The sequence below is a fragment of the Epinephelus lanceolatus genome, chromosome 23 (assembly GCF_041903045.1).
Source record: "Epinephelus lanceolatus isolate andai-2023 chromosome 23, ASM4190304v1, whole genome shotgun sequence".
Taxonomy (NCBI): Eukaryota; Metazoa; Chordata; class Actinopteri; order Perciformes; family Serranidae; genus Epinephelus; species Epinephelus lanceolatus.
In genome coordinates, this window is record NC_135756.1 from 3,117,379 (window position 1) to 3,184,287 (window position 66,909).

General features: G+C 43.0%; 1 protein-coding gene across 2 annotated transcripts; it reads left to right on the plus strand.

The window, feature by feature from the left end:
• The first annotated feature begins 6,502 nt into the window (after positions 1-6,502).
• ptprr (protein tyrosine phosphatase receptor type R) lies at positions 6,503-58,915 on the plus strand. 2 transcript variants are annotated; one of them, XM_033614988.2, is made up of 16 exons: positions 6,503-6,916; positions 17,731-18,068; positions 39,273-39,386; positions 39,465-39,614; positions 44,281-44,388; positions 46,428-46,550; positions 46,639-46,760; positions 46,842-46,976; positions 50,418-50,607; positions 52,385-52,469; positions 54,808-54,887; positions 55,665-55,802; positions 56,054-56,164; positions 56,249-56,406; positions 56,493-56,606; positions 58,305-58,915. In XM_033614988.2, the coding sequence occupies exons 1-16, from the start codon at positions 6,835-6,837 to the stop codon at positions 58,396-58,398; spliced, it is 2,142 nt and encodes a 713-aa protein (XP_033470879.2). In that variant the 5' UTR covers positions 6,503-6,834; the 3' UTR covers positions 58,399-58,915. The 2 variants fall into 2 exon arrangements, with proteins under 2 accessions (XP_033470879.2, XP_033470880.2); XM_033614989.2 differs by having other exon boundaries at positions 46,866-46,976.
• The last annotated feature ends 7,994 nt before the right edge of the window (positions 58,916-66,909 follow it).

The window sequence follows — 66,909 nt, forward strand, 5'->3', positions numbered from 1 at the left end:
GGTTCCCACAGCCCTATGTTCCCACAGCTCTATGTTCCCACAGCCCTATGTTCCCACAGCTCTATGTTCCCACAGCCCTATGTTCCCACAGCTCTATGTTCCCACAGCCCTATATTCCCACAGCCCTGTGTTCTCACAGCCCTATGTTCCCACAGCTCTATGTTCCCACAGCCCTATGCTCCCACAGCCCTATGTTCCCACAGCTCTATGTTCCCACAGCTCTATGTTCCACAGCCCTATGTTCCCACAGCCCTGTGTTCCCACAGCTGTGTTCCCACAGCTCTATGTTCCCACAGCTCTATGTTCCCACAGCCCTATGTTCCAACAGCCCTATGTTCCCACAGCCCTATGTTCCCACAGCTCTATGTTCCACAGCCCTATGTTCCACAGCCCTATGTTCCCACAGCCCTATATTCCCACAGCCCTGTGTTCCCACAGCCCTATATTCCCACAGCCCTGTGTTCCCACAGCCCTATATTCCCACAGCCCTGTGTTCCCACAGCCCTATGTTCCCACAGCTCTATGTTCCCACAGCTCTATGTTCCACAGCCCTATGTTCCCACAGCCCTGTGTTCCCACAGCTGTGTTCCCACAGCTCTATGTTCCCACAGCTCTATGTTCCCACAGCCCTATGTTCCCACAGCCCTATGTTCCCACAGCCCTGTGTTCCCACAGCCCTGTGTTCCCACAGCTCTATGTTCCCACAGCTCTATGTTCCCACAGCCCTGTGGGAACCACAGCCCTGTGTTCCCACAGCTCTATGTTCCCACAGCCCTGTGGGAACCACAGCCCTGTGTTCCCACAGCTCTATGTTCCCACAGCCCTGTGTTCCCACAGCTCTATGTTCCCACAGCCCTATGTTCCCACAGCTCTATGTTCCCACAGCCCTATGTTCCCATAGCCCTGTGTTCCCACAGCCCTATGTTCCCACAGCTCTATGTTCCCACAGCTCTATGTTCCCACAGCCCTGTGTTCCCACAGCCCTATGTTCCCACAGCCCTGTGTTCCCACAGCTCTATGTTCCCACAGCCCTATGTTCCCACAGCCCTGTGTTCCCACAGCCCTATGTTCCCACAGCTCTATGTTCCAACAGCCCTATGTTCCCACAGCTCTATGTTCCAACAGCCCAATGTTCCCACAGCCCTATGTTCCCACAGCCCTGTGTTCCCACAGCTCTATGTTCCCACAGCCCTGTGGGAACCACAGCCCTGTGTTCCCACAGCCCTATGTTCCCACAACCCTATGTTCCCACAGCTCTATGTTCCCACAGCCCTGTGTTCCCACAGCCCTATGTTCCCACAGCTCTATGTTCCCACAGCCCTGTGTTCCCACAGCCCTATGTTCCCACAGCTCTATGTTCCCACAGATCTATTTTCCCACAGCCCTGTGTTCCCACAGCTCTATGTTCCCACAACCCTATGTTCCCACAGCTCTATGTTCCCACAGCCCTATGTTCCCACAGCTCTATGTTCCCACAGCCCTGTGTTCCCACAGCTCTATGTTCCCACAGCTCTATGTTCCCACAGCCCTATGTTCCCACAGCCCTATGTTCCCACAGCCCTGTGTTCCCACGGCCCTATGTCCCACAGCTCTATGTTCCCACATCCCTGTGTTCCCACAGCTCTATGTTCCCACAGCCCTGTGTTCCTACAGCCCTGTGTTCCCACAGCTCTATGTTCCCACAGCTCTATGTTCTCACAGCCCTATGTTCCCACAGCCCTGTGTTCCCACAGCTCTATGTTCCCACAGCCCTATGTTCCCACAGCCCTGTGTTCCCACAGCTCTATGTTCCCACAGCTGTGTTCCCACAGCTCTATGTTCCCACAGCCCTATGTTCCCACAGCCCTGCGTTCCCACAGCTCTATGTTCCCACAGCCCTATGTTCCCACAGCCCTGTGTTCCCACAGCTCTATGTTCCCACAGCCCTATGTTCCCACAGCCCTGTGTTCCCACAGCCCTATGTTCCCACAGCCCTATGTTCCCACAGCTCTATGTTCCCACAGCTCTATGTTCCCACAACCCTATGTTCCCACAGCCCTGTGTTCCCACATTTCCCTTTTCATAAATTTGTATCAGATTTGACCCCCCTTTCTCCCAATTTGGTAGCCAGTTAAACCCAACCTATTATCCCCCTAACCCTAACCCTTGTGGGAGGATAGGGCTTAAATTGAAGGGAAATGTAGGAACACAAGACCTAATTTTGAAAATGTCCTAGAAATATGGGAACATAGGGCCTAATTTTAAGAAAAATTTTGGGAAATGTGGGAACATGGCTGTGGGACCATTGGGCTGTGGGAACATAGGGCTGACCCCAGTAAAACCATTGTTTTCCTATGATACGGCGTGTCTGGCCGGCGTTCAAGCGTCTTTTTAGACGGGAGTTTTTCTGGCGTCTTTTTAGACGCGCGTTTTTGTACACACTTCTTTTTAGACGTGTGTTTTTGTCAACACTTCTTTTAAGACCCGCGTAGACACTGAAAAGTTAAAATATTTTCAACTTTTTTGCGCGTCAGACGCCAGTAGTTAGCGCGCATTGAATAAGCACTTCCAGTGTTTCAAGCGTCTTTGAAGCGTCCGCGTCTCTAGCGTCTCATTTCTGTGTGATCACCCCCTTTACAGTATAACTAGGCTGCTTCTTAGAGCGTACCTCCCATTCACTTACATTCTACTTTGCCCGGACTTCCAGTGTAACTCCTGGTCACTTCCCACCTACTTTCTCCAGTCTTACAGCATAACTCGCGGCCACTTACCATGTAATTCGCGAAACTTAAGGTGTAGTGTTGCGTCACTCTGGTGCAAAAAAAACAACAAAAAAACATTTCTGACAAGCTTATAGACATTTTCTGTGTGCGGGCTTGAAGTGGTGTTCCAATTCTTAGGGCTAAAGTCTCTGCATGTTGCTCTTCCTATAGGAGCGCCACAAGTGGGCAGTATACAGCACAGTGCAAAGTGCTCTATAAAGAGCTCTCTTCACATTAGCTGAACACTTTACCAGCTCATTTCTAGGACATTTTCAAAAGTGGTAGAGTGTCCGCCCTGAGACTGGGAGGTTGTGGGTTCGATCCCCAGCCAGGTCATACCAAAGACTATAAAAATGGGGACCCATTGCCTCCTTGCTTGGCACTCAGCATCAGGGGTTGGAATTGGGGGGGTTAGATCACCACATGATTCCTGAGCGCGGCACCGCTGCTCACCGCTCCCTCAGGGGATGGGTCAAATGCGGAGAACAAATTTCACATACTCAGGTGTGTGACAATCAGTGGAACTTTACCTTTACTTTAAACTACTGAATTTACGAGCAGCTTATTAGCTTGTGCATACAACTTGTAGCACTGCCTGTGGTTATCTCTATCATCAGATAAATCATTCACAATATAATGGCTGAGATATTTAATCTCATTACACACTTTAAGAACAACACCAGAACACAACACAAGAATTCAGGAAATTTGAACATCTTTGGGATTTGGACTTTAAGGTGAGGACATCACATTAAAGTGTTGGAAGTTGTAGTGGATATTTTTCCCCACTGCAGTCCACTGTCACAGTCGGCAGATTAATGGATCATTTTTGTTCCTGCTGTTTAAAGTCATCCATAATAGTATTAGTAAGTAATAATATTAGTAGAGCAGCTGTTAAGTTTCGGTTTACAGTGAAGCTCGGGGCTCGTCACAGTCAAACTGCAGCCACACTGAGGTCATCTGTGACATTATCCATCCATCAAACTGACTGTAAATCAGACACAATTATAAACAAACATGTCAATTAAACAGTCAACAACAAACAGATGTGATGCAGAAATGTTTTTATATTTCTGTTCAGATCCTGACTCATGAATGCACCTCATGTTTTTCACCAGCAGAGGTCACGAATAATTCTGTTACGGCTGCAGTAGCTCCTCTCTCACCATCACTGTTTCTCTCTTCGCACTCTGTATCCACTCAAAAACCTTCAGGGTAAAACTGAGCCTGTATTTCTGCTTTAAAGTCCAGTTACTCACCATGAAGAAGACGTTGAAGCTGATGAAGAACAGCCTCAGACAGGGGTTGACCTGAGTCATGATGCTGCTGGTTGCAGCAGAGAAACATCAGCTGCACAGGGATGCTGAGCTGACTGATGTTCGGAGCAGGCAGTCAAAGTGAAACGAGGAGTCAGACGAGGGGCAAGGCTTCCTGTAAGAGATGGGAGGTGTAGGACGCTCCTTAAGGACACACATGATTCTCCAGAAACTAATTAAATACACTGAAAAATAAACCCTGACAATGTTTACATGGACTATAAGTGTCTGCCTCAGTTCATAGAGTCCTGACCCCAAGTTTGAGAGCCACTGTGCTGGATCAGAATCAGAAATATTGTTATTACATAGTAGGTTTGCACATACAAGGAAATGGTCTTGGTGATTTGGTGCATACCAATAAAGGCACTGCAAGCATCAAGAGAATATATGAGTGAGCGTAAAAATAAGTGGAAGAGCTGTATGCACATTAGAGTCACAGTTATGATTAGGTTCTTTGTTGTATCCCAGTTATGTATTTGCAGATGCAAACATCCAGAAACCTGGATAAACCCATATAATTTTGAATAATCTGACACATAAACACCCTGTCCAGGTTTCTGTAGTGGCTCTTAAACTTGAGTTGCACTGAAGTTTGACAGTATATCAGTACATATGATGATAAACGAAAGTCTGGCAATATGGAGGACAAATTAAATTTCTGAAGATCAGATGGAGCAGATAAATCAAATAAAGTTGGACATGCAGCAAGAAACCAGCTGCAACAGAAAGCACAGAGAGAACAGCTTCCTGCTGCTCAAATATAAAGTAAATAAAAACAGAAATAATAATAATAACTTTTATTTACTCTATTTAAATCTATTCAAAATATAAAAATGATGATGAGATAACTGATGCTGTGGGCTATAATCAGATCTAGTACTTCAGTAATATTTGCAGTTAAATAGTGTTAAAATACACTGTTACAAGTAAAAAGTACACAAATATTAGCACTGAAATATACTTTAAGTACCAAAAGTAAAAGTACTCATCATGAATGGCCCATTTGAGAACAATATATTCTAATATTGGATTGTAATTATTGATACATTAATGTGTTTATCACTTTAATGTTGCAGCTGATAAAAATGGAGCTCATTTTAATGACTTTATTTGAATAGTGCCGGGTTGTTCAATCTATAATTATGTATTTTATAATATTTTACTTGATTTAGAGTTTATATTAATATATTGAATCTGTAAAGTAACTCAATTTAACACATTAATGTCGTGTAGAAGAAGTATAAAGTAGCAGAAAATGGAAATTTAAAGTAAAGTACAGTTTTATGTCAAAGAAACGTTTGGTGCTAACAGTTGGTGTCCCTTTTATCTTCGACTCATAACTAAAACCAACTTAATTGATGGTGTGAATGATTTTCCACATTGCTATCACGTTAGCATGCTAAGTGGAGCACAAGCTAGCATGCTAACTGCCAAGTGTAGCTAGCAGAGGCTCATCATTTATACAATCATTAATATTATAATTTCCAAATTTATTGACAATACATAGTTGCTAATATTTTACACATGAGGACGAGGCGAATATTTTATCCCACTGGGCTGCAATTCGCCTGCAAAGTGACATGACGTTAGCAGAAACGCAGCTTTAGCATGCTAATTAGCTTTAGCATGGTAGCTAAGTTAGCATAACCTCACAGAGGCTAACCAGGAAAAAAATGTTAGCTACTGTTTGAAGTATTCTGGCCTGGTGGTGGTGGTGCAAGCTTCGTAAATATTTTAGGGGGTCAATATAATTTTATGGCAATCAATCAGTAGCTCTAGATGTATTTAACCTCTGGATTAAAATATTGAAGACAGAATAAAATACGTTGCAGTGTTCCTAACATGACTACAAAACATGAAAAATAAACTAATAATTATACTAAATAAAAATGAAAAAATAACAAGGAACTGAGCATTCAACCACCATAACTGTTGTCACTAAAATAAATCACCAAAAGTCTAATTTAAATTAATGTGTAGCCTATATAAATTTACTTCAAGTTTTACGATTTTTTATTTCCCTTGACACAATTACAAACAAGGCAGATTGAACACTATTAAAATCCCAACGTCTAAGCAGAAAAAATAAATTCAGGAAGACAAACAAAAATAAATAAAATACAATATAATATCTAAAATACGATAATAAGAAAATAAGAAAATAAATGACAGTGCATGCATTGTAAATAATAAAAATAGGCAATATAATAAATACATATAAATTGTCATAAATTAAAAGTTAGTTAATTTAGACTCCATTAATTTGTACAATCTTCCACGTCTTATAAATTCTCATATAGGTGCAGTAAAGGCAACATTCATTTCAAAAGCCATTAAAGAGGAAGGTTTTTTATGAATTACTCCTCTTCCTCCTCTCCTCTCCACCACGCCTTTTCTCCTCCCCTTCCTCCCTCTCTCTCTTCATCATCTCCAGCCTCCACCTGAGCTCCATCTCTGCACACACACCTCTCTCTGTCGTCCCTGAGCCAGATGGAAACCTCTGCCTTTCCCGGTGCTGCCGCAGCTGCACAGCGGCTGCTCCTGCTGTAGCCAGGCCGCTGCAGGACACCGCAGGGCGGGGAAGCATCGTCGCAGGGGGCCGGTGTTGTGGAGCGGATCTCTGGAGCTCTGACAGCGTCTCCTCTCTCATGCTGCACGCTGCGGACCCGCAGATAGATGCACGGAAACACACACTTTTCCTTGATGCGTAATTGCAGCAGTGAGAGAAGCTGCAGGAGCCGATTTATTTCAGTGTGAGCTGCAGAAAAGGAGGAAGGATGAGCCGCAGACGAGGGACAGGAGGACTCCTCTCCGTGTTCCTTTTCTTGTGTCTGCTGTGGACGCAGCTGCTGGTCACAGGTAAGCGTCTGTTGTCTGTAGCTGTGTTGCCTCCAAGCACAAATGCTAGAGCTCACATCGGTGCATTAGCCTGTTCTTTGTTAATTACGTGCTCCTTTCTGTCAGTCACCGTGTTGAAGTGAACCAAAATGCTTCTAACAGATCCTCACATGTTTGCGTGCACAGGTAAAAGAAGCAAAATGACCTCTTTAACCTGCCATTGGAATGTGTCCATAGAAATGACAGGTATTTTATAGTCTGTTACCAGCTTAACCCTTAAATAATGAGCGCTGCAGGACTATATCTGCAGATTAATGCAGGATGTTGTACATTAAATCATGAGAACAGAAGCTCAAACCTTCACAAGAATTTGATAGGATTATAATCACATTATGGTGTAGTCATGTGGTAGTTAAGGGGGAATAAGAGCCCTCTCAAGGGAACCTTAATCTTCATGAACATTATTGTTATATACAGTGATCATACAGTATGTGGAGAGGTGCCAGATTCTGTCCTCAGAGGTCAAACAGTCTAAAACCCACAAACGGATTCAGCTTGAAATGTCAGAGAAGAAGAGTAGATCTGAACCTCTGAGGTTTTAAGGCCAGTGTTTAATTAACAGAAGCGTATTTTAATCTAACCATAACCCCGGGACTTTCACATTCACTCAATATCTGTGGGGATTATTTGATCTTGTAGCACAAAATGCAAATACACGTCTGTTTAATGACGGGTTTCCTGTGTGAACATCAAAAACTGAATTCAGGTCAGCGTAAACCACAAGACTGAGGTCTCACAGAGCCGAGAGCCTAATTGGCTCCCTGATGCAGGTCCTGTAATTACCATTAGATGCTGGCTGCATTAATGTGAATGCAAAAAACCCCCCCGTCACTACCTACTCTTCAAAATGCAGAATAAATAAATTTGAGTATCAATTTGTGTTGGATTTATTTGATACTGAATCAGTGATATGCAGTGATATACCTGGGAATGGGTTAGCATTTTCACGCTTCAGCTCCTTCTGCTTGAAGTCAGTGGGCTTTTTAAATGGGTCTTCGGTTAGATGCCTGAAATAAGGTCTGTTTCACACAAGCTGAAGAGACTTTCATGTCTTCTTCTACAACGTCAAATATGTCAGTAAATATCCCACTTGTGAATTTTGAAGCTTCCATGTAGGGCTGCCTCTTGAAAGTTGGAGATTGGAATCGTTAGTCACAGACCCCTCGGTCAACTAAGATTGCCTCATTTTACCGGTCAGTGTGCAGTGCAGTGAACATGTGGGGACGTTTTGGTCCCCAGATTTTGCTGCAGAATGAGCGCTCTTGACTTTCACTCTACCCTTTGGTTCAGCCAGCTGCAGACGAGATGCAGTGGCACAGTTAGAGAGAAACTTTCCATCTTAAGGTTCTGAGATAACATTATCTTCTTACTTCTGCATGGAAGTGGTGAATTTACAGCTCACAGATACTTAACACCACAGACACTGGGTTTTGTTTGATATCTGTTGTCGGCAAAAATGTTGTTGCACTTTTCCGATCTGTTGTTAGCACCGTTAGCTTGTTTACCATATTATGTGAATGCAGCTGTCACAGTGAACGTCCTGCTGAGCCCCGTTCAAACTTTAAATGTTTGTACTTGGTGCATGATAATATTCGCACATCAGCCGTATCAGACGGTATTGGCTTTAAAATGAATGGATACCGATATCGGCTCAGTAAGTTGTTTTATATCGGCGTGGATTGCAGCAAAAAATCCAATATCATGCGTCCTTGATATGGAAAAATCCTGAATATGGAAAAATCCTTTATTTTTTGTGTAGCACTCTTGAGCCCCTTCTACTGTGCGATCACACAGAGCGCGAGTGAAGCGAATTACTCGCGAGTAACGCGCGAGTTTGGATGCCGGACCATTTTGTTACTTCGTGTTATCGCGCAAGTAGCGAGCCCGCCCATTTTCACTAGACAACAACACAAACTAATAAAAGACACATATTTACAGAACTTACCAGGTAGACCAGTCTCCTCGGCGACTTTCACCCAAGCCTGCTCCTTTTTGTTGCGGTCTCTGTAGAGTGGACGTTGAATCATACAGCTCCAGGTAGCTGCACACCGCAACGATGAGTTTCTCCTCCATCTTGGCATCAACAACTGGACGTCAGGGCGTCATGAGAGAATCTCAATGCTGATTGGCTTTCGCGGCACAGCGTCACGCAAATTCGCCTCAAATGTTCAATATTTTCAACTTGAGCGATGAGGCGATGGATGTGAATTTCGCGGCTATCGCGCCGCACCTACGTGTCTATCGCGTCGTGCTAGATGCGTCAATCATGCTGCCCGGTGTGAATTCGCGTCTAATCGCGTCTTTGCATTGACTTTGTATTTAATCTTGATGCGTGAATTTGCGAATTTGTGAATTTGCGAAATTGCGTTCTGTGTGAACGCCCAGTTACACTGCCAGATTTTCCATGAATGTTGGGCCGTTTTGCCGGCAAGCTGCGAGTGTTTAGACACACAGAGCCGGATTGACGAGTTGATCTGAGGTGCCCAATTTTCCGCCTCGTAGGGTAGACATATTGGTGGAACCCTTTTGGTTTAAAAAGAACGAGGCGCCCTTCCGCAACGGGAGGGGCTGTTGATGACTTGTGGGAGGAGCTGTTGATGCCTTGTGGGAGGAGCTGTTGAAGACTTGTGGGAGGAGCTGTTGATGACTTGTGGGAGGAGCTGTTGATGACTTGTGGGAGGAGCTGTTGATGACGCCGCACGTGCGACCCACTGGTGGTGGATAATAAGGAAACAGCTGATAGCAGGAATTAGCGAGCAGCTAGTAGCAAGAGGGAAACACAAACCTGACAGACACTGTAAAGATGAGCAACTGGGGAGACAAGGAATTGCGCGCCCTCCTTGTCCTCGCAAACGAAGAGGCCATTAACCGTCAGATGACGGGGACGGTGAAGAACGGGCCAACTTACGAGAGAATCGCCGAAGGACTGACCAGCCGCGGCTTCCCTCCCACGTCACTGTTTACGTCACACGCTGAGCTACACGTTTTGTTACTTGCTCACGCCCCCCATTGCCCCGAAAAAGGCACATTCTGTAGGTAGGTACAAAAGTAGGTAGGCGGCATTTTGCTGCACTCCCCGATTTTGTTTTTATACTGCCAATGCTGAAAAAAGACTGATTGGGCTTTCCTGCAAATTTGCACAACTCCTGTTTAAAAAGGGCGTTTGAAACACTAATAACATTCATACAACACCGAACAAAGACACAATAATGCATCAAACATTTTCAATGACACAACTCAAGGCTCAAAATTAGGGATGTTTGTTTTGGTTAATTTTACCACCAACATTCCGGCACATAAAGTAGGGTTGGGCACGATGTTTTTATAGCAACACTGTGGGGTCGAACAGCGTTACTAGCAGTAATTGACGAATGATTGGCGCCACCAGCTAGCGCACACCTGACCCAGGTGGAGAGTAGTGCAGTAAACTGAAAAGTAGCATAATGAACCTATAGACTGACATCTACTTTATCTCAGTTTTTGTGAGAGCAGCAAAGGTCCACATTTATTTTAACACCCCAAACTGCTTCTTTCTCTCCTGATACTGATTTTAAATACCTCAGCTCATGATATCTCCTGATGCAGAGTACCTGTCTGACAACAGTCCGCTCTTTTTCCCAGGTTTAAACTCTGTATATGACGCTGTGTCAAACTGACGGGATCTGTTTTTATGTGATTAACATGAGGCCAAAGATTGAGAGAGAAAGCATTAAATTCTATAATGACATCGACCAAGATCAGTTTATAACGTGGATTTCATTGCTTCAGATTGGATCAGTGCATCCCTACAAATATGTCCTTGTTTTCAATGTATATATTAGAAATATGTTCATATCATTCTGTGTTTGAGTAGCCTAATAATTAGTATTGAGATGTTTATCAATCAGTTATCCTAAATATGTAGACACGTTGTTCTGCTTTGATTTTAGAAATGACTGATTTAAACACAGCAGCAGACAGTTGTTTATTTTAAGGAAAACAGAAGCTAATTTCTGTAATAATGAATAAATGATGATTTCATTAAAGACACAAAGTTAAGTTTTGAGTATTTTATGACAGCTTTATGTTTTCAAACACAGAGACTGTGAGTCAGACACATGGTTTATTAGAGATGCTCAACATCAGATGCAGTCATCTTCCAGTGTGTGTGTTGTGGAGTGTGTCTCCCCACAGACTTACCGGGTCAGCCCTCTCTAACTCGACCTCTGATTGGCTGACGGCTCCCACTGAGGTGAGGCAAGGGCCGACTCTGACCAATCAGAGCGCGGCTCAGCTCGGCATCATGCATAGCAACCAGGACGCTGTCGTTAGGGAGAAAAGAGGCCGTGGAGAGAGAAGCTGTGTCAGCTCCTGAGACGTCTCAAAGAACCGATTCAGTCAGTGAAACCTCCTGAAACTGCTGCTTCAGGATGTTCTTAATTCAGCAGAATACAGTGCATACTGTGATTTATTATGACTCAGTCTGCACTGATGCAGCTTCTTAACTCTTTTCAGAAACAGGAAGTTCCCATAAAACAGTCAGACGTCTTTATATCTCACATTCTACCTGTAAACAAACACAGGGTCACAGTTTGTGATTTCTGTCTGCATCTGTTGAGTCACACAACAGATTTTTTGACGCAGATGCAGCCAAGAGAAATCGTCGTGTTCTTGGCAGGCAGACAGTCTGGGAGACAGAAGTCAGAGGACGCTGTCAGATATTTTTCTTTCAGTGTATTTTCTGGCAGAACAGACAGCCGAGTCTAACAGACGCCCGGACGAGCGGTCTGACAGCTCAGACTGTGTGCAGGTCAAACTGAAGCTGGAAGAGAACCCTCCAGTGTCAGCTCTGAGGAACAAATTTCTTTCCCTGCCATGGTGGGAGAAGACATTTACTGAGACAAACAAGAAAGAGATGCCTGTTCTGCCTCACTGTGCTGCTCACAGTCGTGAAATGTAACTAAGTAGATTTATTCAGGTAATGTTCCTTCAAGGGTTGTGATGTAGGTCAGAGTGCTAAAATAATAATAACTGAAATGGTTAGTTTGAATTTTTTTTGAAGTTGGGTTGTTTGAGGTATTTATCCATATTCAGTGTAATATATTCGCTGGTTTACCTTGCAGTCAGACTGCCCTTTCCGAGGCTGTTACATCACAATCTTCAAAGCCACCAGACTCCTTTGACAAAACTAGTAATTTTACCTTGCAGAACACAGGAGCTGTTGGTGTTGCACTGCTGATATCGGTTAGTTTGTTTGTGTAATTGTGTAACTTTTGGTTTCTGCGTCTTGTCAGAACAAATCCAAACCTATATGACTGGAGCATGTGGAACTTTACTTTGAAAGGACAGACACAGGAAGTGTCCTTGTCAGGTTAATTTCCAGGGCTGGTACCTGTGGTTATTCCACAGGCTAGTTAATAACATGTCGGGCAGGAAATCTAAAGTGTGGGATCATTTTGAGAAGGTGAAGGACGAACCCAAGGTGATATGTAAACTCATCTTCATTGGTCGACTACAAACATGACGTATCATCTGAAACATGGAAGTAGCTACATGCCCATTAGCCCACAGCGTCATTAACAGGCCACTGATGGACCCTGATGACGACTGTTGGTCAACTAGGAAAATTCTTAGTCGGGGGCAGCCCTAGTTCTAACGGTCACAGTATTAAACACGTCCTTGATGTCAGGAAACAGTTGCAGTTCTGCTCCAGACCTACCTGGTTAGGTTAAAGCAACAAAACTATGAGGTTTGATCCAGGAAAAACATCATGCTTTTGCATTTAATAAATATTTTTGTCACTAACGTAGCATGACATATGTTGCGAACACATGAACACTTGTCTGCTGGGTGAAAGTCCTGTGTTCTTTAGTACCCACCGATCAAACGTACATATTTGGGGTTGGTAAAACAAACACAATGTTTTTTTTCAATCCTAGTTGCTTTGGGTTGCTTCAATATATCATGAAGAAAATGCTAGATATCCGAAATACTGTTATGCATTTTTTCCCTTCTCATAGTTTCTGTGTTAGTTATTATTCTAAAGCTTTGGTGGGCCGGATGTCGTCCATGTCCTGCCTGTTGGCGATTGCTGCTGTCAGGGCTTCCGCGATATTTGTACAACATTACGTGGATTATGACGCTTTTTAAGCTATGTCACGTCACCGCATCCTTTGCTCCTGCTATAATTACTACGGCCACTTGAGGGCACTGCCTTATATTAAACAGAAGCATGGGTCGTAATCAGTGTTGGGCAGTAACGCATTAGTAGTAACGCCGTTAGTTTTGGCAGTAACTAATACTCTAACGCGTTAGTTTTTAAATTCAGTAACTCAGTTACCGTTACCAAACGCTGCGTTACTCCGTCATTTTTTGCCAGGTTTTAAAACAGTGTGCAGCATGCAGTATTCCTTCACAAACTGAAGTTCCTTTCACTAAAACATTTTAGCCCTGAACAATAAAAGATAGTCAAGTCAGATAGAGGTATATGAACAATTCTTACCAGAGCATCTTAATGAAACACGTCTCTCACTTTCTCTGAAGTCACTGTCGACCTGCTGGCCTCACCACAGTGCTGTAATGTTACATTAAGCTGTAGCGCTTCTGTAGATTTTTAGTCCCAGTAACGTTATATCCAGTGACGTGATATCCATTGTTATCCTGAGGAAGCTTTTGTTGTGGACAGACAATGTCTGCGGAGGGCGACAGACTCGACATCATCATGTAGCTCTTCAAATGTTCTCTTTAGCTCATTTTCCATATTTGTATCCAAGTACCGTAGTTGTAAAACGTTTAGCTGCCTGACAGCGAGTGACTCCACTGTAGAAGACATGTTGCATGTTTCCTATATCGTTCAATTGTTTTGTCAATTTGTAGTCTGACAGTTCCTTGGTTAAACTCCATCCGCTGTCTCTTAGGCGATGTAGCTACGAGTAACTAAAAGTAACTAAAACTAAACTAACTAAAAAGTTGCATTTCTCGGTAATGCAGTACTTTTTGGTTTAAGTAACTGAGTTACTTTTTAATTAAGTAACTAGTAAAGGTAACTAGTTACTATTTTTCAGTAATTAGCACAACACTGGTCGTAATAAGCTGCTTGCATGGTTGACCTATGTGGTTGTTTTTTTTGATGAGAGTGGGCCGCACATTACGGTGGCCTAGAGGGTGTATATGGCATCACCTACGTTGGGTCACATGGGAAAACGCTGTAGAAGGGCTTAGGAAAATAACATTTTGATGCTAAAACAAATGTTATCGGACCAAAATTAAAATGTTTCAATTTGAATATATTAGGAATACTACTGGGACGCTACTGAGTGACATGAAAACCTGTACTTCGAATATTTCCATTTTATACAACTTTATACCTCTCAACTACATCTCAGAGGTAAATGTATTTTTGAGTCTTCTTCCGCCACTGGCCCCTGATCTGATAAAAATGCCGACAGAAGCATTGTCTGAATAAAATATTGGCCCATTTCTGACACTAAGTCAATGCAGCATCTGTCCAGATGAGCGTCTTGGCTAACACTGTACATGTTAAATTAACTAAATAGAGTGCAGCCATCAGACAGAGAAACTGACTATTCAAGGAAAAGTCTGACTTTAGTTTTTGCTAAATCACAAAGATAAAGATGTTGTTATTGATTGCTGACAGGGGGAGATTGGCTTTTTGTCCATTTAATCTTTGCAGTCAGCAAACAGTGGAGATCAGGCGCGCAGGGCTCAGGTCCAGCTGAGGTTCCTGTCTGCGTTGTCTTTAATTAGACAGATCCATCTTCAGTATGAACGTCTGTAGCTGTGAACGAGAGGCCGGATGTTACCAGAGTTAAAGAGGGCTTCACTCAGTAGATATTTTTTTATCTCGGAGGATAAATAAAGACTGGGGATGAATTATGCAGTGTTCATATTCATCACGGCTGGGTGAGTTCAGTCGGTGTGCAGGGGTTTCCTCTGAGCCTGCCTGCAGCCTGATGAAAGCCTCCATCCTGACCAAAGATGCTGTGAGAGAGAGAGACAGATGGGATCTCCTGCTCTCATCTCTTATTCTGCCGTCTCTCTGCGAGTGCTGCTCAATGTGCTGCGTTGGAGGAATAGATTTTTAAAAGATTAGAGGAGGAAGAGGAAGAGGAAGAGGGAGGTGATTGTTTATATCCTGAGGTAGATCTGTGCCATAATTAAGAGTCAAACCGCTCTTGTCTGCGGATCTTCCTCCTCTTCCTTAAGTCTTTAAAGTCAATAAATGACAGTTAGATAAATCCCCAGCCAGTCCTCAGATACAAAGTGTGTGGTGGTGTCTTTTTTTAGTGCCTTTGAAAAACAAAAAACACATGCAAATGTTTAAGGAATGGACCAAATGGTGTTTTTTAGTTAGCTGAGAGTTAGCATATCATTATCCAAGCGCAATACTTTGTAGGTTTACAGGATATTGTAGAGAAAACCTGCTCAGGACCGACAGTCACTGTGTGGGAGCTGGTCCTGGATGCTTTCAGTGTTCAGGCTAATGTTAGCATCCAGAGTTCTGTACCATGAAGCAGCATTAGTGGCTTAGCGAGGTACGTTGAGTCTAAAGCCTGAGGTTTCTGTCCTACAAAGATGGCTCTCTCTTGTGATCGGGCTAGATCGCCAAGGTAACTTTTGCTGCAGACCTAACCTGGTCAGGACTATGGGTCTAAAGATCCATTGATCTGGATCGATACAGATGCAGCCACTTCAAATTTCCGTTTGGTCCGTGGTAGAGCCCTGACCGATCCGTGACAGGTCCCTGTCGTCGCCTGGCTGGGCTCATAGCTCTAATGAGATCCCCTGTGATGACGTAGAGCATAAGGGGCCGACTGGTAACGCACCTAAGTTTAATTTGTAGAAACCAGTTGCAATGATCTGTCTGTCCACCAGGATAGATGATGATCAGCAATCCAATATCATCAATGCAAAGTGAAAACATCGCTCCATATGTCATCTTTAGGTCACGCCTTTATTTTGAAATTCTGTGATGGCGATAACGTTACTTACTCAGGAATAAATCAGCAGTGTGGAAATATTTTCGATTATGGAGAAAATATGGCTCAACAGACAAAACACATGCCGTGTGTTACGACATATGCTTCTGTTTAGGAGAGTTTGTAGTCTATTTTTGGAGAAACAACCCTTCAGAGCAATGTACATTTGTTTTTCAGGATACCGGGCTTTTTGTCCAATAGGACATTTTTTGGACTATGGGCTTTCGAAATTTTGAGCCGTCTGAATGATGGCATGTCATCCCATATCCTGAAAGAGCTTTACTTTGCCCAACACATCAGTTAGTTCTCATCCTGCACGTCTTTCTTTTGGAAATGCAAACAAGTATGTACTGTAAGTAAAGCTAAGCACATTCGAGCTTACTTTAATACTTGACTTATGATGCTTAAATCATCTTCAAAATGTGAACAATGAAGCACAAATCTAACATTTGTGTTGCTTGTACAAGTTTTTCTGTATGTTGTGTTCACACCAGGTGCGAATAAAACAATTAGTGCAAGTTAATTACATGTGAAGTCAATGTTAAGATGCGATTAGACGTGAATTCACGTCGGGTGGCGTGATGGACGTGATGTGAGTGAGCAAATAAAGCGAGTAGCGCGGTTTTGTGTCATACGCTTATTTGTGAGAGCTGAAAAATCTGAACTGCAGTGACCAATTCGCTCCTTGATAGCCAACCAGCATTGAGATCCTCTGGGGAGCTATGGCGCCGAGGACTTACTGGCAGAAGTTCATTCATCGATTCAGCCTTTTCATGCACATATGAAGCAAGTCAACAAAAAATATTCTAGTGCTGAAACTTGCACAAGTAACGCGATGCGTGGACACAACATTAGTCTATTATAATGCTATAAATGACGAGCTTTAACTATCGTCTCACTTGGACTAATAATCAGAGGACCTGTTAGCTTCGGCCTCAGTCTTGGCATCTCAGAGTTGGGATGAATTTAATTTTAAGACCCAAATTTTAAAGCTTTCACTCTTTTTTTCAGTCATGAACATAAATGGGCAGGAGAACTTGTTTCAACCAACATTTAGAGCAAACAGTAATTAGCTAGCTAGTTACTGTTGATACATTTTGCCAGCGACAGTTTATATTTCAGTTAGCAAATCTGACAGTAGCCTAAAAATGAGAAGTTGCGTCTGTCTAATTCTTCCTGAATTCAGCAACCTTCTGTTTCAAAAGTCTCTTTGAGTTATTTATAGTTATGCCACCTTTTATCTTTGTAAGATGTACACATGCTGTTTTAGAAGGCATAACGGCTCTACTCAATCGACTCGTTCTTTTTTGGTTTTCCACTGGCGAAAGTTGTGGATAGTACCTGGTGCTTTTTTCTGCCGTCACCTTGATTGAGGTTCCAGTCGAGCTGAGCCAATACCAGAAGGTGGAGTTAAAACACTGGCAACCACTCAGTGGTCAGAGAGAATCGTTACAGGCGCAATGTGGGACATCCTTTGCAAACCCGCCATTTTGAAATAGCCAAGCTACCGTATATAGTGACTGCAATTTTTGACCCAAATTTTAGAAAATGGCAGCCACAAAATTATGTAACGAAGTGCAGACGTTCCTCTGTTTGGTTGCGTAAAAGTATCCAGTGTTGTGTCCTAAATGAAGTCACAGCAGTTTTACGTGGTGTTGCCATGGCGATTAGCTGAGAATTTTTGGTACCAAAAGTGAATCGAGCTCAACCATGCAGTGAAAATGAGGCATATGCGAACAATCGATTGTCTATTTGCAAGTTTCCAAACTTTTGTCCTCCATCTTTATCTCCCCTCAGAATCGTCCTCCGGTGATCACGAGCTTCGTCTCTTCCCTTCTCGTCGCTCCAGTCGTCTCCCTCCACCCCTTCACCCCCAGCATGACCTGAACTCGCAGCCTGATGTGGACAGCCTTCCAGAGACCCACCCCCACCACCTCCACCACCACCACCATCATCATCACCACCTCCACCATCAGCACCCTGCCAGGTTAGCCAAAGTGATGCCCGCCGCCCTGCTGGAGTCTCGGTTTCGTCATCAGCCTGGCGGCCAGCGAACCCTCGACCTTCTGGCACGACCACATAACGAGGTGCAGCCGGAGCACGCTGTGGTGTCCGCACGCCATCTGGTTACCGTGGTGAGTAATCTGCTCCCTGATTGGGTGAGAGGTGGGAGGGTTTTTTTTTTCATGGTTGCAAAATGTGTTTGTATTCCATGTCCAATCAGGAAGTCAGGAGATGTCTTTTCTTGCTCAGATTTTGAGGACACACTTCATGTGTTCTGGTGATTTAATACAGACTTGTGGAACGCCTGAATGTATTATTAGTTTTGGTCTTTGTGAGGTCAGATTTGGAAGGTTGCAGGTCTGCATAAGGTCTGTTTCCATTGAATGATCCCTTCATTTAAACGTGCATTGGAGGTGCAGTGTTGTGACAGATCTGTGGCAGGCAGACACACTGTGTGATGTGTTTAAAAGGATTAGGGAGGGTTGTAGAAATACAAGATTTACTTTGCTGCTGCATAAATATGTAAATACCTCACCTGTCTTTGAAAGGTACTTAAAGACGACATACACCGGTGCACGTCAGAGCACCTGCACACATATCAGGATCCACCACTGTTGTATATCTCTTCAGGAGCACTCAAGAAAAGCACAAATTTTATTACATTTGCTCTCTGAATTTGCAAATATTACCCCAACCAATCCAACAAAGGCACCGAGTACTACCCAGTCATAGGGGAAAGAAGGGCGTGTCATGCCTTTGCTATTCCAAAATATGCAAATGAATTGGTGTTAAGCCGCCAAACCGCAGTTATATGTTGCTTAAGAAACAGGCAAACCATCAGCCCTCTACACATCCTGACTACTGTACTCTGACCACTTCCTCTGTGTATGATCAGTTCAGTTTGTGTCATCGATACGCTGGCGTGTGATGGACTCCATTGTTGTCATTATCAAGGAGACAGTCTGATGTCAGTGAGGGTGAACTGAAGGTGTACACGTGTCTCTGATGCAGTTAAACACCATCAGCAGCTGCAGATGTTTACTGTGCTACTTTAAACCTGAGAGCCTCTGTTTGAAAACGAGCGGCTGACGGCTGCAGATGAGACGTCTCTGGAAGCTGCTGCGAGCGTTTGACAAAAGAAGGTTCACCCTAACCCTCGGTGAGGTCACAGGCGGCTGAGAGTGAGGAGGTCAGAGGTCGGAGCAAACAGACAGTGAGCGGATGACGGATGAGGAGCCGCAGACTCGTCTGTAGCCATGGTGCCGGAGGAGAGATGCAGCACTCTCTGTTGCCATGGAAACACTAATCATGAGTGTGTGCGTGTGAGAGACCCACTTACCTACACAATGGGCGGTTGCATAACTCTTAGATAAACAGCAGCGACCTTCAGGGTGACATTGAGACGGAGACACAGACAGGTATGTGCTGGCTGATAATGAGAGACAGACGGCGAGACGGGGACAAAGTCAGACAGATGGAGAGAGACAGAGAGACAGACAGGTGTTCTGGATCCTTCTATGATTCTGAATCAGTTCACAAATGGCAAAAATTGATCTTTGTAATAATGTAATGTTGTGGAGTATGAATAATTTGTACCTCATCATGGCGCGTCACGACACCAGACATTTAGTAGACACACTTCATCCATCCAAACACTGTTGCAGACCAAGAACCCATCTCACCTGATGGCAACAGCGCTCCCAGCAGGACAGTGCATCATGCCACATCGCAAAAACTGCTCAGGAACGTCCTGAGGAACGTGAGAAAGAGCTCAAGGCATCGACCTGGCCTCAAAATCTCGCAGATTCCAGTGATTAATGGTTAACTATTGAGGACAGGAGTCGAGGGTGTGGCACACAGAGCGCTGGTTTCTTTTAATTTAATCAAAGAATCATTTTAAATCAAAAATTGAATCATGAGATGACCAAAGATTCTCACTGTCAGAGAGGAAAAGACCAGAAACAAACTGTGTCCCAGATACTGAACACTGTGTGTGTGTGTGTGTGTGTGTGTGTGTGTGTTTCAGCCACAGCTGTGTTTACAGTCTGTACTGTGTTCACACTGAAAATGAAAAGATGATACACAGTTAAAATGGCAGCATGCAGACATTACCATGACAGCAGCTTTGAATCTTTTGTCGATGGACATTTTGTCCCAAACTGCAACACTCGACAGGTCACAGCTGAAAAAAGGACGAAAAAGAGTGGCAAAAAATAAGAGACTCATAAATCCCTTTTGGTGTTGACCACGTTTTCCTTAAATCAATTTCAATGCTGAGTTTCACCCATATTTTCATATTATACTCTGGGACTTTTTAAAATTATTATTATCAAGAATTCTGGCAGCTATTTTCTTGATTAATTAATTTATCCTCTCAACACCGCTGCAGACTGTTAGTCTTGTTTTTGGTTAATATCCAGAAATGATCACAGGGTTTTTCCTGCCTATCGAAGACAATGGTGGGCCACCTGGGTGATTTTGGCCGCATGGGGGGCGTCCAGATGTAGCGTCTTTTGCGAGCACAAACCCATTACTTTCAATGTAGATGGGCGTCATGTGCGCTCACAACCCAAAGCAACGCCATAGCAGCGCGCATTCAGTGCTGATTCTTTCATCCGGAGCACAGCTCCACGGACCTGCTTCTCCCTCCAGTGTTGTGTCAGATCCTGGTTCCCCCTCGGGCTGTGTCTCTCCTACTGTTTCCCACGGAGCTCTGCCCCGTTTGAAAGGCGAAGGAAGCCCGTATGTGGAAAGACGTCGCCTCTGAGATGTAGAATGTGTATTACAGAAGAGAAACACACATTAAGTGTAGAAAGTTTCTTTTTTCCAGACAATGAGTTTTTAAGGAGACCAGCCTGGCAAATCGGATTGCCAGGCTGGTCACGCCTCCATGTTACTACCAGCTGATAAAGACACGTCATGACGCACGTCAGATGACGCTTCTGAAGAAGACTGAAGTGACAGTCGAAACATGTCAAGGTAAACTAAATCTCCTTAAAAACTCATTGTCTGGAAAAAAGAAACTTTCTACACTGAATCTATTTTGAGTAGACAAAACAAACCTAATTACACTAGAGAAACACACATTTCAGGGCCGCTGACTTGTATCATCAGAACAGACATGTCCTGTGATTTTCAGCTTTCTTTCATATTTAATAGAGGGGGGACAATACCTGACAGTAATATTCTCAGCTGTCAGGATGTGCCTGCTGTAAAGGGTAAATATAATCATAGAGGGCTGAAAATCAGGACATGTCTGTTCTGATTATACAAGTCAGCAGTGTAGAGCTCAAGCATGTTAGGGCCTCCTTTCATATTTAATGGGGGGGCGGCGGCGTATCAAAAAGTACAGATGTCAAGATGCCCCCCGCCACAGGCCTTTGCCACCTTGGTCTCGAAAAGACCCAGGGACAACCCTGTGATCAGCCTCATATTTCTATCCGTCTATTTATTTATTCGCTTATCCACTTACCTGGGTCGGGGTTGTGGTGGCAAAACAACTATTTCATGAACAGTCAGTGAGTGAGTGGCTAGAAGTCCTCCAGCCCTGCTATCTTTATAGTTCCCATAACACATGCACATCAATAGTCAAAATATGTGGCGCCTTGACATTCCTAAGACACAACATCTCTTGAGACTAACAAGGACACTTTGCAGCAGGTTGAGAAAGGGAATCCAGATGTTCCTTTCCTTAGTAATAATATCCAGCTCCTCCTGGGGGATCCCAAGGCGCTCTGAGGGCAGATGAGATATATAATCCTTCCAGTGTGTTCTGGGTCTGCCCCGGGGCCTCCTACTTGTTGGATGTGCCCGGAAAACCTCCAACAGGAGGTGCTGAGGAGGCGTCCGATCAGATGCCCGAACCACCTCAATTTTTGACGGACAATTTGGCCATTAATATTCCAGAATTCCAGCCATATAGAACAGCTACCGGACATATGTTTTAAACAGCCATATAACAGCTGACGTTTAAAGAGCAATAAACTAACTAAATACTGGTAACTTGAAAACAAGCTAAATGAAGACGCTGTCTGTTGAACAGTGACTAATCACAGGTTTTGAGGCAGAGGCAAAAGACGAAAAGGACTCGATCCGCAGAGTGTCATCATAAATCACCAAGGTTGCTATCCACCGTCTGGCTCTCTGTGGTGGAGCAAAGTGCGTCTCTGGTCTAGTTGAAACACGTTGGTTTTTCCATGTTTTAATAAAGAATCTTTACAGTCAGAGTGCCTTGGATGCATGTTTGGACTTCCTGCCTGTACCATGGACTTCAACACTGAGTGAGGTGGACAGTCGTTTTCTATCTTTACGTATCTCTGGTGTGTTCTTCAAGGAGCCCCGCGGTGTGTTGAGGGTCTGACTGGAGAGCTTGATCTGTGATGCCGTCACCTCACTACACTGAGAACGCTTACTGTACGTTCACACCAGACGTTCCCAAAGAGGCAAAGTCTCTCGCGGACGCCCAAGAAGCACGTCTGTCAAAAATATCTGTGGCAGCTTTGGTCGCTCTAGTCGCTCATCATGTGAATCATTGAATGTTCAATCGTGCTTGTCAATTTAAAGGAGCTGCAAAGCGACTACTGGCTTCAAAGCAGCGTAGTTGCTGCTTGCTGTCGTCCAGTCGAAAGTTATGTTTGGTCAGTGAAAACAGAAAACGTATGTCATCCCATTCAAACCAAGCAAGGAAGACTTGCATGCTACGTCGCAACATTAGCCTGCAATTCTCTCCTCTATTACGAACATTACACACTTGGCTCGTTCTCTGGGACCCGCTTCATCGAAGCACATCTGCATTCTGATTGGTTGCCCCCGAACCGCGTCAGAGCTCATTACCATGAAGTTAAATGAGTTTTAACTCCCCTCCGGAGCTGCTCTGGTTGCTTTGGTGTCCAAGACACGCAGCTGACGACCAGGTCGCCCAAGTCGCCGGGCTCTCACTGAAAATGAATGACTTCGGCCGTTTTGGAAGCTCTGGTTGCTGTTGGTGTGAACGTACAGTTAGAGGAAGACTGTGACCACTGGTTGTGGCGTATGCTCTGAAGGGGCAGGGACACACTCCGTACTGCTGCTTTGGATCAATAGATCTGGTCTCCATAGAATCAGTTGTCTTGGCAGCAGATCTTAAAGGTCACACAATGTTTGGCTATTTAACATGCTAGTAATGAGTTTATTTATTTACTTGGCAGATTTCCCAACAGACATTTTGCCCATTGATATTTTCATCTGTCCGACACGTGATATCGGCAAAAAAAGGGCACATGCCAGCTGACGTAAACTCAGCGTATAGAAATAATACATGCAATTCTATTTGTAAAACTTTTTCTCTGTGTTCTGATGTCTCCTAGTGCACATCTCACATCATTTAATATTAGTATTTAACACTATATATTAATGACTTGTGTACTAAGTTCAGTATAATGGACTCAGTATGGATGAAGTGTTGTTAGTAAATGTGATCTGATTCAGTGTTCAGATTTTTATTTATAGCAGAAATATATTCTGATTATTAATTTAACCGAGGTCTCACCGCCAACACTCACACAGTCCTCTGCCAACACAGTCAGAGGTGTCGTCGCCACAGATGCATTGTGGGAGGGAGAGGCAATCTGGAGGAACCTACGGCGGAAACCAAAAGACAGACGTGAATGCTGGACGGGTTACCTGTCTGTCTGTCTGTCTGTCTGTCGGTTTCTCTGGTTCAGTCTTCACAGCCGTCAGGGTCCAGGGGTCCTCGCAGTGGGATATAGGTCACCCTGCACAGCGCCTGATGAATAAAACACTCACTCGCTGAGAGTGCGATGAAAGATTAATGTGAAATTTAAATTTGTACTTTAGTAAATAATGTATATGTATTCATCTGCAGGTTACCTAGTCATGTGATGACATTTCTGGACCACTACAGTGAAGGACCAGTTATGTAAAGAGCCTTTCAAAAGAACAAATAATTAAAGACGTCTTTTTTTTTATCTGAAGTATCCACTCAACAAACTTTTGTTAGTGCTTCTCAGGATTTTTCGCCATAGCTTCTGCCAGACTCCTGACTGCTGCTCCATGGCTGCAGTGTGCCCTTCCTTCCTTTTATTTTGAAATATAAAGAACAGAAAAAGACAACAAAAACTAAATGAATCTATTATAAAATAACTGACCTGATCAGCATTGTGTGAACTTGTTTTGCAGCAGGGCCTGAATGTAACAGACATTTACATGTAAAAGTTCCTCAACGTGCTTTTAAAGCTTGTTGCATAAAACTAAACTACCTCTGTGCAAAGGCCTCCCATAGACTATAGACCAGTGATGCCCAAACTGCAGGTTGAGACCCTCCAGGACATCCCAAGATAAACCTGATGGATCTCAAGAGAATTAAAGGACGAGAACAAAAGACAAAATAATGTGAAAATACCTGGGGGCAAACTGATTCTCACATCAAATGGGTTTAAAAAAAAAAGCGAGACAAATGCAACCATTAAAATCTTTTAATGATTTGATTTGATACGTGATGCCTGTCTGCAAACTGTATGATGGTCCTGTCATTGTGAGGTGAAAGGTAAAAATGTGAAGTGATCTTGCTCGATTAACCATTATTGTGTAAAGGGCCACATATGGTATATTTTGAAAGTCAAGCTGAGGGCCAGTTAAAATTGGTCTGCGGGCCACAATTGGCCCCCGGGCCAGACTTTGGACATGCCTGTATTATACCAAAGCATGTGGCTCATTGTTTCATTGGGTCACAATTGCAAAACATCTTGGGAACAATGGCAGAAGATACTGTACTTATAACACCGCACCAATCCAGAGGACTCCCTAGCAACCACCAGACTCACCATAGAAACCAACTAACACCATTTACGTGACATTATAGATGAATCACTGTTTATTTACAGTAACTTCTGGGTAGAAAATCCTCGTGTCACGTACATAAAATGCCTCAGTTACTTAGGTTTTTCTTGCAGTGCTGGCCATGCTGGAAATAGGGCAGTGGGCTGAAGCAGAGTGGCGCGGCACAACGGCCGGTGCTGGTGTGGGTTTGTTCATAGAATATAATGGAGGTGGGCATTTTGATGCGCGGCCTATGGCGGCGGTGTGCGTTGCACTTGAGTTTTTATCCGCCTAAACAAAGACCCTCTGAAAAAATAAATATCAGTTTAAATGTACATTATATTTATATATTTATTTTCACTGCTTTACTTCGTTATATCGTACACTTACACTAATATGGATATTTTTAGGTGGCTAAAATACGTTTTGCTGCAGCCACCGTCTGCAGTACATTCCTCTGCTTCCATTTCAGTAGATTTGGTTTATCAAAGATGATGGTGAAGCAGCACAGTACGTAAAATAAGCACAGGAGGAATGTCGGATAAGTTGTTTAGTTGTTGTCTTTAAATGTTAAAAATTACTGTCGTTAGCATGACGTCACTGTGATTCGGTTTTTATAGTAACCTACAGCACAGCAACCACGTGACAGCTACTTAGTAACACCTTAGCAACCATCCATCAGTGTCCAGAGAAGGTAGATTGATTGAACGAGCAGGACTTTGAGGCATGGCTCAAAAATTAATTAATTGTTCCTAAAATGATCTTTATTATTTGTCATATTTTGCTGGTACAGCACAAAGTCACAGGACAGGAAATAAAATGTAAACAAAGGTATTTATTTTGTGAGTATTTTAAAACTGTGGATTAGCTGACGAGCAGGAGCTGTCAGTTGTAATCACACTGTAACTTGACATTTGTGGCCGACTGTCCTCTGCTTTTACCAATGAGAAACCGCTGTGAGGCTCAGCGCTGCATTACGTAATGCTGCTCTGTGTTAATTGACTTCCTGTGTGCGTGGTCACATGACCTGTCCCTGCAGGCTGCTGCCACACCATCACGTCACCAGGAGGGAAAGAAAAAGCAGTTAAATGACAGAATCAGATCTCAAAGCACTTTAATTGATATATGTTAAACATTTATCTGTGTCTGTTTTTTATATATTTATTTTTTGGTTTATTAAAGTTAAAGGTAACACCTGCTCACTGACTTACAGTTCTGACCTTATGAAGATCCAAGTAGATTAAAACATTTAACTTTTTTGACATAATTGTGCAGGTGCTTCCTCTTCATCAGTGATGCTCTGACAGTGTTTCACCTACATGATGTGTGTGTGAGTACGATCAAATAAAATCCTCACTTGTAAGACGCTGCAACCAGAGTATTGGCTTACAGAAAGATTGAAATGATTGATTGGTTATTGAAACAGTTCAGTCGACTAATTGACCTATGGCTAAGCCACGCCCCCTCCACTCACTCGGACAAACTATCAACATTCAGTGAGCGGCGCTATGGCAGGTGTCACAGTACACGGCATTTCACAGGAGGCAACTGATGATTTTTGGAGACATAACGATCAGATGTCATTGAGAAGTAACCAAAAGGGTCTAAACTACGCTTTGGAGGGATATATTCATCATTTTATTGTTGAGAAGGTCGATGAAAAGCTTAAATTACAAGCCAAAATTTACAGGTCACAGTGTACGCTTGTGAACCGCATCTGGTTGCCGTCACCATCAAAGACAACAAGTTAAAGTGCCACTGAAGTTAAGGTTTTTGGCTCAGAATATGAGAAAAGGATAACGGCCTTTTTACCATCTTTACCAAGAGTGTCTCTCCGTTAGTTTGGTGCTACAGTATTTACACTGAATCATTCAGCATAACGTTTGCCAACCTTTGTTATCTCTGCCATTACAGATAAGTTAATGAAGCTAAGCTCCAGAAGTTAACGTTAGCTTAACTAGAGCCCTTTGGACAACAGCTAACAATGATGTACGATCACCAAAGTACAAAACTAGAACAAAATAGGTTAATGAACTCCCAGCAAACAAGGTGACATGATGAACAACGCAGCTAGGAGCTAACGTTAGGCTAACTTTAGCTAACGTTAGCTAGAGATGTTAAAGATAACTTTATATTTCTTTCCAGCAAAGTGACAATATGTTGCCTCAAACACAATGTTGACTTACCTTAGAACAGATGTAGACATCATTGTTAATCTTATTCACGTTGAGTTGATGGGTGGGCAGCGTCCATTCCGACATCCCACCACTCCGACATGGGCCTCTAATTGTCTAAATGGCAACAGTTAATTTTCCATCAAATGTCCCATCATTCCGACAATTTTTTTCTCCTATGGTCGGAATGACGGAATTTCTTTTTTTTTTTTTTTTAAACATCCTGCCTTTCCGACAATTCCTTTAATGGCCTATTTTTTTACCCAAAAGATTTTTGCACTAATGATATGCCGGCGCAAATACGCCCCTAACTCCACAACCTCGCAAACCAACTTTAATAATCTATTATCAAAGTCCACTTCAGCACTGAGCTGAGGACAGCGACACAAGGGAGCCATACCGGTGCACCGGCGTCGCTGTCCTCAATGCTGCAGAAAAGGGCTGAAACGGAGATAAAGGGGAACCCGTTTTTTGCTTATTTTAACTGGCCCATCCAGTTTTCTGGAGGCCCACCCACAATCAAAATCCTGGCGCCGCTACTGCCGTGGATATTTATACATTTGGAAATCTGCGTGGATAGTGGCGGTGTGAAAGATCCATGCGTAATGATTGCGAGCATGGACAACAGACATCTTCTCTGTGGATTTCGCCGACCAAAATGTCATGTACAGATTTTTTTTACATGTAAGGGGAGCTGAACATAAAGCTTTCATCCACAAACCAATGTGGGAGAGCCCCAAGACGCCTGTGCCAGACGCACAGAGGCATGCGTAAAACACCAATTTTGACCACTTATGCTGTTTAGTTGCTTTTTTAGTTAACTTTCATTTCTTTTGGATTTTTGTGCGTATTATAGAGCCGTTCTTGTCCATGTTTGTAAGCCTTTTTTTCCTGGATAAAATTTTCTAAAGTTGCAACAAGCGGCATCGGAGTGTGTGATTGAAAACCACCACGTCCTGCTTCCCGTTCAAGGCATCTCCTCCTTCGGATGCCGAGACTTTGTGTTTATTAATTAAGCTTTCACTGACTGTATCACATCTGTACACATGTCTTAAAACATGAAAAATGCATGAACAGAAAGAAGGGAGTCACCTGTTGAGTAACGCACATTTCCTTATATGGAAAGCCTTGTCGGAATGGTGGGACGTTTGCATGTCGGAATGGCATTATGTCGGAACAGTGTTATGTCGAAATGGTGGGATGTCGGAATGACAGCATGTAACCGAGTTGATGTTGTGGTCTAACGTTACCACACAACTTTATCCAAAGGAGACACTTTTCTCGGTTGAGATGTGGTTTAAAGTGTAAAAAATACACCTGGTCGCCCAGCCTCTCAGGATACCTTGTGTCAGAGTTGCATGTACCCCATGCACACCGTTTGACCATTTTTAAATTTCAAATCTCAGAAAAAGCTCATAAAACCGAACAAACTGACTTTCTGTAATGCATTTCAATGGACGTCCAGGCAGAGAATGTCCCAGTGTATGGGAATGGCTATACGCACTGTGATTGGCTCATCACGTTTGAGGGCGGGACTTAGCCACAGGTCAGTTGTTGCAGCTCTAACTTGTATTTCTTTGGACTGTTAGACAAAACCAGGTAGTTTAAAGACAAAACCTTTGAGCTTCAGAAGACTGGTACAGCCTTTTTTAAAAACCATTACCTTACATTTTATTAGACCAAATTATCATTTGATTAATCTGGAAATAATAAGCAGATAGCCTGATTTCATGTTTATTAGGGATGCACCAATATTGTTGAGTTTTCACCTTATTGACGATGACATAAGAAGACATAAGATCACATTCACCAACAGCAGAGGCTGATTTCATTTTCTCATGAATCATTATCAGTTGCAGCCGTGTCACTAACTGGATTATTTTTCTGTTTTTACAAAATGTACTCCAAGCACACATCCTATCTTCTGATCTGTAATAACTCGTTATCAGTCGTTGTATATTCCCTTCTAATCTAACAGAATCTAATGTGTTTGTGTGGAAGCTGAGAGGCAGAGAGGTTGTGTAAGTCCCAGATGGTACCCAGTCACCTCCCATCTCTGCATCACACCACATGCCTGCAAGACACTGCAGTGTGTGTGTGTGTGTGTGGCCTTTGCTCTCCTGTCAGGTTCTCACAGCACGTGCAAGCTGGTTGTCACACACACTGTAGTCAAATGTGTGTGTGTGTTAGATTGAAGTTATTTGTTGGAGCATGAAAAACTAATGGTGGAGCTGAGAGCTGCTGAGTGACACTGAGCTGTGCTTTCATTTTTTAATTTCAGTTGATGAGAGAAGGTGTCACTACGTCAGTCTCTGAGTTCACACGCACAAAATATTCCGGTTTTGGCCCTCGTTCCCAAAAAGACAATTTTCCTACTGAGCTGTTTAAATATTTTATTAATGCTCATGTTGACGTGCAGCTGTGCAAACTCTGATTAACGTGCTCTGACATGTTGTTCATCGTGTCAAAATGTGGAACAGTGGAACGGCTGGTTTCCTTAACAGTGGCTGACTCGTTGGTTAGTGTGAACACATCCTCCGTCTCTCATTCCTTTAACCACCTCCTGAACAGGTCGGCGTTGTGATATTTGTGTATCTCCAAAAACCTGTTGATGTTCAAGTCTAGTAGGTGTTTTTTCTCCTGATGATTGGAAATGTGGGCTTTTGGTGAGATGCTTTACTGCTGCATCGATTTTAGTCTTTTTTTATTTCAAACCGTCCATCACGAGTCTCTAAGGCTGCTCTCAGCCCTAGAGTCGTCTCCTTTGGTCTGAATCAGGGACTCATGTTGTTCCAAAGTTGTATAATTGCCTAGAGTTGGTTCGTGTTCTCACGGCAGCATTTACAAGAGGACCAGATCAAATGCCTTGTGTGAGAAAGCTGCTCTTGATTGGTCAGAATTTCCATGTGGGAAAAATCCAGGAAGTAAAGCAAACGTTGAAGAAGAGTACACTTGCAAGATAAATGTGACACTTTCTAATGTCACAATGGAGGGACAACTACGCAGGTTGATTTTAGCGCTGCTCATTGTGGACTATATTGCTGTCATTGTTCATTTTAGTCAAAGCACACAGTTTGAAAACGAGGCGCGGCTCCAACTAGAAAACAAAGTTTTGATGCATTGGATGTGCTGAATGTGCATATTAAGGCAGTACAGGAGGAGGTGCACATTAATAATCCTCCAGGACTGTAACATGCTCATGTTTAACCCAAACAATGTGTCATGTGACTGCAGTTGCTTCACATCCAGGTCGCAACACCTTCTCACCACAAACCAACCGCACCAGAGTTCCTTTGGAACCGGACTGAGACCACCTCTTCAAGAAGGTCTCGGTCCGGTTGTTTTGGTGTGTTCACACCTGCACAAATGACCCACACTGAGGGGGCAAACGAACTTGAGTTTGATTGAACCGAACCAAACAGGGCAGGTGTGAAAGCAGCCTGACAGCATTATATGAGTGCAGTGCTAGATCTGTGGAGTTCTCTTTTTGGCATTGTCCGTCCATGTCCGTATCCTTGTCTGTCCCATCATTGTGAACACAGTATCTCAAGAACTCCTTGAGTGAATTTCTTCAACTTTGGCACAAAGGTATACTTGAACTCAACAATGAACTGATTGGATTTTTTTTTTTTGTCAAAGGTCAAGGTCAGCGTGACCTCACATATTTCTTGTTCTCCTGAATGCAATATCTCAAGAATACCTTGAGGGATTTTTTTAATTTGGCACAAACGTCCACTTGGACTCAATAATGAATTGATTACAATTTTGTGGTCAAAGGTCAGTGTGACCTTACAAGACATGTTTTGGCCATAACTCAAGAATTCATACGTTAATTCAGACAACTCTTGACACAAATGTCTAACAGGACAAAATGATGAAGGTCCAAAGGTCAAAGGTCAGCTTGACTGTGACATCATCATGTTTTAACGTCATATCGCAGGAACAGAAGGGGAGACATTTGGTCAGATACTGAATTGGTGACTCTAATCTTGAAACTGTGCTGATTGTATAGATCTTCTGTGTGTGAAGCATCCATGTTTTCACTGACATGGATGGAGACTGTCAGAGACACTGGACTGGTGGGCGGAGTCATACAACCACAGGGTGGTGATTATTTTTCATATCTGCGGTGACTGTTGCTGCGTTACCTGCAGATCTGTGTATTTGTGCCAGTGAAAGCCACAAAGCAAATATTTAAACATGCAGCATGAAAGCAGCAGCAGGCGGGTTCGCTGTGCTCAAGTTCAAATCTCAGCCTACACACTACCCAAACTGCGTGTGTGTGTGTGTGTGTGTGAAACTATTAAATTATTCATGTCAGCGGTGTGTGTTACGTCTGCTAGTGGAGGGAACTTTGACGCCACTTCAAACCCACAGAGAGAATCATGATTCATCCAGGAGGCTGTGATACCACTGCAGCTTCATCTGTTTCCTGTATAAACACACATTTTAACGTTTTATTTTTTCAACATATTAGTGTATTTGCAAAAAGAATTTTAGTTTTAGAGCAACCAGCAACTCCTGTAAAAAGCCTCTGGTTGCTGTAACCAATTAATTTACCATATTTGTGTTGCGATGAAGCTGTGATGATGACGGTGATGTTACTGCAGTATAAATTAGTAAAATATTCCACACTCACTTACTAAATAAAGGGAATATTTCATGTCGGATTAGAGATTATTGAGCCTGCTCCGCTCTGAACTGGAGCCATTCTTTCTCAAAGGAACCAACACAAGCGTGAATAATCTAACCTCACGTCAACCCACTCATTCAGCTGTGTGTTTGCATGTGTGTGTGTGCGAGAGTGATCTCATTGAGCTGGATGTTGCACGTGGCGCTCACGTTTTTCCCGTCAGCGCTCTGAAGAGAGGCTGCACAGCTGACACGCTGCAAGAAATGACTTGCTTGCAGTAATCTCATTGCTCTGGCTGATTCAATAAAATGTCTCATAGAAACATATATAAATATCTTTACGTGTGTCAGCCAGTCGCTCTGCCTCATGACTCTGGATTATGCTCCGCTCTCTGAAGCAAACTCTGATTTTTGTGTAATTTAGAGATGGTGAGGACTTAGACCTGCCCAGTGAAATGTACAGTAGTGATAGTTTGGTCGTGGTTAATCAGAAATGCTAAAAGCTGATCAATAAAGGAACTGACCAAAAGAACTCTATGAAGTTAAAATGGGGCAGCACAATGATGCAGTGGTTAGCACTGTCGCCTCACAGCAAGAGGGTTCCTGGTTCGAATCCAGGGTGGAGGAGCCCTTCTGTGTGGAGTTTGCATGTTCTCCTTGTGTCAGCGTGGGTTTCCTCCAGGTGCTCCAGCTTCCTCCCACAGTCCAGAGACATGCAGGTTAATTGGTGACTTTAAATTGGCCGTAGGTGTGAATGTGAGTGTGAATGGTTGTCTGTCTTTGTAGCCCTTTTTAAACAGGAGTTGTGCAAATTTGCAGGAAAGCCCAATCAGTGTTTTTTCAGCATTGGCAGTATAAAAACAAAATCGGGGAGTGCAGCAAAATGCCGCCTACCTGCTTTTGTTTATACAGAATGCGCCTTTTTCGGGGCAATGGGGGGCGTGAGCAAGTAACAAAACGTGTAGCTCAGCGTGTGACGTAAACAGTGACGTGGGAGGGAAGCCGCGGCTGGTCAGTCCTTCGGTGATTCTCTCGTAAGTCGGCCCGTTCTTCACCGTCCCCGTCATCTGACGGTTAATGGCCTCTTCGTTTGCGAGGACAAGGAGGGCGCGCAATTCCTTGTCTCCCCAGTTGCTCATCTTTACAGTGTCTGTCAGGTTTGTGTTTCCCTCTTGCTACTAGCTGCTCGCTAATTCCTGCTATCAGCTGTTTCCTGTTTATCCACCGCCAGTGGCTCGCACGTGCGGTGTCATCAACAGCTCCTCCCACAAGTCATCAACAGCCCCTCCTGTTGAGGAAGGCCGCCTCGGTCTGTTTAAACTAAAAGGGTTCCACCAATATGTCTACCCTACGAGGAGGAAAATTGGGCACCTTGGATCAACTCGCCAATCCAGCTCTGTGTGTCTAAACGCTCGCAGCTTGCCGGCAAAACGGCCCAACATTCGCGGAAAATCTGGCAGTGTAAAAGGGGCTTATGTGTCAGCCCCGTGATAGTCTGGTCCAGGGTGAACCCTGCCTCTCACCCAATGTCAGCTTCTGACAACCTCAGTTTTGTTGTCACCCACCTGCTGATTTATAATCCAACAATCAGTCGCATCCTCAGATTAATTTTCGTATTCGTCGCACTGTGCATGTCACATGTCACAAAGCAGAAGGCTAGCTTGGAAAAATGGAAACGCTGACATTCAGCAGCTGGAAATATACTTACTTACTTAGTTACTTTGATTTTGTCAGGAAGAAAGATGACAAGTGCATGGTTGTTCCAGGTGGAGGTACTAAGACCCTTTCCACTGAGAAAAACTTGACCTCAAACTGTCTACAACACAGACTACGACCAACAGCACAGCTATGTAAAGCTCGTGGAAACACACCTCACTAAAGGTGAGCCCTCTTTAGCCGTGGTAGTTGGCTGTAGCCCAGCAAACAAAATCAAACCTGGATTTTAATCGCAGACAGCTGCAGATCAAAACTGACAAAGAACTAAAGAAAACTAAACTAACTAAAAGAAATGAAATGTTGCCTATCACGACAATTGACTCTCCAACTCTCAGACAGATCCTTGCCGTTCACAGGCAACGGAAGATCCTTACGTAGAAAATAATTTGCTATCTATCTGGCCTCAGTTGTGCTTACAGAGATTACCCTGACATTCACACAGAGGGGCACAGTTGAGTTTCGGAGTAGTGCAGTGAATAACTCTTGGCAGGGAGTAATAAGTAAATTAATATTACTTATCAAAAGTATGAGTAATAAATTATATGTTTGGGGAACAAGCCAAGCGCTGGCACTGCCTCTAACTGTCCAAAATTCAGCTTTATTTTTTGTTTTATTGTATTTTTGAGCAGAGGTGGGTGCGTTTTCAGATCTTGCTCACAGCGCCAGGGTTGATGCTGTTTCAACTCTGTTGTAACTAGCAATTATTTTTATTATCAATGAGTCTGCTGATTATTTCCGCAATTAATGGTTTAAAAAATTATATTGTCAGTTTCTCAGAGGCCACAGTGACGTCTCCGTTTGTTTTGTCTGACAGTCCAAAACTTTGAGATTAATTTGAGATAAATTAATTGTCGTATATGACAAAGAAAAACAGCAAATGAGCGTCTGTAACCAGAAAATATTTTTGCGTAGAAAAGTTAACTAATTATCAAAATAGCTGTGGATGAATTTTCTGTCAGTCAACTAATTGATTAATCAGCTAATTCACCTTCGTCAAGACCCGCCCTCCTTGGTTACTGTTGCTGGGTTCGACAAAACTAGTCTCGCAGGGGTTCATTCCCATAGGACACAATGGAAAGTACCGGGAGATTTAACTTTCTCGTAATTCAAATAGAATCGATCATTCTGTCCAAAACGTTGGATCCAAACGTGGCTACAGTTGAGTGAACGGACATTACATGACATATCCGAAAACTGGTGAAAATCCTTGTTTTGTTCCGATGTCCGACGGTAACCATGGCCACTAACGTGAGCTGTCCCCCCGCAGTTGCTAGCTCTCTCGCCCGACGTTAACGTTATATTGAGAGTGTTTACAAGTTTAACACCACAGTAATAGTTAGCTGATGTTATATAAATAGGAATATTGTCCTCTACAAACGTTAATGTTGCCAGCAAGTTAACGTCTAATACGAGCCGGGCCTGTCTGAGGCCTGCCCAACAGGTTAGCATAGTGAGCTAACAACAGTCTGTAGCTAGCGTAACATTGCTGGATCACATCACATATTAGACACCCCAAGCACACCTTTTAACCATGTTAGAATAATATAAATCACTGATTTATCCGCGTTGAACCCCAGTACATTAGCAACTGTTGCTATGGGGAGGAGCACTCTGGTTGGTGGGTCAGCAGACCAATCAGAAGGCCAACAAAGGGAGAATCGGTGCAGCTTAAGTCGATTTTTGATTAATTTTCTGCACTATCATGTCTAATTTTTATTTCAATGGGAATTTTGGACCAGTTCTTTATTTATTTCGTTATTCTCTAAACATTTGATATATTTATATAATTTATATTGACAATTTTGCACCCACTCACCCCTTTCTCCCACTGCCCCCTCTGCCCCGAGGGCTATCAGCTAATTACTGGCTATTACTGTGTGTGTGTGTGTGTGCTGGACATAAATAGCACCTGATCCTAACAGGAAGCACAGCGGGATAATGGCATTACCTGGACGACAGCCAATCAGGTGGCAGGTTGAGCTGTAAGCCAATCACAGATCAGGGAATGATTAGATCAGGAAATGGAGCGAAAAGTCCCTGAGCTCTGACTGACAGGCGGCCAGCCTCTCTCTCTCTCTCTCTCTCTCTCTCTCTCTCTCTCTCTCTCTCTCTCTCTCTGCTGTTCTCTGTGTTCATTGAGTGAAAGCTTCCTGTGGTCGACGGGGAGGATCAACAATGTTTACATGTTTACTTGGTAAGGTTGTTTAGTTGTTTTTGTTATTATTATTCATCGGCTGTGGTATTTTTCTAGTTTGTGTTTTGATCCTTTGGATTGTTTCTTTAATTGGTTGATTTCTTTGCTTGTAGGTTATATTAAACTGTTTAAATGGCTTTTAGTTGCTTAAATTGTTTGATTTGCAGTTGAGTTTTTTGTTTTCTTTGTGTTTTATGACAGTAAACTGAATATTTTTGGGTTTTGGACTGTTGGTCGGACTAGAAGACAACATCTTGGTTTTTTGGGAGCATTTTTTAAATAGTTTTCTGACACGTTATTGACTGAATGACTGATTAATGTAGAAATCAACCAACAAATATTAATAATAAAACATTATTTTAGTTGCTTTTCAGACTGCAGGTGAGCGCTGCTCTGTTTGTTTGTTCCACAGGATTTTATTTCCAGTGTGAGACATAAAAATAAGAGTTTGTTTAACAGAACAAACTGTGACCAGAGGCAGACTGATAATAACATCAGTGTGTGTGTGTGTGTGTGTGTGTGTGTGTGTCTGTGGTTTATTGTTCCTGATATTGAATTAAGTGGCAACAGAACATGTTGTTGTTTTAGCCATTAGCAAACAGCCGCCCACACACACACACACACACACACACACACACACAGAGCAGCAGCAGTCAGTGTGTTTGAGCTGCAGACGTCAGACTTGATGTTTTTTTGTCTCGCTCACAGTTGGACAGGATGATCAATACCAGCTTCATCTGTTCTCAGAGACAGAGTCAGGACATGTTTAGCTTAGCTTAGCACAAACACTGGAAGCAGAGGGAAACTGTTAGCGTAGCTCCATCAGGAGAAACCGTTTGTACGGTCACTTCTGGCTCTAAAATCCTAAAACGTCGGCCATAATGTCAGACCCAAGGCTTCAGAACATTACTCCCCAAACCAGTGGGTGACATCACGGTGGCTGCGTCCATCATGTTGAACCAGGGGTCGCCAACCTTGACTATCAAAAGAGCCATTTTTGGCCAAAAATAAAAAATAAAAAAATCTGTCCGGAGCTGCTCAACATGTTTGAGCCTCATATTAAAGGTAATACAGCCTTTTAAGTCAAATTTATCAACATTATTAATTATTAATAGATCTAAATAAGCATTCATGAATATGTTTTAGCACAAGGTGGCCACCCTGTTTGGATTTGGAATCCACAGCTAGCCTAGCTTTGGAGACTCAGGATTGCTGTAGCCATTGCTAGTGATGTTTGTAGAGGAAACGGCGCCCGGCCACAGTCGTATGATGCGTATTTAGTTGACAAAACAGTTGAAGAATGTCCGAATTACTTTACGCCTACGACAAGGAATGAAAATAGAAACAATAACAGTTATTTGTTTCCATGTAATTTTGCTGTCAAAACCACAGGAAGTCCGTGGAGAGCTGCTAAAGAGTCACGTGTCTCTGGAGCCGCAGGTTGCCGACCATTGTGTTAAACTGTCAGTGGTCACGAATCCATCCTGTTGTCAGCTGGTTGTGTGAGACAGAGGAGTTTAAGGGCTAATTTCTGCTTAAAGTTAGACACGTATATAGACGCAGACTGAGCCTTCTGTTTGTACTCTGCATTCATGTCGTCCGTATTTTTGCACATTTTCTAAGAGCTCACGGATATGGACGAAACAGAGCAGTACCACCGGAGTGCGTTGGGCAGTGTAGCACAGTCCAAACGAGACCGTAGGTCACGACTAAGACAAGACTAACATTACAGTTACAGGAGGCGGAGCCTGAAGGTGTAACCTCTTCACCTACACGTTTACATGAAGGTTTGACTGACATGAGTTCGATCTTCTTCAGTGTGATGGAGGAAAGAAGGCGTCTGTGTGTCTTTGAGCAACATCAGCAACACAAACCAATCAACTCTGTGTGTGTTTACAAGCCCTCAGGGTCGTCTTCACACACACACACACACACACACACACACACTGTGATTACTGTAAAATCCAGGATGAGTCATTAGTGTTTGTGTTTCACCTGCCTCCGTATCACTTCTGCTGAAAGCTGAGAGACTGTTGGGAAAACCAGAGGAGCCAAACAAGAGTAGGTGGAGGGATGGAGGGATGGAGGGATGGAGGGGGAGTCAGTGAGTTGAGGAGCAATGGAGGGATGGAGGGGGAGTCAGGGTGAGGAGTGATGGAGGGATGGAGGGGGAGTCAGGGTGAGGAGTGATGGAGGGGGTTCAGGGTGAGGAGAGATGGATTGGATGGAGGGGGAGACAGTGAGTTGAGGAGCGATGGAGGGATGGAGGGGGAGTTGGGGGTGAGGAGGGATGGAGGGATGGAGGGGGAGTCGGGGGTGAGGAGAGATGGATTGGATGGAGGGGGAGTTGGGGGTGAGGAGGGATGGAGGGATGGAGGGGGAGTTGGGGGTGAGGAGGGATGGAGGGATGGAGGGGGAGTCGGGGGTGAGGAGAGATGGATTGGATGGAGGGGGAGTTGGGGGTGAGCAGGGATGGAGGGATGGAGGGGGAGTCGGGGGTGAGGAGAGATGGAGGGATGGAGGGGGAGTCGGGGGGGTGAGGAGGGATGGAGGGGGAGTTGGGGGTGAGGAGAGATGGAGGGATGGAGGGGGAGTTGGGGGTGAGGAGGGATGGAGGGATGGAGGGGGAGTCGGGGGTGAGGAGAGATGGATTGGATGGAGGGGGAGTTGGGGGTGAGCAGGGATGGAGGGATGGAGGGGGAGTCGGGGGTGAGGAGAGATGGAGGGATGGAGGGGGAGTCGGGGGGGTGAGGAGGGATGGAGGGGGAGTTGGGGGTGAGGAGAGATGGAGGGATGGAGGGGGAGTTGGGGGTGAGGAGAGATGGAGGGATGGAGGGGGAGTTGGGGGTGAGGAGAGATGGATTGGATGGAGGGGGAGTTGGGGGGGTGAGCAGGGATGGAGAGATGGAGGGGGAGTTGGGGGTGAGGAGAGATGGAGGGATGGAGGGGGAGTCAGGGTGAGGAGAGATGGAGGGATGGAGGGGGAGTTGGGGGTGAGGAGAGATGGAGAGATGGAGGGGGAGTCGGGGGGGGTGAGTAGGGATGGAGGGATGGAGGGGGAGTCGGGGGGGTGAGGAGGGATGGAGGGGGAGTCGGGGGGTGAGGAGGGATGGAGGGGGAGTCAGGGGGTGAGGAGGGATGGAGGGGGAGTCGGGGGGGTGAGGAGCAATGGAGGGATGGAGGGGGAGTCAGGGGGTGAGGAGGGATGGAGAGATGGAGGGGGAGTCGGGGGGGTGAGGAGGGATGGAGGGATGGAGGGGGAGTCGGGGGGGTGAGGAGAGATGGAGAGATGGAGGGGGAGTCGGGGGGGTGAGGAGAGATGGAGAGATGGAGGGGGAGTCGGGGGGGTGAGGAGAGATGGAGGGATGGAGGGGGAGTCGGGGGGTGAGGAGGGATGGAGAGATGGAGGGGGAGTCGGGGGGTGAGGAGAGATGGAGGGATGGAGGGGGAGTCGGGGGGTGAGGAGGGATGGAGAGATGGAGGGGGAGTCGGGGGGTGAGGAGAGATGGAGGGATGGAGGGGGAGTCGAGGGGGTGAGGAGGGATGGAGGGATGGAGGGATGGAGGGGGAGTTGGGGGGGTGAGGAGAGATGGAGGGATGGAGGGGGAGTTGGGGGGGTGAGGAGGGATGAAGGGATGACACTCAACATGTGTTCGTGAATGTTGCCCAGTAAAGACGAAGGAAACCAGATGAAGCTGCAGCTCAGAGGAAACACTGTCTCACAGCAGCTGTAAACAGACACTGAACAATACTAGGTGATAAATAACAGCAGGTCATGACGTGTCTCTCTCTCCGTGTCTCAGTACCTGGCTGTGGATGTGAGGAGGCTGAACGTCAGTCTTCTTCGCTGGTTTCGGGAAGGCGTAGCGGCAGCGCTGGGCGTTCCTCCGGGACACGTGCACATCAACCGGCTGAATGTAAGACACACACCACTCCAACATGACGCTCCTCTGACTGATTGATTGATTGTTAAAGTGATTGATTGACTCTTGCAGGAGAAGAAGAATGGCATCGAGCTCTTCGTGTCCTCTGATAGGCTGGGGATCTCCGAGCCCCGCCCCGCTGAAGAGGTCATCCAGTCACTGAACGTCAGGGTCCTTCATCGCCACCTGGGACACTTTGGCATCACAGAGGTCTCCACTGAGGTGTGTGTGTGTGTGTGTGTGTGTGGGAGAGGGGGGGGCTGCTCGGTCTCCACGGCAACTGCAGCTCGTTAAGCGGCCTCGTTAGTCCCCGCGGAGACGGACGGAGAGGATGGATTGTGATTATTAGAGAGCAGAGTGCTGCTGCTAAAAGTTTAATGGAACTATTAAAGTGTCATCGATCAGCTGGAGGACGAACAGAGCAGCTGTATTAATATTATTACTGTGCGTCCTGCAGTGAGACATGTGACAGCTCCTCTCTAATAATGCTACAGCAACACATCAGAGACTCCCTGTGACCGTCAGCCAGGAGCAGACACAATGAAACAGGCCTGTCTGCCGCTTTAAAGGGACATTACACCACAATCAAACGCTTAGCGTGTCGCTCCCCTCATCACTTCACAAATAAACATAGAAGTGTGGCACCTCCTCACGTCTGAAGACAGCAGGTCTCATTCATGAAACGTGAGCACAACAAATTTGTGTGTAAATAAGATACTGCACATAAATGTTTGTCATTATTAGAAATGAGTTTCATTACCTCCGCCAAGAAGGTTATGTTTTCACCGGCGCTAGTCTGATTGTCTGCAAAATAACTCAAAAAGTTATGAACAGATTTTGATGAAATTTTCAGGAAAGGTGGATAATGGGACAAGGAACGGATGATAACATTTTGGTGGTGATCAGTTGAAGCAAAGTGGATAAAATAATAAAAAATAAAGTCTATCGTCTGACAGCCTCAGCAGCAATTCCAGTTTCTAAAGACAGTGAAAATAGCGCCATCTGGTGGCCGGAAAGCACGTCTTGTTCTACTTGCTAAATATTGTTGTAATTCTAAAGTTGAAATTAATGTTCTGTGTTGGAAAGAAAGGAAGTGAAAAATACAAAAAAACGAAATAAATACACCACAGTGTCTCCATGGTGAAGGCACATATAACTTAATAATGATAGTGATGCAAATAACCTAATTGTGATGCAGGCTGCAAAATCTGATGCAGAGGGGGAGGGGATATCACCTGCTTGGCGGAGGTCTGCACTCTGACTGCTTTTCTAGTTTCATATTGTGCTCTTTTGTCTTCACAACAGACAGATGCCTTTGAAACGCGCCATATATAAGAATGTGGCCAAAACGGTTACTGCACTCAAATTCAAAATACTGCCGCGAGTCATGTCCGCCCCCCCTCCCCTACAGATTCGAGGTTGCTGGACAGCGGCACGCTGGAGACTGATTTGTTTGCCCACGGGCGGCTGCCGTGGCAGGGCCGCGTCGCCGCGTCCTTGATCTTCGGTTTTCCAGTAGACCGTTTGAGCAAGTCCGGCTTTTCTGCTGCTAACGCTGCTGCCGGGATACAGCTGAGGAGGAGCCAGCTGCTAATGCTATGTACCGGGACACTGCTAATTAGGGCTGCCACTAATGACTATTTTCATTGTCGACTAATCTGTCGATTATTTCTTCAATTAGTCAACTAATCATTTCATCGAAAAATGTGTTAAAATGTTGAAAAATGTCGGTCTGTCTGGCCCAAACCCCAAAATTACGTCATCTAATGTCTTGTTTCATGCTCACGCCAAAGGGTTTTAGTTCACTGTCATGGGAGAGTGTGTAAAGCTGCCAATATCTGAACGTAAGAAGCTGCAGTCAGAGTATTTTGGGTACTTTTATAGTACTTTTCTATGTAAAATGACTCAAACCGATTAGTCGACTACTAAAATAGTCACCGATTATTTTAATAGTCGATTAGTCATCGATTAGTCGACTAATCGTGGCAGCCCTACTGCTAACGCTGCTGCCAGGATACAGCGGAGGAGGAGCCGGCTGCTAATGCTATGTACCGGGACACTGCTAATGCTGCTTGCCGTGCTGTTTGTTTCTCAAAAAAAACAGTCGGGTCGATGACCCACCTGCACACGGGCTACAATGTGTGATCGAAAATGAATAACAGTTGAAAGTATTCGAAATGTCCATCCCCGTCTAGCTATGATGCTAGTTAGCCAACTTTGGCTAAAGCTTACCTGTCGAGGAGAAGAGTAGCCACTTAAACATCCGATTTCAAATTCTTCTCCGCTTTCAACCGTCTCCACCGTTCAAAAGCATCTCCTATATAGACCCTCGCTTTGCCTCGAGTTTTGTCTTGGCGTTTTTGGGAATCATAACGAGGTCGTTTGGGTTTAGTCGCACCGTCAGCCATTGTAGCTCAGTCGTAACTGTAACTGATGCTGAGACTCTACTGACTGCGTGACTGGTAGACGGTGGTGGGTGGCGCAACAGGCCAAAACACAAATTCAAAACATAAACATGATTTGCGGACCGTAAAAGTTTTTCTTAAATGTGAATATTCTGGCTGTACTATTGTTGTCAGTGAGATCAGTATGTTATATGAACATTATTCCTTAGTCTCTGTGACATATTAGGAGGATTTTACGACTATTTGCTTCAGATTTCTTACATATAGCTCCTTTAAACATGACAAAAGATTAGAAATATAACACATTTAGATAAATAAGTTGGAATTGAGCAGGTTTAAGCTTCAGATCAGGTTTCTTAAAAACGTGAATGAGTTATTTAAATTGACTTAATACAATCCTGGAAAACTCTGAGCAGCGCGCTCCTCCTTTGCGCTCTTGACGCACCACAGCCCCAAACTGAATGTCATTTTTGTTTAATTTAATTATTACAGACGCGATATGTGAGACGTAAACATTATTTCAAATTCAGTTTTGGTTTAAAAAGACAGTCAGAGAGTTGGAGGGAGACGGTGTGATTTACACCAGACTGTCTGACTTGTTGTTAAACGGTGGGTTGCTGCCGACATCAGACTGCCTGTATTAAGATGTTTTAATGGTGGGTTGATTTCACAACAGTGACAAACGATGCTGAGGCTGAGGACAAACTGACAGAGAGTTCTCTCTGATGATGTAAGCAACGCGCTCGTCTGCGGCAGGGAGCTGAGAGTGGGCGGAGCCTCCTGTAGCTTTTTGTGTGTACTTGTGCGTTTTTTTGCATCAAGTTTCATGTCGAACCATTTTTGTTTAACTTCTTAAATGGTTCTTACAACAGAGGACATGAAGTTAACGGCCTTTGATTTACCTGTCCCTGTCACACCACTAACAGAAGAAAACGAAATGTATTTCTCAACCCCACATTACCTAAAATAACTTCGGTCTCAGCGTCGGAAAAGTTTTTCTTTCTATCTCTCTTTATTTGCTCCATGTTCGCAGGTCAACAGGAGGCACCTGTCCTTACCTGTAACACACACCTGTAATTGTCCATATATAGCGGCCACTGGCTGTTCATCAGTTTACAACTGATTGGAAGCAGTGATACACACTGATACACATGTGCCTACAATCAAATCAGAGTTTTCTGCAGCTTTCATGAATCTGGAGTAGGTTTTTAGGTTTTTTTATGTGCAAATTTACTCGCAGATTTATTAACATTTCATGAATGAGACTTGGTGTGAGTGATTTAACTTCACTGTTTGCATGAACCAATCAACATTTATTTCTATAGCCCTTTACAAAACCCAGAGGAACCAAGACTTAAAAACTTAAGATAGTATTTAATATATTTGATTTTATTGGGACACAGAGATGAGAAAAAGACCACCTTACACAAAACTACTAGGTAGATGTTGTGGTGAAGATTCTCAGTCATCCAGGTCATGGTGATCAGAAGTGCAGCTGGACGTCCTTGTGTTTCTTGAAGATGTTTCACCTCTCATGGCACTTGCACTTATGATCACTACTGTAGGTAGATGGGTCGGTTAACAAAGAGGAAGTGGATATGTATCACAATATTTTCCAGCTGCTTTTGGCTGATTGAAAGAGGTGCGTGTACCCTCCACTACACCGCTGGTCATGGGCTCATTAACTGTTGGGAAAATGTCTTGACAGAGGCATCCCTCGTCTGTGACAGTGACGTCACTTTAGAAGTCATTTGGTGTCAGGCTGACCTGAGGTGTTCGCCCACAGCAGGGATACTCAACTTTTGCAAACTGACAGGAGGTCAGAGGCCTCGCACATGTACACAGGGATGTTTCTAGGATTTGATGACATGTGGGACTTCCCTTCCTCCCCTGGCACTTTTTTTTTTATAACAAGCTCTACTTTAATGCTAATTTATGCGCTCCGTCACCTTTAAGCTGCTTCACACAGAGGGAAGGTGGCAGAGAGGAGGAGGTTTCAGACGTGGCAGTAGGAGTGTGAAGCAGTTGCTGCCTACACTGCACCGCACAGACGTCACTGTGTTAAACTTCTGGTGGTATCCACCTGGCTTTGGACGATCGAACAGAAGGGGGCAGGCGTCGTGGACGCAGGAAGACAAGATGGAGGAGCTGATGGTGTTGGTGTCTGAATACCTGGAGTTGTACAACACTGTCTCAGTGACTTATGAGAACAATGAGAGGAAAAACTGGGCCTTCACTGAACTGTTCGTCTGAATATGTAGAAATCTTGAAGTGGTTTCCAGTGTCTTGCACCATTACATCTTTATAAACATGGCGCCACGTGAGCGTGCACGTCTGTTAGTGATGCTGGCATGTCTGATACGGATGATGTCTGCTCCTCACCACAGGAAGGACGAAGGCATCTGGGATTTTATAACGACGTGTTTGAACACCAGGACGATCAGAAACTTTATTTTGAAACTGGTTGTCTCTGTTTCCTGTAGAAGAACGTGCTGCAGGGCGAGCAGAGGGATCACGTGTGGAGCAGAGAGGGTTTCTACGCCGTCGTCCTCTTCTTCACCGTCTTCGTCATCGTCATCACCTGCTTGATGGTATACGACACACACACACACACACACACACACAGATCAGCATAATCACTGACATCATGCAACACGTTGCTAAACCAGCTGCTCTGACTGGCTGAGGCAGCAGACCGCCGTTAGCCAATTTGTGGCCGTGGTCAAAGGTCAGTGTGTCCTGGCCTCCAGCCACACTGTACACACACACACACACACACACACGCTGATGTATGAGCCTTTATTCACATGATTATATCAGCTGTAAACCACAAAATAAAAGTAATGAATATTCACATTTATAAAAGATATTTTAATGTTAATAATTCAGTTTATTATAATTAAACAGTCAGATTTTATTTCCTGTATCAGTTGCAGTGTGACGTGTCTCCCACAGGAGGGAGCACTTGTACAGAGAAAGCAGACGGGGATTCAGTTCATGTAATTATTACAGTGTTTCTCAGACCTGCATTAAAGAACTGATCTATTTACAGATAAATGAATCTGAATTAAAACATATTTTTATCCTTTCTCTGCGATTTTATTCTCTACTCACACTTCAGCCGTTCATCCTCAAATCATATGAAGGAAGCAGTAGTTTCACAGTCACTCTTTAATTCTTCTTGTGTGTCTCTGAGCTGTGTTTTTACTGATCTGTGAAATCAGGTCAACGTGTTCAGAGAAATTCGTAAAAACAACATTCAGGGGAGTTTCAAGTTTCCCTCCTGTCCCATAAAACATCATAAAACCTTTCAACAGTCTGGAGTTTCCAAGAGTGGAAATATTAGGAACAAATGAAACATTATAATTGCCATAAAATATCTGAATCATTGTTTTATTGCAGCCTTCTAACAGCAGATCGTTGGTATTCTACTCATATAAACCTGTGGATATGTAACCCAGACACCGTCACGCCCAGAGAGCTTCACAAAGCAAAACTGAAAGAACACAGACACAATTTAAAGACGACACAAACAACTACACATGAAGTTTTTCAAGACTAGAAAGTTGCAGCAATAAGACAAAATCTTTATTTAAAAAGGGGAAAAATGAGCTTTATGTGTTGCATATTATTTTTGATAATAATTAGTGTGAGTAGAATTACCTGACACTATCAGGGCTGCAACTATTTGAAGAGAAAAATTATTTCTATTGTCAATTATTCTGTTGTTTATTGTCTTGATTTATTGTTTAGTTTTTGGCCTCAGTGTTTCCCAAAGTCAAAGACGACGTCTTCAAATGTCTTGTTTCATCAACGACCCAAAGATGTTCAGTGAACTGTCACAGAGGAGGAAATACACCAGAAAATATTCACATTTAATTTAGACAATTTTGATGTTTCTTTAAAGATTACTCAGTCTGATTAATCAATTGTAAATTTAGTTGGTGATTGATTTAATAGTTGACAACTAAATGATTTATTGCTGCAGCTCCAGACAGCAATTATTTGTCTCACAGATCTTAATTATGTCGTTAAAACATCACTCCTCTCTACGCAACTTTAAATAGTTGACGTTATTATCTGGCGATAAATGTGACTACAAGACGCTGGAAAAATGTTCAACACATTACTTTATTTTTAGAATTATTTTGTTTATTTATATTAACTTTTTTTTTAAATGTCTTTTTTATTATTTTATTTATTGATCATTTTTTTATATTAATGTATTGATTGATTTTTTTTTTAAAATTATTTTATTTTTTCCACAACTTATTTACTGATCAAAAATAAACATGAAAGCTAAACATAGAGTTGGGTAGTGCTGGTATCGTCAGTACCGACACCAAAACAATACCCTTTTTGATTCCTTGGTCTGAGGAATGTGAAAATGTTTTAATTATTTTGTTTTAATTCAACAAAATTGGACAAATTCTCCAATAAATCTGTGTTAAATAACAGACTGTAGAGAGGTTAGTTAAAAAGTTATAAAAAGTATTGAAGTATTTATACATAAATCTAAACATGCCTTGTCAGGACATGACTACTTCCTGGATTTCTCTTTTCAGTCACAGGTGTCATCAGATCTTTATTTGAAGTGAACTCAGTTTTTTCTCTCCTGTCTGATCTGCAGGTTTTGTACCGACTTAAGGAGAAGGTTCAGGTTTCTGACAGACAGCTGAAAGCCCCGCCCCCTGATGTCCACCTGACCCCGACTGTCCAATCAGACTCTGCCCAGAAGTCAAAGGGCGCCAAGGTCGCCATCAGACGCCTATTTCTGCTCATAAGCATGTATATAAAACATACAAATGACTGATTGATAATGAGTCTTATTTGTTCTCCAGGTTGTGACGTCAGGAAGTATGGTCCAAGCCCAGCTCCCTCCAGCTGTAGCCACGCCCATTCCCCAGCCGCCGCCAATCGTACCCTGCCGCCGCCTCGCTCCTCCTGTTGTCCCTCTGCCCAGGTGAGTCAGCTGACATTGTGTCCCATAAAACTTCCCATAAATTAATATGAACCACATGTTTGACTGCGCCTCTCCTCCTAGCTCCGCCCCCGTCCCCATTGTCAGCAGTAACAACCACGCCCCCCTGGCCAGCGTTGCCCCGGTGACAGCCGCTAACGAGCTAAAGCCCTGCCTCTCCCCCTTCAGGATGAAACCTGCCGCAGGACTGCAAGAAAGGTAAGAAGACAGGTGTTTAAGCTCCGCCCCCTCTGTGTATCAGTGTGTGTCTAAGTCAGTTTGGACACAGCGTTTATTCATAATGATGATAACACGAGAACAAAACAGGTTAATCTTTGGAAGGTCAGAGGTCATGTGTTCACTCAACAGCAGCTCTAACGTCCATTTCTCCCGACATGAGGAGAAACACCACAGAGGAAGACGCCTCCCTTCACACAGCCTCAGGACGTGTTCATGTTCTCTGTGTACATTGTTAATAAAGGAAACCTGCCTCGTTATGTGAATGTAAATCCACGAGATACTTCAGAGCTATAGAATGAAAACAGAACACACACACACACACACACACACACACACACACTCTCTCACACGCACACACATACCTCCGTCTAAAGCCTCCTCATCGGCACGTACGCAGCTCAACACCTGTCCGCTCCAACAATTACAGGTTAGAGGTTACTGCTCTCTAAACACTCACAAACACTCACACACTTCCGTCTCTAAACATGGCGGACAATCATCAGGTGTGTTTTCATCCAGACGTTACAATAAAGGATCAATTCCTGTTATTTTACTGGCTCTGTGCATTGAATCATCACGGCCCTGGGTTCCTCCTGGTGCAGAGGGCCCTGAGTTCCTCCTGGTGCAGTGGGCCCTGGGTTCCTCCTGGTGCAGAGGGCCCTGGGTTCCTCCTGATGCAGAGGGCCCTGGGTTCCTCCTGGTGCAGAGGGCCCTGGGTTCCTCCTGGTGCAGAGGGCCCTGGGTTCCTCCTGGTGCAGTGGGCCCTGGGTTCCTCCTGGTGCAGAGGGCCCTGGGTTCCTCCTGATGCAGAGGGCCCTGGGTTCCTCCTGATGCAGAGGGCCCTGGGTTCCTCCTGATGCAGAGGGCCCTGGGTTCCTCCTGATGCAGAGGGCCCTGGGTTCCTCCTGATGCAGAGGGCCCTGGGTTCCTCCTGGTGCAGAGGGCCCTGGGTTCCTCCTGGTGCAGAGGGCCCTGGGTTCCTCCTGGTACAAAAATATTTTTGGGCAGTTCATCCTGATTATGGGAAGTGTGTTGGCAGGCTGTTGGTTGAGCCGGGAAAAAGGAAAAGCAACAAAACAAAATGAACCTGAGCAGCACATGAAGAGAGGAGGAAACCAGATGTGTTGATGTTTGTGATTAACTGAAGGATGGAGTGTTCCTTTATGTGCTGAGGAAACTCTCCTCCTACTTGAGCTAAATAAACTCTTTAAAAACCCTCTGGGATCAGCTGGAAAAGTCGTCGTCACAAAGCTGAAAACAGGTTTTTTTGGGGGGACTTTTTTGAGATGTGTGTTTCTCACAGGACGGCCACGCTATGAACAGATGATGATCTTATAGACCATGATGCATCGCTGTAGATTAAACTACCTGACAGGATATAAAGGAGTTAAAATGAGCTCAACTTTAAACATCTACAGCAGGAAAATGGCACACACTGATAATTACTACATACTTTTAAGTAGCAGAACTTCTGCTCGTAGTGGAGTATTCTCACAGTGTCAGAATCCGTCTTTCAGTGCTGAAGGACTGTTAAAAGTTTAATTTTCCACAAGTTTTAAAACAAAGTTTGGGCGTGAGAAACATGGATTTTGTTGGTAAAATAAAATCGACCTCATTTTTCAAAATGTCACCTCAGAATGTTGCTTTAACGGCTCTTTCGTAACTCTCCCTCTGAGGTAGTTTCATAAGAGTAAAGAAAACATCTTTATCTGCACCTCCGCTCAGCGGCGAGCACTTTAGCCGTTATCTGCTGCTCGTAACTCTTCCGTTGACTTGTGGGTTTGAACCTGGGCGGCCATTTTGTTCTGGTTACATCAGCGTTCAGAGTGAGGGTGTTAAAGTGTGGAGAACACCCTGTGATCCTTAAGGTAAGAGAGGGAAGGAAGATTTCAGGCTCAGAGTGAGAACAGGATGTTTTTCTTGGTGTCTGTGTGTGTGTGTGTGTGTGTGTGTGTGTGTGTGTGTGTGCTGTCCACTCTGGATGGCAGCCAATCAGCAATCAGACGAATAGGAAGTAACAGCATCCTGGAGAGGAAGCCGGCTGACACGTAGCCAGACGGAGAGAGTCCACCACCCACACCCCGCCAAAGCACACCTTGTCTTTTCTGCTCAGTCGTCGTCTTCTTCTGTTCTGACACACGCACAGAAATCGCTGTTCGTCTGAAATCAGTTCAGCAGTTTTGTTCCTGTAACGAATTTAACTTGAAATTCTGTCAAACTTTCTTAATTCACATTTTAAAAAAAATAAATCCTCCATTTACAGGCAACCGTTTAATTTATTTCAATTTAATAAACAAAATGAAAAAAATCCTCTTTAGCAGTGTTTCTCAAATGCTTCAGGGGCTACGTGGGAGTTTTAGAAAATGTTAATTTAAAACATCATAATTCAAAAAAAAAAAATCTATAAAACAATTTTGAGAAGCCCTGCTTTATGTAAATGTATTAATTTAATTTAATTTGAAAAATATTGAAATTCTATTATTTAATTAACAAAATCCTCTATATATTGATTCAACAATTTGATATTTTAACTTACTTAAAAAAATAAATTCTCTATAGAAATTTAACCATTCACTTAATTTAATTCATCTTAATTTAGTCAAAAAGAAATTCCTGCTATGAATGCAACAGTTTAATAGTTAATTAATTTAATTTAAAAAGTAGATCCTCTATTAAAATGAAACCATTCATTTTCCATTTTCATTCGCTCACCCAGGGCCTGGTCAAAAATTAAAACCATTTAATTTAGTTTTAAAGAATTAATTCAGTTCATTTTCATATTTAATTTAAAAACAAATAAAAGAATGTAGCCATATGATAATTTAATTTGATTTAGTTTAAAAAGAACTTTCCTTCACTCCTAATTTTAATTCAGATAAACTCATTATTTTAAAGTATTTAATCTAATAATTTTGTTCAAATTCCTGTTTATAAAAGTCTCATAAATATCATCAGTTTTGACTTGAGAAATGTCCTTATTTTGATTAAGTATCTTATTTAAAAAAAATACTTACTATATCATAGTTTTTATTTAGTAATTCTCATACTGTTATCTAACCCAATAACTCATGATTTCATCAGAGTAAATGTGATTTAATGTCTCATAAATGTGTCTTGACATGAGTAACTCATTTCCTGAATCTCTCCGTCTGATAGAGAGCAATTGTGGTTTTCCTCTCAAGTTTTATTTACTTTTTAGAAAACTGTCATGTCTGTAAACTCCAGATGATATTAGTCTGAACTTCATCAGCGCAGTAACTGTGGAGAACACATTGTTATAAACCACAAAGCACAGGTCAATAAACTCGATGAATGAAACACAGGAAGGAAGAGAAACTTCTTGCCTTGTTCATTTCTAACATTATTATCTTCTCTTTCCTTCCTCCCTGTCCTCCCTCCATCACCCTCTCTCTCCTCCAGACGTGGCTCTAACGTCTCTCTGGTGTTGGACATGTCGGCTCTCGGCTCTGTGGAGCCGCTCAACATTGCCGTGGTAACCCCCAGGGAGGCGGCGGCCAGGGAGTACCTGCTGTCAGCCGGCCGGCCTCTGACGCGACAGCAGCTCCGCGACGTCGTCATCAACACGCACAAGCTGCACGCCGAGTTCGCTGTGAGTCCTTAAACACATCATTCATTTCACATTCACTCTTTTCTTTAATTTAAATGTTGATGCAGGATGGCTTCACTGAGAAACACAAGGTTGGCGGTTCAAGTCCCGCCCACCAAGCACCTTGATTTGGCTGGTTGAAGAGTATTTTCGAACTACTTAAAAACAGACAAAAATAAAACAAGATAGCTGAATTCCAGCTGTGATACTCCAGCACCCTAACAGCTCATCTCATATCAGGTACAATAGGAACATGTCATAACAATGACGCGATATAGAAGTGTGGACGTTTCCAGTCGCCTCTCTGCCAGCTCCGCTAAATTTGTGCTAAATTCAGGCTCTTATGTCAATTTTACGAGTCTTGGTGGTGGTTTTTGTGCTTGGCTTTGGACGGTGGTGGCGTGTGGCTGCAGGAAATCATAATGTAATGTAATCTGTAAACTCTCTTTCTGCTGACTTCTTGCTAGCTAGCTGCTAGCCAGGTCGAGGTTTTCAAATTTAAACATCAGTAAACATCGAGGAAAGGTGGAGAAGAATGGGCATCAAGTGAACTAGCATCCTGTTAGCCATTGTACAGGTGTTGAGCATCGGTTTCCAACGGGATATCAGAAACTGTAATGTCCTTTGATCCCGACCTGTGCTTAACGGTGAATAAGGATTGCCAGATATTTAATACTCGATTGTTCTAAAACTGGGCCCAGTGAGTGACCCGGGGAACCCACTGGCTGTTACTGGTTGTGAATTGTTAAAATTGTGCTTACTGTACTTAATTTTACTGTAATTTGAAGCATTCTCTGTTAATCACGTGGGTGCTTTGAATTTTGGACGGGGTGTTTTTGGAACCAATGAGTAGGGCCTCAGTTTTGCTTCTGTTGAGCTTCAGGAAGTTCCTGCTCATTCAACTCCTGATGTCCTGAAGGCAGGTGGTGAGGGAGGTGGGAGGAAGGGCAGTGGAGGGTTTGGTGGAGATGTAGACCTGTGTGTCATCTGCATAGCAGTGGAAATGAACACCATGGTGACGGAGGATTGTGTCCAGGGGAGTGAGGTGGATGATGAATAAAAGTGGACCCAATACTGACCCCTGGGGGACACCCATTGACACAGCAGAACACCTCGACCTGTGGTTCCTCATCTGGACAAACTGTTGTCTGTCAGTAAGATATGACGTGAACCACGAAAAGTGCAACACCAGTGATCCCAATTTCAGCCATGCGTTCCAGGAGTAGTGGGGGTGCTGAGATCGAGGAGGATAAGGATGGTGAGCAGTCCAGAGTCAGCTGCACGCAGGAGGTCATTGGTGATTTTTACCAGGGCTGTTTCAGTTGACTGGTGTGATGGTGGAAATGTGAGGCGCTGTCCTGTTCCTGCTGTGGATCGCTGCTGTGCTCCGTTCAGAGGCGGCTGCAGAGCAGTGCGGCCTGTGTTCAGGGGGAGTGACCATGCAGCAGTCTGGTCTCCAAACCAGAAACCAAGGACTACCAGAACCATCTGGAAACATGGACTATTATAAAGCAGCAGTCAACACTGTAAGAAGTCTGTTAAATGATAAACAAAAGAGCTGCAACAGATATATATAACATATATTCCTACAAACTAAGATATTGATTAATTGATGGTATAGACTTTTTATCAATACAGAACATTTCCAGCCGTACCGATTGAGTCGTTACATGTCAGTCAGAGTGCTTGTAGGTAAATGTCCCTGTCTGGTTGTCAGTGCAGTTGCAGGATTAATTCTTTAACACATTTATAACACTGAACGTCTTTTTTTCCATCTCAGGAAATCCCCATGAATTTCATCGATCCCAAAGAGCTCGATATTCCAAACCACGGGACCAAGAACAGATACAAGACCATACTGCCCAGTGAGTGCTGTGTGTGTGTGTGTGTGTGTGTGTGTGTGTGTGTGTGTGTGTGTGTGTGAAATAATCTCAGTGTTGCTAGGAAGCAGAAACCGTCCCAAAACAGTCCGTGTCTCTCATTTCCTATTGAACCAGGAAGTTGTTTTATTATGTGGGAGGAGCTCAAAGTCAAAGGCCATCAACCTCAAGGACGAGTTAAAATCGCACCTCCCTCTTCCCTGCACACACACACACACACACACACACACACACTGGAACAATACATGTTCCTCAGAGAACAGTTTGTTCTCACACCGCAAGCCAAGCACTTAGCCTGATTAAGACGTTATGTAACACACACATACACACGCATGACAGTTTTTAGTTTGGACACTCATGTTTTGGAGAGGGGGCGGGGTTATCAATACACAGTAAAGGAGGGGGGTTCCTTCCTTCCTTCCGGCCAATCAAGAGTAAGGAATGCTCACCTATAGCTGCTGTCAATCAAACCACTTCCTGTGTTCGAGTTTCATCTTTTCTGAAATGTTCGTGGCTCTGTCCGGGGCCGTGGTCAGCACAGTTTGAGCTGAAGTGGAAGAGAGGCTCGACACTGAGTCAGGAGTCGAAAATCAGACCTAGATAACATTTAGAGTAGTGATTCTAAAAGTGGGTCTGTGGCACAAACATTTAATGATTTATATGTGTTTCCAAAAATGTAATAGTTGAATGGATAATATTAATTATGCCTCAGTGTGGGGGATAGCCGTGGCCAGAGGCAGTATGTTTTTGGGCTGTCCATCCGTCCATACATACGTCCGTACGCCTATACATTCGTCTGTCCCATTCTCGTGAACGTGATATGTCGAGAACGTCTTCAGGGAATTTCTTCAAATTTGGTTCAAAGGTCCACTTAGACTCAAGAATGAACTATTTAGAATTTTGTGGTCAAAGGTCAAGGTCACTGTGACCTCACAAAACATGTTTTTGACCATAACTATGACAAAGCTTTTTCATCAACGTCCATTTTTCCATGACGGAAACAAGACGAGCTAAAAATAGATCTTGATAACAAAAACTAAGACAAAATCGATGTTTCATTTTTGTTGACAAGACGTGGCGAAAATGTTCGTGGTGGACTATTGGACATTGAAAGCCGAGAACTGCTGTGTTTGTCATTATCTTCAAATGCTCCAGTAAATAAACTCCAGTAAATAGTCTGTGCCAGGATGTTTCAGTAGCCAGCAGAAACAGTCACACTGGAGCAGCTGTGTGTGTCTGGCTGTGGATGGTGGAGCTGCTGAATGGATTTCTAGAGGTTGTTAGTTGCAGTGGTGAATGTTAGCAGTTAGCTCCGCTCGGTAGCCGCTAAACGGCAGCGGAGCAAGCAGCCACTAGTTGCCAGACTTCACATCTGTTGATCCCAGCAGAACTCCTGAAGAATGATGGAGAACCTCTGATTTAGAGGTTTAGACTGAGTCTAAAACAGACATTAAATCAAGTCAGGACTGAGTTCAACAGGAACATGAGACCAAATCTGACAGGGGTTTAGATCAAATCAAGACTGAGTCAGTTCAAGATCAAGTCCAGAATGACACAAAACAAACACACGACTTAGTTTGAAAAGAACCTGGAAACCAAGATGAAAAAGGGTTCGAGATCACGTACAGACTGAGTTTAAAAGAGTGATAAGTGAGTAAGGATCAAACCTGCAGCTGCCCTTTAAAAGTACGTCCTGTTAAATGCAGTATGCACACAATGGAGACGTACCACTTCCACATACTGTTACGCCCTGAACTTTGACCGTCTTACTCATATGTCTGTTACCTTGGAGATGAAACAAAGCTCACGGGAGACGGAGGTCAACCTGGAGAGCTCTGATGCTGTATTTTGCAGTAAATAATAACTGCATACATTATAGTTTGTAACATATTATATTCATATAATTATATAATTGTATTATATGACCTTTTGTTTAATTAAACAGTTCATATTCCTGTTATTAGCTGGTCCTCAGTCACCTGAATGTGCTGCCATCCATCATTGAGACTTCTGACAGACTTCAATGAGTTGTCAAGCTGTCATCCGTCTGCAGCTCAGTCGACGTGACAAATCTATGGCTGCACAAAGGATTGTGGGTCAGAACAGCCAGAAAAATCGTGTGGCTTGCAGACTGCAGAATTCAACCGGGTGTAGTGGAACATCCTGGTATTTTTGGCATACTGTGTTTGACAATACTACATACTTAATCTTTTTCTGGCGTACTGTATAGTTTTGTAGTATAGGTATTGGAGCGCACAGTGAATCCAAAATGACCTTCTCCCTCCCTTGTGTCCTCATCTCCTCTCCTTGCCATCTGTCCTAGATCCTCATTCCAGAGTGATCCTGAAGTCAAAGAGCTGCAACGACTTGCTGAGCTCCTACATCAACGCAAACTACATACGGGTGAGTCGTATCAGTCTGCACGATACAGACAACATTAGTTTTTAGTTTTCTGATGTTGCCACATTATTCCATCCACTGTTTCACACATGATGCAGCTTTTAAGCTCCAGTTCCTCGCCTTTTGTCCCTTTTGTTCTGGTTCAGTCCAACATGACATCATGTGTTCGTGGTGTGTGTGGAGGTTGTTGTTACACCATGTAGTCTGCCGCCATTTTGAGTGTAGTTCACTGTGTTTTCTCACTTGTTCAGGTTAAAAAAAAAAATCAGTGCTTTTGTCTTCAGGTGACGGTCGTTTCTTCAGTTGTGTTGTTCATCGGGTTGATGACATTTGTTTGTTAGATCGTCTCTAAACCTGGAAACGATTGCAACACACTGACATTATCACATCATCTATCTGGAATGTCTCACACACACACACACACACACATGCAGTGAAAGTATACTCCTGCAGAAGTCTGTAATGTCGCTCTCAGACTCCCATACAATAGACTTTCTTCCTGGCAGGAAACTCCACTGAAACAATTTACACTGTCAGACCACATGAGAGAACAAATTCTTCATCGTACTGTGCACACTAACGCTGTGTATGATAAATATATGAAATATGAAGGGCACTGACAGCGCAGACCTCCACCGATGCACCAATGATTAATAATAAAATCATGATATATTTTAGCTCTACTGCTGTCAGAAAAAGTGACGTTATAAATAAATTCCTTACGTTATGAAGACTTCCAGCTTCATGTTCATTCATTCTTTAAACTGGCTCTTGTTCTAGGGTTACCTAGGCGAAGAGAAGGCGTTCATCGCCACCCAGGGTCCCATGGTGAACACGGTGAACGACTTCTGGCAGATGGCGTGGCAGGAGGAGGCGCCCGTCATCGTCATGATCACCAAACTGAAGGAGAAGAACGAGGTAATGTGACGGGTGTTTAAATAAAGTTTAATAACATTTAGAAAACAAAGCAGGAAAGGTGGATGATGATGATGATGATGAGGTTGAACTCCAGTTCTCCATCTGACAGGTTCTGTATTTATTTTTAGAAAGTGGAACCCAGAATAAGATCAAACAAACATGGAAAGTTAGAAACGAAATTGTGGGATGGGATAATGTACGATCCTTTGACGGTTGTCCCCCTGTCTCTGTCTCTGTCTCTGTCTGTGTAGAAGTGTGTCTTGTACTGGCCGGAGAAGAGGGGAATCTATGGGAAGGTGGAGGTGTTGGTGAACAGCATCAGAGAGTGTGAACACTACACCACTCGCAGCCTCACACTCAAGGTACACACACTTTATATTTCTGTTGTTTCTGTCTATGTTAATAGTTTGTGTTGGGGTTCAGATTTTATGTGTTGGTGTGTGCAGTGTGGGAATCAAACCCGCGTGCTGCAGCATTACTGGTACACATCATGGCCTGACCACAAAACTCCCGACTCCACGATGCCGCTGCTGCAGCTGATGACTGATGTTGAGACAGACAGACAGACAGCTGCCGTCATTGGACCGGTCATCGTCCACTGCAGGTAGAGACAGAGTGAACTGGGACACTTTTCTTCTGCTGCTGTTAAGGTTTGAAATAACTCCATTACCCATGCTCCTTTACTTGCAGCGCTGGGATTGGCAGAACAGGCTGCTTTATCGCCACGACGATAGGCTGTCGACAGCTGCAGCTGGAGGGAGTGGTGGATGTTCTGAGCATCACCTGCCGACTGCGAGCTGACAGGTGACACAGACATACAAACGTTTCATCTACTATAACTGCAAGGACACTTTATTGATTAAATGACTAAGGCCTTCACAAGTTTAAAAAACAAGTTGCTGACCTTGTTAGGAGCCTCTCGTCACCATGTCCCCATAATGTCAGTGTGTCCTCACAACGCTTGTACATTTTGTTTTATCTACAACCACAGTTTTCTGCATTTTACATGTTTGGTTTATTATGTTTTGAAGTTGATGTTTGATTAAAGGGATAGTGCACCCAAAACTGAAAATCCAGCCATTATCTACTCACCCATATGCCGAGGGAGGCTCAGGTGAAGTTTTAGAGTCCTCACATCACTTGCAGAGATCCAAGGGGAGAGGAGGTAGCAACACAACTCCACCTAATGGAGGCTGACGGCGCCCCAGATTCAAACGTCCAAAAACACATCATTGAAACCACAAAATATCTCCATACTGCTCGTCCGTTTTAAAGGACAGCTACAGGCTACAATGAGGCTAAAAACAGAGTTCAAATGAGGTTTTTCCAAACAACTTTTTATGTCGGGGCTTCAGGACACTTGGATCACTACGGACGAGCAGTGTGGAGATATTATAACCCTAACCCAGCTGAGGAACAACTGTGACGGAGAGTAGCGTCACTTTCTACTGTCAAAAAATAGCCAATAAAAACTTTTAAAAGAGAAATATGATCAAACATTTGTGAGAAATTAAAATCAGCAACCTAGATTATATGCTTCCATGACGTTAGCATGTGGCTACATGTAGCAGTGTATGCAGCATAGAGACTTACAGTAGTGAACCAGGAGCAGATGACCATATAAAGAAATCTGTCACGAGTTGATGTCAGCTTGTCTGGTTTGAAACAGAGCCTGAGGTTTTTGCTCACATTGATTACTTTTACAAAAGTTTATGTCATTATTTAAAACTTTGGTCACGTTTAATACGAACATCTGACATTGTAACATTAAATATATGAAAGAATAAAGGGATGAATCATATTTCTTTTAACCTGAAACCTTGAAACAGGAGAGGAAAATGAAGTTTCTAGTGCTGCCTCTGAAAACCATAAAATAAATGCTCTCAAAACAAGTTGTTGAGGAGCCTTTCGTCACCATGTCCCCATAATGTCAGTGTGTCTTCACAACGCTTGTACATTCAGAGTTTTGTCTACTGCCACAGTTTTCTGCATTTTACATGTTTGGTTTATTATGTTATGAAGTTGATGTTCCAAGCAATGTGTGACGGAACCAGCTCTTTCTCTCCCAGTGTCGAAACATATTTTCAGTTTTTATTTTCTATTGCTTCAGTTTTCCTCTGCCATTACAGGTACGGCATACAATACTACTACTACTACTAATTGTAATAATACATTTGATTTATAAAGCGCTTTACTGGATACTCATGGACACTTTACAAAGAACCACAGTAAAGCTTTGTGCCTCTATGTCCCCACAATGTCAGTGTGAAAACAGTCCCCATTGCCACTATTTTTCCGGCCTTCATGTGTTTTAATGCCTCCTCTCTGGGGACAGCCTCGACCTGAGGCATTATGTCTTTGGGTGGAGAACGACGAGAGGGAACTTCATAAACTTTGGCACACTCCACTTGGATTCAAGGATGAACTGATGAGAATTTGGTGGTGAGAAATGGTTAAAAAGTCATTTTCACAATGACTAAAAGTTTCTTTATCCATCTGCAGGGGAGGTATGATCCAGACAGGTGAGCAGTACGAGTTCGTCCATCACGCCTTGAGCCTGTACGAGGCCCGCCTCTCTGCAGAAACCGGCCAGTGAGCTCACACCACCACCACAGGAGGCATCGACTTAAACCTGGAAGTGCGCTAACATAGCGAAGTCCTTATAGCAGGTATGATCTCGGAGGTCTTTGAGTTTGATGGACAACCAATAAGGACTGTTGTGGGCGGGGCCTGCTGACGGAAAGAGGAAAGGTACATTTCAGAAAATGGAATATACCCCTTCTTCTTCTTCTCTGCTGTTTCTTCTTCGTGTGTTGTTGGCGAGCGATTTTTCGGAGGAACTCGAAAGACTCACTTCACTTCTCTTAAACAACTGACTGTGGGATCGTGTCGTTTTTAACTAACCAGACTGTCCTGTTACCTCTTTTCTGTCATGGAGACGTAGAAATAGTTCGACTGGAATTGATCGACATTGTTCAATAACACTGTTGTGTTTCTGTGTCTTATAGGATTTAAAAATTATTTTGTAACGTGGTGTTCTTATGAGAAAGACTATTGGAAAATGACTGTTAGCTGGTTGCACCTTTGGTTAAGCTAATATACCACTGTTGAACCAACCCCTCCTGCCACACCGCCTTTGTGACTTCGGTCCTTCGTACGTTACCCTGTGATTCCCAACAAACACTTGATGTATCTTCAAAGGTATTTTCATGATCTCACAGATGTCTTAACCACTGAAACTTATTTTAAACTTCTCAGAAATACTAAGTGTGTCAGCCCAAGTCACCTGACACTTGATAACTACATTTTTTTCATATTTATATGCTAACAATACTTTATGATATGTTTCAAAGTGTGCTATTGTGTTTAACCAGACAGCGTTGAGTACGCAAGCTTTATTTTGTTGTATACAATGCTACTTAATGTGTAATCAAGTAATTTTTCATCAAAAACCAACTATGTAATCTTTATTTCTAGTAACTGCGTCTGTCTTTGGGTCGGTAACTTATGGAGTGCCGAAGTCACAAATGGCGCTAACCTTCAGCCATAGCTCAAATGCTAAAGCTAACAAACCAATGTAACCAATAAGCTCCTGCTAAGCTAGCTCTCGTAGTACAGCAATCTTCCATAGAGGCTAATTCTAGCTTTGGTGGCTCAGTGTTAATTCTTGTGCTTTAATGTCAATAGATAGATGCTAACCTATAAGCTCATGCTAATATTAGCCTGCTATGCTAATGCAATATTGTTAAAACCAATTAAATCCAGTATTCCACTGCTAAACCATGCATTTAAAGTAATAGTTAGTTTGCTACAACAATTATTCTTTATACTGTCCAACAACTACAGCTCCCATGAGCCTTTGAAAGCAGTACTGAGTCTAAGAATTATGGGAGCTGTACTTTTTAAATGCTAACAAAATAATTGTTTTATCTTTTATTTTAAATTAACAACACCCAAAAACACATAAAGAAATGGAGGCTAGTGGAAAAACAAGCTAGCTTAAAAAGTAGCCGCTCGCTTCCAGTCACAATATATTTGATTAATTGAGCCCAGTGCTGTTAAAATATTTTGACATTTACGTCAAAGTTTAGTTTTCAGCTCTCGGCCAAATTAAAAAAGCATAGTTTTCTGAGAAATGTTGTGCTGCTTGATCTCAGAGTTTACACTCTGCACAGTGGTTAACTTTGTTTCTTGCATCGACAATTCCCCTGTTGTGTGACAAGTTGCTTTATACCAAAAATGTGAACGAATTTACGTCACAACGGTGCAGTCATCTCATCGATGTGCTGTTGTAAATTGTTATCGAGTGAGTACGTTATTTTTGATGCATCAAAGTAATAATAACTTTATTTTTATACTGTTTTTACATGTTTTCGATGTGTTTTAGCAGCTGTCAGCCATCTCTCGACTCGCATGTAAGCTCGCTATTTAGGATTCAAACCTCATCATCTCTGAATCATCAACTTAACAAGCTGAGTGGAATTAATTATTGACTCTTTGTTTTTCATCTGAGCCAGAAAAGTGATGTTTGAATAAGCACCCCTGTGTAAGGCTCCCTGTGTTTATGATAGAGCAGTAATTTTTAATTTTTCACATGTCCAACATAAGAACAGATCGCAAAACAAAAATCCGATGTTTTGTCACTTCCTGGTTTGTTGATATGTTTTAGAGATGTGAGGTTTCTGCAGTAATGCCAGTAACGAAGAACATTAACATTATACATCTAACCTGCTCTGTGTGTGTGTGAACGGGACAACTTCTACAGTACGTGTTAAAGTGCTATTAAACCTAATGTGGGCAGTTACATTTCCAATCCACAGACCACAAACAAACGCGGAGATCTTGCTGCTAAAACTGGAGCGTCGGGACCGCTGGGACCGTTGACGGACAATAAATGAGAGAAACTTTGAAAACTCCTCTTTTTCTATGTATTTTTTATTTATTTATTTTCTTGTGATACAATCAAGGGACTTTGGACCAGTGTCTCTTTGTCTACATGTCCAACATGCCTCCATGGGACCATCATCAACCCAGTTTTCACTTCAGTCAGTTCAGGGTCGATCTCAGACTCAAAGTGATTAAAAATCTGGTGCACTGAAGTGTGATAGTGATGTAAGATCCTGTTTGAACTGACTGAAGTGAGAGTGAGTTGAGCCCAGCCTCCATACCCACTGCAGAAGCGGGTACAACAACACACACTGCCTCTGACGTAGTATTGTGTATGTACAGTAGGTGGTGGTTCATGTCCTGTACTTTATTGTTGTTGACTGTTCGATTGCTCTTAAAGGGACATTTGACATTTTTTAGACAGAACAAATATCTTGTATTCACTTTAATTTAATTGTATAGCATTTTATTTTACTGGTTCATAATGTTAGGATAACACTTTGTGGGTGAGGTTTTATTTTACAGGTCACATAGTATCCACTAGTTTTCTAGTGAGAAATTATTTGTAACTGCGTATTTATTGGAAGTTTCCCGTAAAGGACTCTGCAGCATGAAACTGAAAATAATTAGTGTTTGATTGGTACTCTTGTAATTACAAAATTCCAGTTAATTGCTGTTGATTCTTGTAGACAGTGCAGGTCAGCTGAATATGCAAAAATGTGGCAACAGGCAAACACACAATTCAACATATATGGACAAAGAAAGTTTCCAAAGTCCTCTGAACATCAACAAATGTTTATAAACTCAACACAACTAAAGTTTTTGTCTATTTTCTGTGAGCAGTACCAAATTATATAGCTGAGTTCTTTCCAGGAAACTTGCTACAAAAATATTGGGAACTTACTGACCCCAAAAATAAAACCTTAACTTTTAGTGTGCACCCAGGCACTAATTAAGTTCCTGTGAGTTTTCCTCAGAATAATCTGTTTAGCCCCATCACTTAATCGTTGCCACCTGGATCAGAACTTCCTGTCGCAGTTTACGATGCTACTGCACTTTACTCCATGGTAACATTTAGTCTAAACCAAAGAAACTGAAGCCTGATTAAAGATGTAAAATTGCATGTTAAATGTGAGGATTTTTTTTGGCAACACTGGTTAGTGAGACAGAAAAAAGTTATGAACACATTTGTTGTTTTGCTAACTTTAATCATAACAAGAAAAAGGGTTAGCTTACATATGTTATTTTGCTAACATAAGTTTAATAAAATGGTAATTTTTTTAGCTAAAGTACAGATTATTTTGCTAGCTTTAGTTAATTTTAGGTAAAGTAAAATTTGTGTTTCTTTTCTGCTAGTATTAGCTAATGAAAAGACCAATTTTAGCTAAAGTAAAGGCTGTTTTGCTAACATTAGCTAATGGAATGACCAATTTTAGCTTATAGAAAGGTTGTGTTGCTAACTTAAGCAAATTTTAGCTGTAGTAAAAATTTGTTTTGCTAGTATTTGCTAATGGAATAACCAACTTTAGCTAAAGTAAAGGCTGTTTTGCTAACATTAGCTAATGAACTGACCAATTTTAGCTAAAGTAAAGGCTGCTTTGCTAATATTACCTAATGGAATGACCAATTTTAGCTAAAGTAAAGGCTGTTTTGCTAACATTAGCTAATGAACTGACCAATTTTAGCTAAAGTAAAGGCTGTTTTGCTAACAATAGCCATCGGAATGACCAATTTTAGCTTGTAGAAAAGTTGTGTTGCTAACTTCAGCAAATTTTAACTGCAGTAAAAATTTGTTTTGCTAGTATTAGCAAATGGAATGACCAACTTTAGCTAAAGCAAAGGCTGTTTTGCTAACATTAGCCAATGGAATGACCAATTTTAGCTTGTAGAAAAGTTGTGTTGCTAACTTCAGCAATTTTTAGCTGAGGTAAAACTTGTTTTGCTAGTATTAGCTAATGGAATGACCAATTTTGGCTGAAGTACATGCTGTTTTGCTATCATAGCTCATCATATGACCGAGTTTTGCTAATGTCAAAGATACTTCTTTTGGTCATGTTTGTTATTAAAGAAACAATGTCAGCTCATCTTAAAGTTCTTTTGCTAACATTAGCCAATGACATTGCCAGTTTTAGCTAATGTAAATTTTTGTTCTTTTGCTACCTTAGCTAGTGAAGAAACAAATCTCAGCTCATGTAGATATTTAGTTTTTTGTTAATTTTACAGAGTGTAAGCACCAGTTTTAGATCATGTAAAGTTGTTGTGCAGTCAGAAGTTCAAAGCTTTTTTGAATTAATTAATTAATTAGCTTGCATTTAAGAACAGATGGCAGCAAATTAATTAATTAAAACTATTTCCTGCACATTAATGAATAAACACTGATTTGTCATTTGCACTGTGCCGTAGAGGTAATGCCTCAGTAAATGTGACAGAAGGTCCTGATCTGCTGGAGTGCAAAATTACTTGGATAAGTTACAGGTGGAAACATTCAAACTGCTTTTACATTATTTAAAGCTTTTCAAAGACACCAAATCTGCCAGTAAACTTTTAACTCAAGGAGAATAACGATTAGCTCATCAACTAGCCAGCAGATTCATTTGGCAAGGACATTCATGCTAATGCTAACATGCTAACAGTAGTTTCTGATACATTAGTGTGCTGTCAAACAACCAGACAGTGTTGGAAACGATATGAACCAGATACTTTTAGGACCAGTTTATTTTGTGCAAATTTTAAAGTGAAACTACCACATTAAAATAAAAAATGTCAGTGTCCCTTTAAACTTCTGCTGTGTGGGCGTTACAGCTCAGTCAGAGTACACCTGATGCTAAATAGTGTACGTACGGTACGTGGTTTTTTAACTGTATTACTAATCAACTTGAATGTTGTAATAGTCTGGAACATTAGCCACTGAGTAGTGCTGTAACCTCTTTATCTACTCTATCTACATATATATTGTTACCTGTAATCTGTACATAAACACTGGACATAAAAACAATGGCGCTCTGACTCATGTTGTCTTGGACTCTGACTGACTGATGTGTGACCAGATAATTGTACAAAGGCTACAGAATCATTATATTTAAGGGTTAGTTTTATGGATATGTATGAAACCACATGTTCGTGTACACACAGTACTGTGAGTAATCTTGACTTTGTTAAAATAACGAAGCTTTCAAGCTGCTGTAGTGGAGCTTGGGAACACTCTTCATTTCTATAGACAGATAAAAGAAATGCTGAATGAGAGATTGTGTTGAAGTGACGTCATGACTTTCTCTTATGCAGGCTGCAGGACACACCATGCATCCTAGCGTGTTACACATATCGTGTTTTTGTGCCATAAACCAAACTGAACTTTAGGCTAACTATACAAACCAAGCAATTTGACACTTAAACTGTATCAAAAATAAAATACAGTCACAACAAACACGAGATCAGATACATTTTATTGAAGCAGGTTAATGTGAAGTGTCACAGCAGCAAAACAAAGTACAACAACATTAGCACTGTGTGGATAATTTACCGTTAAACACTAGAAAACTATATATACCAGTGGTTCCCAACTGGTCCAGTCACAAGGTCCAGATTTCTCTTTAGTCATTTGTTCAACGTCCACACATTTTAATATATTCAGCGTCATACTTGCGTTTGGCCATGTCGTCGAGCTAGTTTTCTGTCTCTGTCAGGTAGCTGTCTGTTAATCACTCACTCTACAGCAGGAAACAGCACTTACAAATGAAAGCTCTGGGCAGGAAATTCACTGCACTGTTTTTTACAAACTTGACACGTTTGCGAGTCACTTACAGTCCGTTCAGATTGGACCCAGGACCCTCTTTTGGACCGTAACCCACCAGTTGGGGACCACTGATATATATATTTTAAGCATCTGTTTGCAACATGAAGCATGAAAAAACAAAAACAGGTTGTGAGTGTCTTTGAGTCTCCATTTAGATGTTACTGGGTCATTTGTGGCAGATCAGGGTCAGTTTTCTATAATATATTATAAGATGAATAATCAGGCTGATTCTAAGTCAGCTCAAGATCATTTTAGTCTTTTGCTGTAAGTAAATAAATAAGTAAAAAAAACTATGACATTTTGAAAGTATTGTACATTTAGATTTTTGAAAATGATTATACTGTACACTGGTGCACTTAAATGTTGCAGCTGGTAAAAATGGAGCTCATTTTAATGACTTTATATCCTCCTGAGACCTGAACTTTTGATGGTTTGCATTTTTAATTTCTCCGAGCTATTTGGCATCAGTAGGACCTGATAAGTATAAAAAACTCAATCAGTGATAATTAGAACTGATTTATTTTAACAGTGTCTTGTTACTGTTGCTAAAATTAGTCACATTTGTATTCCTTATCAAACTACGAACATTATTAATCATAGATAAACACATTTCAACCATTAAATGTGATCAGGTTTTGGACCTTGTCCACTTTTGTGTTGGGATCGGCTGCAGACCAACTTGGCAGAGATGGTTGGTCAACACAAGTCTTCTGACCTACATGTCTGAGGATTGGTTCAGAGTAACTCCAGTGAGTCATGATGGCGAAATTACTTCATGTTTGGAGATTAAGCTGTCGTTCCTAGAAACTTTCTGTCATAATAGAGGAGAGAGTGAGACAAAGGGAGTGCGGAGGGGAGCAGGAAGGAAGGAAAGAGGTGTGGATGACTAAAAGTAGCTCCAACCCACTGAAACAAAAGCGGTTTAGCTTTTAACTCGTAACGCTGCAGACAGAAGAGTTAACTTTATACAGGAGAAATGTAACCTCACTGTTAATGGTGTTTTAGCTTTTGAGCTGCAGGTAGTGAACGTTCTGACTCATGTGAAGCATTTTGCCTGAGAATGTAAATTGAATGCTTCAAGGTAATCTATTAAAACAGACATGTCAACGTGTACACAACAGAAACCGAAGACAGAAAGTAAAGTCCCTCCACCTCCCCACATAGACACTAAGAGGCTGCTGCTGCGTGTGTGTGTGTGTGTGTGTGCAAATTAAGACTTTCTTCTTTTCTCTCTTTTCTTTTCGAAGCCTCTGTGACATTTGAACATGTCCTCCAATAATATGACATCATCAGTCTCTTCCTCTCTCCTCTTTCTACTTAGCGCATGTCTCCGTCTCGGCCTCTTTCAGTCGGCTCTCTGGCTCTGTCACTAATTCAAAAACAGAATTCAAGATGTATTTTTCAGTCAATAAAACTGTAATAAATCCAATAATATAAAGAACACACACACACACACAGGCTGGTGTGTGTATGCTGGGACTGTTTAAAGGCTTGGTGATGGATGTGAGCCACTGCTGCTGTGTTAGCTTGTGCTAACAGGGCAGACACCGACCACTGCAGTGAGAGAATCCGCTCCACAGACGGTCCTTCAGCACTGCGTCTAACCTGTTTAACAGCAGAAAGATGTTTGCTGATCTGGTGGGGAGTCAGGTGGTCGGGGATCAGACCAGTTGTCTTCCTCTGAAACTGTAGAAGACGTCCACACCAGTGACGACATGTTTGTCTCTCTCGTCAGTGTGCTGTGATTGTTCTTCCTCTCTGTCTTTCTTCAGGGAGTGCAGTTAGTTACAGTGTGGGCTCCATGCTTATGCTGCGTTCGTTTTGTACTCGGAGGTCGGAAGTGGGAATGACATCACCTCTGAGTTGACAACAGTTTTTGCGTTCTAGTTGACGATGGTGGACAAGTTGGAAAAAAACATGGACGCCTGCAAGAAAGCCTTTGTTGCCCTTGCACTTTCGGAGTATAGACAGCTTCAAAACCATCATGCACTCCAACTGATGAACGCTGCAGATGAGGCTGACCTGATGTAAAACAAATAAGATAGAATTGCTATAAACAGTACTTTAGCAGAGTGTTTACTCACTATGTATGTGACCGGTAGCCATCTTGAATTCGTAAGTCGGGACTGATGCGGTTGCTCCGAGTTTCCGAGTTGGAAATCCGATCTCAGGGTGCATTGGAGTTTAAACTTCCGACTGGGAACTGGAAATTTCTGACCTCCGAGTACAAAACGAACGCACCATTACTCCGACAACTTGTTGGACCATCACAAAGGGGCGGGGCTTAGGGAAAGGTCAGTTGAGTGGCAGGTGGGCAAAAAAGTTAATTTCCAACCCTGTTCTGGCTTTGTAGTCTTGACCCTATTTATCAACTACAATTTTATTGTTGGAATAATCTTACTATATAATGATGAAAACTCTGTGTGT

What these genes read in the sequence shown, in the direction of transcription:
- ptprr (XM_033614988.2), top strand. Translation starts at nt 6,835, where the DNA reads ATGAGCCGCAGACGAGGGACAGGAGGACTCCTCTCCGTGTTCCTTTTC. An exon ending in ATACAAGACCATACTGCCCA is followed by an intron (nt 52,470 to 54,807) that starts GTGAGTGCTGTG and finishes CATCTGTCCTAG; the next exon opens with ATCCTCATTCCAGAGTGATC. An exon ending in CCGGTCATCGTCCACTGCAG is followed by an intron (nt 56,407 to 56,492) that starts GTAGAGACAGAG and finishes CTTTACTTGCAG; the next exon opens with CGCTGGGATTGGCAGAACAG.